The 70,590-nt window shown below is 44.2% G+C and overlaps 2 protein-coding genes and 1 long non-coding RNA gene across 4 annotated transcripts; 1 reads left to right on the top strand and 2 right to left on the bottom strand.

The window, feature by feature from the left end:
* Positions 1–12,601: 12,601 nt before the first annotated feature.
* Positions 12,602–14,770, bottom strand: LOC148219571 (uncharacterized). The gene is made up of 3 exons (XR_015799637.1): positions 14,351–14,770; positions 13,908–14,001; positions 12,602–13,529 (listed from the first exon to the last, which is right to left on the bottom strand). It is a non-coding gene; the product is annotated as an uncharacterized LOC148219571 (long non-coding RNA).
* Positions 14,771–15,241: 471 nt separating this feature from the next.
* Positions 15,242–18,241, bottom strand: LOC148219570 (uncharacterized). The gene is made up of 3 exons (XM_088156337.1): positions 17,473–18,241; positions 17,033–17,220; positions 15,242–15,520 (listed from the first exon to the last, which is right to left on the bottom strand). Exons 1-3 carry the CDS (start codon positions 18,239–18,241, stop codon positions 15,242–15,244), a joined length of 1,236 nt encoding a protein of 411 aa, XP_088012463.1.
* Positions 18,242–38,824: 20,583 nt separating this feature from the next.
* PRRC1 (proline rich coiled-coil 1) lies at positions 38,825–61,341 on the top strand. Of its 2 annotated transcripts, none has more exons than XM_088157086.1 (9): positions 38,825–38,964; positions 44,987–45,100; positions 47,549–47,938; positions 49,114–49,271; positions 51,430–51,532; positions 54,542–54,705; positions 56,091–56,194; positions 57,796–57,898; positions 59,825–61,341. In XM_088157086.1, exons 2-9 carry the CDS (start codon positions 45,007–45,009, stop codon positions 60,032–60,034), a joined length of 1,326 nt encoding a protein of 441 aa, XP_088013212.1. In that variant the 5' UTR covers positions 38,825–38,964; positions 44,987–45,006; the 3' UTR covers positions 60,035–61,341. The 2 variants fall into 2 exon arrangements, with proteins under 2 accessions (XP_088013212.1, XP_014747389.1); XM_014891903.2 differs by lacking the exon at positions 38,825–38,964 and adding an exon at positions 39,051–39,359.
* The last annotated feature ends 9,249 nt before the right edge of the window (positions 61,342–70,590 follow it).

Here is a 70,590-nt window from a genome sequence, read left to right as displayed (position 1 = left end):
ATTATTATTGTTTTGCTCATCATCAATGGATGGGAAGAGAGTGCATCTTGTCTGCATGAGTCTTCCCTGGCACGTGTAGTTTGCAAATTGTTCAAAACCCTGGATCAACCATATCTTAGTAAATCAATAGCTTGTATGTTCACCTCCTTCATGTTGTTTTGGGGCTTCCTTTATTTCAAATGTCTTCTTACATGCAGATAAACTACCAAGGATTTCCCTTAGATTGTGTCCACTCTTTTCCATTGATGTGCATGCCACGGGCACTAGATGCTTTTTTTCAAGAAACACACAGTGTGACAGGTTTTTTAATCTCTTACTAAAGCAGATTTTTTGCTTGATGGCCACCTAACACATCTATTTATTGCAGATGTGTCATTAGCGTTGAGTCCCCACAGATTGGAAACACTGCACAGCCTAGAGGGAATGTCTATTCCTTTCATTGTGTCCTCATCACAGAGAGACCCGGGAACAACAATGACGCTGGTCTTTTCCAAACAGCAACACAGCCATGCACGTTCATATCCACAGCCTTGTTTCCTTCTTTCAGCTACCTTGTGGATAAGCAATTCTGGCTGGTGATGGAGTACAAGGATGGAGAGATGCCATCAGCAAGATGTACCTGTCTGAGGATGAGATGGCAGCTGTCAGTCGGGAGGTCAGGGATTCCACCTGTGCTTCCAAGGGCTTGGGCAGGATTGTTTGGGAAACTGGGGCTCAGAACTGCAGAGATTTCATGTGCCAAGCTTTGTTTCTGTGTTGCTGGTATGCTATGGGGAAGTAACAGTATCTCAAGTGAACTGTGTGCCAGTGCCCCAGAACTCACTGTCCTCTATTCCTGTACTCTTCTCTCCTGCTGTTTTATTCTCACTCTGTCTCTTGTATTTGTATTGCTGTTCTCCACCCTGCCTCTCTAAATGTTTACCTCGAGCCTGACTGCACTGCTTTCCTTGTCTGTAAAAACAAAGGTGCTGGTGGCAGGACTTGAAATGAATAACAAAGAAAAACGAGAGACTCATATCTCACAGGTCTCAAAAAGGATAGTAGTGCACCCAAAATGCTGTTTGCTTCTGAAATGTGACTGATGTGATGCTTCCAAGTCTGTGCTGAGGCCAACAATAAACCTTTGTCATGCAGCTTGACACCCAAAGTAATCCACTTCACACCAAGGGGAGGGACCTTTACTTTCTTGGCAAAATCGTTTGTCCCCTGCACAGAGAGCACATCCACTGCAGCAGCAGTCATTCTGGCTGGTTTGCAGGGCACAGTCTACAAGAGCAGTTGCTGCTGCTCTTCCAAAAGCTGACATGCCTTTCCTTAGAAAGGTCCTGCTCTGCTGGTGTTGGAGCAGCAAGCTCTTCCTCTCACTGGCACTGTGTTCTGCCATTAGTCCCCATTCCCCTGGAAAGGGAACCATTTAGAGTTGTTTGCTTTCTTGTGTGATGACCTCACATCACTAATGTTTGCCCTCCTGTTTCTGTTTTCCTTCCCAGTGCCTTCAAGGACTGGATTTTCTTCATGTAAATGACGTGATCCATCAAAATGTGAAGAGCAGCAATATCCTTTTCAGAGCTGATGGCTCTGTCAAGCTGGGTCAGTATATTCTTGGTCAGGGGCAGAGTTCTAGGGATGTGGGGTGTGGGGCTGCTTTGAGTGACTGCCAGCTCCCCAAAAATGCTGCTGGTGGGAGTGCAGGGGCCCCTGCTTTGAGCTGAAGGCACAGCTGCAACATGCACAGAGGTATGATAGGGAAGCACAAGCAGTCAAGAGTGGCATTGGTCTGTGTGTGTCCCTTCCAGAGGGAGGGAGATAGAATGTAAACCTTCAGGGGAATAAAGTCCACTGCTCTGAGCAGCGTTTAAAATCCTGGGTTTTCTTGGAAGTGGCCAATTCCCTACTCCTTGTCTAAAGCCCCCAGGAAACTGAGCATGGGCAGTTCTCCAGGAGATTAATCAACAGCTCATTCTTAGAGTGAGAGTGGGGAATTCTTTGGCTTGGTTTCCTAATTAGAGCTGGCTTTCATGGTGTGTTGTTTTGTCCACAGCTGATTTTGGCCTCTTTGCTCAGCTCACCCCTGAGCAGAGTAGATGGAGCTCAGTGGCTGGCGCTTCTGGGTGGATGGCACCTGAAATCAAGACAGGTCAACCATATGGCCCCAAAGTGGATATTTGGTCTTTTGGAATCGTGGGCATTGAAATGGTGGAACGAGAAGTTCCTTGCCAGAGCCCAACTCCTGTCTGGGTAAGGTGCAAATACTTAGTGATCCCACTGTCTTTCTCACCTGTCCCATGTTCTGTGTGCCACTGGACAAAATCCCATTGCCATCTGCTGGCACCACTTCCACCCAGGTCCTTTTCTAAAAATATCCCTGCAGCTCATCAGTATCTCTGTACTTTTGGTTGTCTCAGAAGGGAAGTGGCAGGTAACCAGTTCAGCAACGTGCCATTTTGGCCTCCAGCCATGCCTGACATTTCTCATTTGCTTTTTGAACACTGTTGGAGCTCCGTTCCTGAAGGAAACCAAGTTTTTCGTGAAATGGTTAGATATGTGATAAATACCCATCAAAATGGAGGTTGAATCTTCTGAGGTTCAGTTTTATAGAAAAATTAAGAAAAAAATAGATAAAAACAAAGCACCAATGCAGTGCCCAAGCAGTTCTGCTTGCCTTTTCCTTTTTTAACCACAGCACATCAATTTCCCTGCATACTGTAGCATATTTTCCAAATCCTGTGTGTCTTTGAAACTTTCAGGCTTTCAAAAAAGCTGTACATTGTTCTGTCATGTCTCTGGATGGCCTGGCTAAGTTCAGGATGTGTTTTTCTCTGGCTGCAGTTAGAATTGCACACCAAACCCTTGGCTGTTTCTTGGTACTTTAACAAGTTGATGAGCTGCAGTCAGGTGCCTGTGGCTGGGATCCAAGGTGTTTGGTTGTTTGGTTGATGCCGATGCTGTGTTCCTTTACTGCAGGAGCAGGGCCATCCCTGGTTTGCACAGTTCTAATGACAGTGAGGACATCAGCTCCCCATCATGCCCAGTGGCTGGGCTCAGCTGCAGGGGGACAGGATAAAACCCCTTTTGTCACCTCTGGTGGTGTGGGAAAATGAAAGAAAGCTGCCATCATTATTTTTACTCAAGGAGAGTGCATTTGCTGTTTTAGGTTTGGAAGTTTTCCTCTGGGTTGAAGAGGATAATAACAAAGTCTCTATGGTCACCATCTATTTCAGTGCCACCAGCACCGAGCTGTTAGTATTGTGCTGGACATTTTTATGGAGACCAGGCCAGGGGCTGGTGTCATGGAGAGCCTGCCAGAACCTCCCATTCTTGCCTGGCACTTTCTGCAATGGCACACCATTAATGCATTGACTAGAGTATCCAAATGAGCAGAGGGTTACCATAGGGAAAGCACTTCTCCTTCTTCTGATTTGCCCATGAAAAGGTTTCCTTTTGCCACATAAAGAAGCTGAAACTTGCAGACTGCTGAGAAACAGAGCTGCAGGCGTTTCCTCTTTGTGTGCCCAAACAGGCATTTTCATCCCAATACATTTGTGCATGCATCTTTATGTGTCTGTGTTGAATATGAAATTCCAAATGTTTGTTTTCTTACCTGAGGAATACCTGGTGGATTTCCTTTCTTCCAATTACCATTGTTTTCTAGAACAGGAGAAAAAGATGGATGAATTTTGGTTTATGGCAGGTGTGCTTAAGGGACTAACAAGCACTGCAGAGGTGCCTTTCATGTAATAATTCTTGGAAACAGAATTAGTTAATGTAGCAAAGTCCCTCTACCAAATAGCCTGTCAAGCTGGTGGAATCCTCAAGGAAGCAAACGTTTTTGCTGATGTAGTTTTCACTACCTAGGTCAGTCAATGAGATCAGCTGCCAAGGTGAGATCCCCTGCATGTTGGAAAAGCTGTGGCTGCTTTGGGCTTTCAGTGTTTTGTTGGTACAGCAAAGTCATCTCAGCCTCTCTGCCAGGGCAGAAACTGCCAGTGCAGAGTGCAGGTTAAACAATGGCATCTGGGAGAGCAGTGACAGATGTGAAAGGAGCAGGCTGAGCCTCGTGTTTCCTTTTTCTCCAGCCTCAACTCCTGACAGCCACAGGAGGGAGACCAAAGCTGGGGCAGCCCAACCTCTTCTCGCCTTTGCTGCGGGACTTCCTGAGCTGCTGCCTGCAGACAGACGAGGCTCGGCGCTGGTCTGCCAAGGAGCTCCTGCAGGTAAAATGCAAAGGGGCTGCAGGTGAAAGAGTGTCCATGGGATGGGCTCCTCCTCCACTGGAGGCCAAGGCATCAGCCCCCCTTTCCTCCTCACCTCCAATCTTGTGCTTTTCAAATGAAAATGGTGAGGAATCCTAGACTGGGCTGGGCTGGCAGGGAGGTGCAAAGGTCATCTGGTCCAAGTGGCCTGCAATGAGCAGGGACATCTTGAAGGAGATCAGGTTGCTCAGAGCCCATTCCCATCAGAACTGGAATGGTTCCTTGGATGGAGCACCTATCAGGTTGTGGGGTAACCTGTACCAGTGTTGCATCATGGTCCTTAGAAATACTCAGACTCAATCCCCTTTTCACTTAAAAATATTACCCCTACCTTTAAAACACCAGGTTTGGGAAGTCATGGTTCATTGCTCTTTTGTTTTTTTCTCCTTTTGTGCAGCATCAATTTGTAACATCGGCCAAGCCTGCATCCAGCCTGGTGCCACTGAGCCTGTCACTGAAGCAGTGGAAGGAGGAGGAGAGTGGCAATCCATTCAGGACCATTTTCTGCAATACCAGCCTAGAGCAGGATTATAGAGTAGGATTGTAGAATAGGATTGTAGAGTAGGATTTTACAGGAGGATAGTAGAGTAGGAATATAGAGTAGGATTGAAAAGAAATAAAGTTTCTGAAACCTCAACTCATTTGGAAGATACCCCTTCTTCTGAGCCTGTGAGAAAGTTCAACATTTCTTTCTGAATTATCAGTTGTTTCCTCATGCTGCAAAGTGACATTTCTGGCTTCCTTGGTGTGCTTCAAAAGTGGGGAAGGCTCTTCTTTATTCATCCTCTCCGGACCACAGTGCCTTTGGAATATGGCCTAATGGCCAGGTTTTGCCCAGCCCTGGTGCTTCTTTTTGAGACAGAAAGGGAAATGGAACTTGCAGGCAAAACCAAAGGAGTGGTGCAGCCAAATCACCCTGTGCAGGTGCAGGCCTTCAGTCGTGAGTGGGCAGAGGCAGGCTGGAAGGAGGCCCTTGGAGCTGCAAGAGGCAGCAGCCCAGCCCTGGGTGCCTCCTCCTGGCACCGGGCGAATCCTCTGCTCTCAGAGCCAAGCTGGCAGCTGGCTGGGCCCCAGGGGAAGCGCAGCCGTGCTGGGCACAGCACAGACTGGTGGCATTGGCCCCCTGGAGCGTGGCCATCAGGAGAGAAAGGCAAAGAGCAGCCCAGGGCTGGTGCCCTGGCTGAGCATTGCCCCTCTTGGGCCGGCTGTCCTGTAACTCCTGGGCAAGGTCAGCAGTGTGTGCAGCACTCTGGGCACAGGGGCAGGGAGCCGGGCTGCTCCGCAGGCTCCAGCACAGGGCAGCGTCCTTCAGGCACGGCACTTGTGCCAGGGGAACCGAGGCCAGCGGGAGGCAGGGACAGCTTGTCAGGTCACAGCTGCAGGAGACAGTGCCTCACACAGCCCTGCGAGGAAGCGCCTGCAATCCTGGACTTGTGCACGGAGCCACAGCAAAGGTGTGAAATGCAGAGTGCTTTGCAGAAATATTCAGGGGCACCAGGCCAGCCTGCTTTGTGCTCTCTGCAGCACAGCAAGCACTGTGCAATGCAGCTCTGAGCTGCTGGGAGAGAGGGAATATGGGGATGTGCCTGAGGGTTGGGCTTGAGTGGTGAAATGATTTGGAAGGGAGCAGAATAATTTCAGTAGTCAATCTGTGTGGACACACACATTTAGAGAGCTAGGAAATTACAGCTTGAAAATTCTTTCCCAGGCTTGGATTTTCCTGCCTCTCAGGTCCATTCCCAGACTGATAAGCTGGTTGTAGCTTCAGTTAGGGAGGAATTCTCCCAGGATGATAATTTGTCAAAACAGAATGGAATCTGGTGAAAAACCAAATGGAATTCATTAAAGATTAACACCTGGTGTTTTCCCCGTGGGACACATCCTGAAGTATGGTCTCATGGATGTTTTTCCCAATTATCCAATGAGCTACTGTCCTGTCTTAGCTCCTCATAATATGCTTTAAATACAGGCTGTCCGTTCAATATAGTTGGCTTTTTTTCCCTAAAGAGGTCCATGTGTGTTGCTGTTCTTGCTGTCTCTCTCTCTCTCCAGGGCAGTAACTACAAATCTGTGCTTTCTTTATTCCTTTTTGGAAGACAGATATAATGTAGCTTCATTCAGCAAAAGTCTTTTTTTTGTTTTATTTTAGAACGACTACTCAGGCAAGACCTTCAAAACAGCAACTGAAGCAATTCCCACCCGGTGAACAAAAAAGCCCAAACCCCCTACATCTTTCTACTGTAGATCTTGACTTTTTGGGCTAGTCCTGCAAAGGGCTTAGCTCCCTTTAAGGTGGGAAACACCTTCTTGTCTTGTCAGCCAGGACAAAGGATGCTTGGCCTCTTCTAGAATCAGGCCATGAGCTTGTTTGCTTTTGCTTTTTGTTTTGTTGCAGCCCCTCTGTGGCAAATGTTCATAACCTTGCAAGCTGACCAAGCTTTGCTCACTCTGTCCATCCCAGTGCTTCTGGCAGAGGCAACAGATGGAAGCCTCTTCGGCTGGGAAGGGAACCTATTTGGAATGATGTAGTGATCCCAAAGTCCAACAACACTGCACCAAAAGATTAGGCCCCTCACTCTTCAGTACATTCTAACTGGTCCTGCCTAAGATGGTTCTAGTGAATCTCTGCCAGGGCTCACACCTTTATTGCAGGGCTGTTCTTCCTCTCAGTAATAATGGCTCAGCTGTGTCTTGATGACAGGCTGCTAACCCAAGGCCAGTCTCATCCATATCCCTTAAAGAAGGACTTTACCTTAGATCCTGAAATGTTGCGTGCATGCGTGTAAAAAAGCCAACAGAAACCTTTAGGAAAATCAAGGTGCAAAAGAAGATTCCATTAATCAAACCCAGAGCAACTGCATAAAAAATGCAGGTCTATAAGCCTTTCTTCAGAATTGTCTTAATCGTGGCTCCAGAGTAATTTTTGAGAGATAACTAGGCTGCCCCTAACAAGTCTAGATTACTTATTGTCTTGGTTTGAAAGACAGGTATGGTCTAAGGAAAGGCAAGAGCCCCTTTTCTGCGATGCAGAGTGCAACCCCCCTCCCTTTTAATTATTTTAGGTCCAATTCAGACACCTTCAGGCAGGAGATATGGGGATAAGAATAACAGTTCTTTACTGGTATCTAACAAAGCAGAAAAACAACAACAGCTATAAAAAATTGGCAACAGAAACAGTCTAGCTCCGCTCCAGTCCCTTTTGGCCGCAGGCCGTCTCCCTGCGCTCAGTTCCCGGTGCTGGGGGCAGGGCAGGTCCCGCGCAGTTGAAGAGGGGCTGCAGTGATGGCGGCGGCCCAGGGCTGAGAGGGGATGGGGAAAGTGACTCCCCCCTCACGGTGTCGGTCGTGGTGCTCAGCAGAGTGTCCGGAGATAGTAGGGTGAGATGGGAGAGCAGCAGAGCGATGTCCAAAGGCAGGGAGCGTGGATCTCAGTGCTGGGATGGCAGGGGAAGATGCCAGAGCAGAGCCCAGGTTGTCTTCCCACTCCACGAGCCAAGCGAGAGAGAGAGCCCCGCTCCAGACCCCCCATCCCACCTTTCCTTTTCCGGTTCCCCCCCCTCCCCTCCAGCCACCCCCCTACGAGAGAACATTATCTGTCGTTTTAAGGTGTAGCCACAATTACTTAGCATAACAATGGGAGAAAATTCCACTGAAAGAAAAGGGCATAATTAACCTCCAACACTTATCAAGCAGTAATTAGTCATCCAGAAAGCTTTCCAGCTGTTGTGTGGCATTTTATGCAGATAACTGGTCCCTGGACATTGCAACCAGCTTCTGACTTATGTCTCTGCATTTCTTTTCCATGTTCTCAGCCCAGAGCATCCTAACACATTCCACAGTGACTCCTCACTCCGATCCCATGTATTCTCCCGTGGAAGATTCCTTGCTCTGTTTTCCTTGCCACCGATGGGGATCTGCAGTCCCTGCCCGGCACTGCTCCTTGTGGGTTCTCCAGCCAGAGGCGATGCTGTGGCGCACCTGGCGCAGGTGAGCCTTGGGCCCGAGGAGGGACCGACGCTCTGAGCTGCCGCGGATACGGCGGCGAACCCGAGCGGTGCCATCGCCTCGTTGGGAACCCGAGCGGTGCCCAGGGCGCTGCCTCCCCGGGCAGGGCTGTGCTCTCACGGCCGCCGGGGCTGCCGAGCAGTCGCTTTCCACGTGTCTCCGGCTCCGGGGCCGCCCCCGCAGCCGCGCTCTCCCAAAGGCGCTGACCCGCGCCCATTCCCGGCCCGGCTGCACGACTCCCTGTGTCTGTTAATCAGGCTTTTTCTACTGGCCCAGTTTCTGCTTTGTAACCACGACTATTCCAGAGATTTGTTTTGCTCTCAGCAAATCTGCTGACAGACAGCAAATCACACCTGTGTTCACTTGCGATGTTCAAGAGCTCCTGGGAATACCTTACAATGGCAATCTATGTCATTCACAGCACTCTCTGATACTTCAGTGACAAATCAAGTGATACTGGTTCAATACTGCGAGCTGTAGCAATGTGTTTATCTTTTGAATCTGTGGGTTGAGGCGAAAATAATCAGCATTAATTAGTCAGCAACATAAAAAAAGTGATGAGTTTCAATCACTAGAAATCTAATCCGTAGAAAACACATTTTAAGTATAACTAAGATGAGCTAGATAAGCTATCGTTATCAAATGATTTTTTCATCTTCAGGATCAGTGTCTCTTAGCTCCATCATTTATGAGATCTTCACGTTAACTGCTATACACAATATCCTACAGATACTTTGTGCAGCCCTTCTGTTAATGATGTCTGATGCTTACTACAGATGATGCATCGATTTTGTTTTTCTTCAGTGATAATTAAAATCGTTTTTTGTACAATCCTAAATCAAACTTCATCGAGTTTGTCAATATTCTAACCACTTAATTTTTGAAAGAACAGTAGCGTTTCTCTTGCTGATTTTACTTAGAAAGAACAAAACATGAGACTAGCAAAAAATGTCGATGAGAACTTGTTTATGTAGATCATTTATTCAGCTGATACTTCATACCTGTACAAATATACATTATTTTTAGATAATAGTGTATTTAACCAAGGGTTTACAAAGTGATGTAAAATAACTATCAGGTCACTGCTTTAAATGATTTGCTCTCTTCCCTTCGTTTATCCTTTCTGTTCCTGAGAACCGTGGGGAGTTGTAAATGACAAAGAAGTTCCAAGGTATCCATTAGTCCAGTGGATTACTGACATTAAAATCAAAATCAAAAGCACACACATGCCATGTTTACTAGGAAAAAGAGAACAAAAAATAAATCTAGATTTTTACTCCATTTTAATCGGATTTAATGGAAATATTGCACAGAATGAAACAGAATTTAGATTAAATTTTAAACCAGCCCTGCAATTCTCACCCTTAATCGTTTTAGCAAAGTGTCTTTTTACTATAGGTACCTTAGAAAATAATTTAAAATAAAGTTCTATGGAAACATGCTGTTGCAAAACAACTACCCTTTCTTAAATATACCCTTTCTTCAGGGAGATCAATGGATGTTCTATAAATCTGCTAAAGGAGAGAATGCATGGTTCTAAATGCTGAGCACTACCTTTTGAAACACAGAGGGTACTTAATGCAGAGACAGTCTAAGAGATCTAAAAACCAGTTTTAAGCAATGGGGCAACAAGTTCTGAAGTCTTATAATTGCTAATATTGATAATCAGGTCTCCTCTCTGCAGTGGGTTTGAGCTCCAAAAGCCAAGCAGAGGCTGCGGGACAGGGAGCTGAGCTGTAACTGCAGTACAGGAGGGGTCCCGTTGTTGGCTCAGGAACAGCTCCCCTGTCCATCAGCAATGTGCCCGCTCCTCCTGCCTACTGCCAGTGCTTCCCTGCAGTGCCAGCAGGAGCTGCTCCCTGCCGCCGCCCAGCTCCTCTGCCTGCCGTCCCTCCCAGTGCTGGCACTACAGCTCCCTCCTGCCTTGAGCCAAATGCCTGCTGCACCTTGTGCTGCCTGTGCCAGGTCTCTTTCTCCAAGCCTTTGACTGCCGGGCTTCTGCCCCAGCCCAGGGACATTGGTTATTTCCATCACCAGGGAGTTTTACACAATGAACCATTTTGGTTTTACCTAAGAGGTGAATCATTAAGGTTGTGGTGCTTTCTTGTACCCAATGTCCTGTTAAGACCAACAACGAGCTCTTCCTACAGCTTAGTTTGAGGCTATTCCTACACCATTTTATTCCACACTGCATGCCTAAAGAAAATATATCCTTTTCCTTACTAAGTTTGGGCTGCAGCTTAGTGCAAATATGTGTGAGAAGAGATTAAATGTCATAATCCCCTGACACTTTTCTCCTCCCCTCTCCAGCCAGGGTGCTGCCTGAGGGGGTTCTAGAGATGGACCACAACTCACAGACAAATAACCTCAGACAGTTTCTATTACCCACAGATGGACAGACTTGGGAGGAATTGGGTGCCACAGGCTGTCATACACTCACCAAAGCTTAAGGATCAGTTAAGAAATAGGGGCAAACATTGATGTGGTCACTCATCATAGAAACAAGAAGTGCTCCAAAGCCAATGCCAGTTTCAAAGGGAAATTTATTACAGATTGCTACAACTGCGATGCTTATATACGATGACCAATTTCAGTTCTGTTGGGCTTTGAATTTTCCCCTTTTCTTTCTGTGAAATTGCGGGCGATGGTGAGGGAAGGCATGCAGACAAGCAATATGATTGATAAAGCAAGCTCCGTTTATTCTCTGTTGCAATGGCTTTTTATACACTTAGCAAGCAACAAATACAGCTGTCACATTTTGATTGGTTGCATACAGATTCCTACCTTGCTGCTTCTTCTTGCCAGGGTTCTTCCTTGTTCTCATGACAAACTTCTCTAAAGTTGCATAGAACAAGATGACAAGATTAGAGTGCCCTTGTCACATTATTACATATTGCAATACTTGTGAAATGATGTACAGCCTGTCTTATTCTGATCCACAAGGGGATTGTTCGAACAATGCTTCCAAAGACCCATGACCCTGAGCAGCAAGCCATTCCTCAACATGAAATTTTTCCCATTGTTATGCCAAGTATTTGGAGCTACACCCAGAAGCTCAGATAGCTCAGTTAACAGTTTCTCTCAAAGGGGGAGGAGAGGGGCAATACTGGAAAAATGAAGAGGTGGGGTAGGGGCCTGCTCTCTGGGGCTCTGGCTCTCTCGCTCGTTTGGCTCGGAGAAGGACGGTTGCTACAAACTCCGCTCTGCCATCCTGACGCCGGGAGCTGCCTCCCTTGGCTGTGGGATCCTGCAACTTCCCTGCTCGGACGCTCTCTCTCTCCTGCATCTCCTGCCTACTTCAGCACATCCTCTTGGAGCATTGGGATCCGTGAGCATCGTCTCCCTTCCGCCCTTCCCATCTGGGACACAGACGCCATTCACCGCAGGGCCCCTCCAGACACGTGGGATCATCGCATCTCCTCCCTGCTCAGCGAGAGCTGGCAGGCAGCGCCAGAACGGAGACTGCACCGCAGAGGAAAGGTGTCCACAACCGAGAGAACTGTTCACTGCGTTTGCTGCTCTGTTGCTGTTGATCTCGCAGTTATTGTTGTTTCTCTTGTTACCTATACATATATATCAGTAAAGAACTGTTATTCTTTCCCCCATATGTTCGCCTGAGAGCCCTTTAATTTATATAAATCATAGTAAAGTGAAGGGAGGGGAGAGGTTATACTCTCCTTTTAAAAAGAAAAGAAAAAAAGAGGCCCCTGTCTCTTTTGGCAGATACCTGTATTTCCAACCAAGACAAGTTCAAAGATGGCTACAGAACGGTACAACTCTGCTGGCTCCATAGATAAAGATAGAAATATCCATTTCAGTTCCCACAATCAAGTATATTCCAGGTCACTAAGTACTGCCTACATATATATAGATACACACACACATACATATTTTATGTATGTATGTATATGTATGCATGTGTATAAAGAACCAAAGATCAATTGAGTGATCTGAAAATCCACAGAGCAGGAGTTCTACGCTCAGTGGAGTCCCAGAGTTTTTTCAGCAGGCTTTGCAGAGAATTCTTAGCAAACGTGTGGCTCTGCTGCCATCCCAAATCTGAGCTTTCCTCGCCCAACCTGAGTGCATGTGGGGCCTGTGCTGGGCATGGCTGGAGATTTCCATGGCCAAAATCCTCCAGCATCATCACCTGTACATCTGCTCATTGCTTTGGATAGCACAAACCACACAACACCCATCTCAGCTGACAAATGTAATTTTCTGCAGATTGCTACAGCCACACTGCTGATCGACAAATACACGAGACTCGATTTCAGTTGAAAAATGTCATTTATTACAAATTGCTACACCCGCCCTGACAATACAGAACTGTACAAATCTCAGTTAAGGTTCAAAAAAGGAATTTATTACATTAATAAAACAGTGATATGTATATATATATACAAATACCACCTTCTGTTAACAAAAACTTGATTTATTGCCAACCTCTACAACAACTCGGTTTACATAAAGATCATTTAGGTGTTTAACAAATTAATTTATTACATATTACTACAAGCGTACAGCCCATATACAAATACAAAAATACGTATTCTCTCTCTAAATAGACAGAAGTATACAGCTACACAACTCCATACACGTTTAAATAGAAGTAAAAAAATACATATATACACATATATAAATACATAAAAAACTATAACGAGATACAGATGTAAATATAGATTAAATATTACATATTATATACAATATAAACAGATCTATAAAACAAACCTATCTATAAATATAAAACTATCACTGTGCCAAGCTAAATATCCATATAACTTCATCAATACAAATACACAGCTATACAATTGGATACATATGTCAATAGAATGACATCTAGAAATAGATTAATATATAAGAGAACATATATACCTATGTAAATATGAATATACGTATTTAAAGAGCCATTTATCTATAATTGCATCAATAGAAGAAATAGATAGCAACACAACTGTATACATAGGAACTAGAACTAAAAACAGAACAACATACATGTATACTTAGATACATATATACATATATGTAATTACAAACATATATGTTTGTAATCCATAAATATAACAACAGACATATAAAAATATTGATATACAAAACAAAGCCCACATATGTAGATATCCATAGAATTATCCCTCTCCATGTGCAAGTCCATTTATCTTGAAAGGGAACGCTGAGCAGAGGGATTCCAGCAGCCCCATCTTCAAAGCCTCTCCCTCGGTCTCTTCCTCCCACGCAGAGCAGCTCTCCTGGACAGCGACAGCAGACGGGACATCTGGGAAGCAAAGGGAACACGGAGTCAGGATCAGGGCCTTTCCCTCGGCAGCACCTGCACTTCCATCAGGGAAGAGAAAATCTCAGCGCCTCCCCAGGAGGGCTGCAAAGGAAAAGCGGCCGAGCGGGCCAGGGTGTGGTGAGCGCAGCCGCGGCGGGACCGTCCCGCAGCCCCCGGCAGCCCGGCACAGCCGGCACAGCTCCCGGGCCCTGCCGGCACAGCTGCCTTGCCCAAGGACAGCCCCTGTGCCGGCCGGGGCAGCTGCGCTGAGCAGCCCCAGCACGGGCAGGGCCCGCTCCTGCCCCGCCGGGCAGTGCCCACGGCCACAGCCCACGGCACCCTCACCCCCAGCCGGCCTCACCGGCCCTGTGGCCTCACCCAGGCTCCCTGCTCACTGCTCTTGCTCTGGCCTTCAGCTCCTCCCTGCTGGCTCCTGTCAGTCCTCCTGCTGTCTTCAAGGTCTTCTCTGCAGCTGTGCCAAAAATGGACGCTCAGGAATTGGTTCCAAGGCCTGGCAGAGCTGCAGTCCCGCACCCCTCTGTGCTCCCTGCTGGCTCCCTCCATCCCCTCAGCCCCGCCATGCTCTCGGCAAACCCCGAGTCCCCTTCAGTTTCTTCAGAGTCCCGCAGTCCTCTCACCCCCCTCAGTCCCTTCTGACCCATCCCATCCCCTTAGACCCCGCCACCCCCCTCAGCCTGTGCCACTTCCCTGTCCCCTCAGTGCCACCATCGCCCTGTGCTGCCCCACACCCCCAGCCCCACCAGCACCTCAAGGTCACCGTCCCTTCAGTGTCACCACCTCCTCAGCCCCCTCAGTCTCACCGTCCCTCAGCAGCTCCTCAGGGGACAGTGCCTGGGGCCACCGGCAGCTCCCAGCGCTCCAGGGACACCCGGGGCTGGAACTGCTGCTCTGCTCCGGCCGCCAGCTCGGACACAGCACAGGGAGAGGGGACAGAGGGGGCACAGGGGGAAAACAAGCAGTGAAAAAGGCATCCGAGGGAGAAAAGAGGTTAAAAAAGGCCTGGATGTATACAGGTATCAATCTATGTAACTAAACTCACAGATAGAAATACAACTATGCCTATTTATAAACTTAACTATATAGATATATAAATCTAACTGTACATATCTATAAATACGACTTTAGCAGAGGGATTTTACCTGCCTGATGGTCACAAGCCCTCCCTCTATCTCTCCCTGCCACACAGGGCAGCCCTCTTGGAGAGGTCCATCAGAATGGATCTGGGAAGCAAAGGGAACACTGAGTCAATATTGGCCCTTGTGCGTGTTTCCCTTGGGCACCAATTGCCCTTCTATCAGGGACTGTTCAAGATGGTCTGAAAGGCAGACTCTCACTTGGAATTTGAAGCCTGCACTTTTGAGAAAAGGGATCCTTCCACATTTTCAAAACTGTGTAAAGCACTGCAGTACCTCGATAAAGTCTCAGCACTCACAGTGCAAATAGCACCCATGAGAGCTTGAAACATAGACAGTCCCAGCTCCCACAAAGAAGCCCAGCCTTGTTCTTTCTCTGTGCTGACAGAGAGACCTCAGTCCCCACTGAAATGGCTGAAGCTGAAGGGTGCTGTGAGCTGAGTTATGAAACCAAATTGGGACACCCGACTTGGTAACACAACTCCCACGAGGTCAGTTTATTCCCTGCTCTCTTGCCACAGCAGAGGACTCCATGTGAGAGCCTCTGGAGGGCAGGGCTCAGGGAGGTTGTGTCTGTGCAGGATTTGAACTAAAGGCACTGGGAAGCACCAACCCTGCAGACAAGAGCTCAACTCTACTCATCTCCCTTCCTGTGAGAGGCAGGCTCAGAGCAGCCATCTCACACCTCTCTAAACCAATGTGGGCTCTCTCCTTACCAGGCTCCTCAGGCTCTGGGGAACTGTTCCTGCAGCTCTCGGTGCCAGATGAAGCTTCCTCTGCTGCAGCCCTGTTCAGAGCTTCCTTCCCTGAGGACTCAGGGGCAACATTAACATTCCCCTTGAAAGAGAAACAGAAAGAAAGAAACCCAAAGATCACTCACTGTTTTCTTGGAATCACATCAGGGATACAGGAACTCTCCTTCTCCACTCCCAGAGGACATGGAGCAAAAGGGGCAACACTGCCCACACGTTTCCCATGACAAGCATTTTAAACTCAGGATTTGGGTGGCCAAGGTGAAACTGAAGCTCTTACAAAATGATCTTTGAGGCAAAACATGAACACAGAAAATGAGAAGACAACAAGCGAGGAGACGCGCCCTCACATCCTGACCCTGGCTCATCCCACGAGCTGTAAGAAATCAGCCAGCAGGAAGCCAGGGGCCCTCCTTGTTGACAACACGGCTGGCAGCAAGGGCAGAGCTCGCTCCCAGCACTGCCCAGGGCTGTGTGCTGCAAACACACACCAAAAGCACACATCTCATTTCTGGCTGCGAGTGTCACCGCCCCAACCCAACCACTCAGACAATCCATCACCAGGTGGTGCTTTTTGGAGCCCTTTGCTGCTGCCCCATATGGATGACATTTATGGACCAGGGTATTTCCAGGATCAAATTTTCCAGTGGCTAAAATCTGTAAATGTGGAGGGTAAAAAAACAAACCAACCCATCTCTTTTGAAATAGCTCATCCATCAAAATCCTAAAGATTCTAAAGAGGATTGAGAGCCTGTAATGTTTCCTGTTAGTATGGAATAAAATGCTTTTGAAAACTGCTATGTGTGAGTTTACAGAAGACAAAAGACATCCCACTTGACAATAAAATATTAGTAAATCCAAGATATCCCACTCCCCCCTCTGAGTCTGCCCTTCCTCAATCATACATGTACTGCAGCCAGTGGGGTCAGAACATCAATAGAAAGAGAGGCATTCTTTGGCCAACACATATAATAACTGCAGAAAGGCCTTGGCAACACTCCAGGCAAGTCTGGGAAGAGTTAAGAGAAATGGGATTCCTAATCCAAAGACTGAATCTGTCAAACAAAAGGACAGAAAGCTGCAGCTCCAGCCCATCCCCAAACACAGCTCTAGGAGCACCTACATGCATGGCAGGGCTCACACAGCAGCAGCAGCTGCAGCCCAGCCCTTGCTTTGCCTTGGCCTTCCAACACAAAAGAGGCAGAGCCCACATCTGCTGCTGGAACTGAGGCACCTCTCACATGCCCCTCCCTGTCAGGACACTTTGCCTTCAGTGGCATTTTCCAAACACTCTTCTTTCTCAAACATAGCCTGATAGAACCTACAAAGCATCACCACAAATGTCCCTGCACGAGGCATTCTTCCCAGGAAAAGGAGCAACCAAGCGTGGCCAACACAGGCTCACACCTCTCATCGTCACTAAGGTGGGGAGACTTTTTCATCCTCCTTCTTTTAGAAATCCTACTTTCCCAAGAATAATTAGATAACTATAGAATAATGAAACAAATTAACTTCAAGAAGCCTTTGCTTCTCAGCCACGTAACAAGGTTCCAAAGCTCTCAGTTCAGCCTCTTTTATTCCCATCCAATGGGGTTACCTGAGCAGAGGGTGACCTTTGAGGCAGGGATCTCCTGATCTCCCGAATCATTTTTTCTATTTCAAGGCCTAGATCTGCTGCTGGGGATTCATCTTCCACAGGTGCATTCCGTGCTGAGCTGGAGGCCGTCGATGCTGCACAACCAGCACTACCAGGTGGAGCACTGGGGGCTGAAGTGCCTGGTGTGGCTGCAGGAATCCAAACACATTAGTCAGGCTCCACAATGTGGCTTTGCGAAACAGACCTCTATTGCTGCCTGGGATCAAACATCCCAGGAAGCACAAGGGAAAACCAGGCAAAGGATCTTTTGGCCTTCTAGGTCCCCCTTCCTAATGGCTTGACAATTTCTGTCTCACAATGACAGAGCAGTGCGGAAAAATACTTTAAGAGGTCACTTCTCATGACCTTTTGGAAAAGCAAGGCTGGAATTCTTTTTCTACCTGGCAGGTGGGAGGCTGGGGGCTGCTGCTCCCTGTGGAGCTGCTGGAAGCGGCTGGGGGGCCCCTCCCGCCCGAGCTGCAGCGGCCGCTCCCCGTGGAGCCCGAGGAAGTGGCAGGGCGGCACCCGGAGCAGCTCCCGCTCGGCGGGCAGCGGCCGCTCCCCGTGGAGCTCCTGGAAGCGGCTCGGCCCCTCCCGCCGGGCCGGCAGCGGCCGCTCCCTGTGCAGCAGGTGGAAGCCGCTGGGCGGCCGCGCCCTGGGCAGCGGCTTGAAGCGACTGCGCCCGTCCGGCCCGTCCGGCCCGTCCGGCAGTGGCCGTGCCCTGGGGAGCTGCTGGGAGCCGCGGGGTGGGAGCCTGCGCCCCTCCCGCCCCGCCGCCAGCCGCTGCCTGTTGGCCGCGCTCCGGCGGCGCTGGATGCGGAGCAGGAGGTCGGGGCGGTCGCGGCGAAAACTGGGATTCGTGTAGTGGAGCCAGGCCCCGGCATCGCCCGGCACAGCTGAACCAAGCCAGCCCGGCACCTTGCGGAAGCCGTAGCGGTAGAGCTGGCGCACGAAGCTGCGGAACTGCGTGGCCCTGAAGGTGTGCGGGGCCGGAGCGTGGGCACTGCCCGGGCTGAGCAGCTCCCGCTCGAAGAGGGAGCGGTCGATGAGCAGCCCCTGGCCCCGGCTGTCCCAGCGCACGGAGCGGACGCGGGGGCTGTCCACCAGGCGCCAGAGCTTGGCGGGGAAGGTGCTGGCGTTGAGGCCGGCGGGCAGCGGCCGCTCCGCCATGGCGCCGATCGCCGAGTGTCGCCACAACGGCCGCGGCTGCGCCGGCGGCGCGCGGCCTGAGGGGGGCGCTGCGCTCGGCCCCGCTCGCGGCCCCGCGCGGGCCGGACTTGGCGGGGCCGAGCGCGGCAGAGCCGGGGCTGCGGGCCCAGCGCGGGCCGGGCGGCTCCCGGGGCCGGCCGGGCACCGCAGGGCACCGCGGCGCCAGCTGCAAACCCTTTCTCTCTGTCTTTCCCTGCCTGCAGCCATCCTTCTGCCTTCGCAAACCATCAAGACAAGCGCAGGATCTTTCAGAAATGGGTCCGAATTGAGGAATCCCGTGGGAAACTCTTCCTCTTTGTCCAGTGAAAGCAAAATCACTCTGTGTTCAGCATAGCTGAAGGGAGGAAAAAGATGTTAGATTGAGTGGTTTCATTATTTTGGTTGGGGTTGCAAAGAATTCCCAACTTGAAAGCAGACAAGGTCAAATGGGAGAAGGGGGAATTGTTGGGGGTTGAATTGTTCCCTTTTCTTTCTGTGGAATTTTTCCCATTGTTACGGTAAGCATTTGCAGCTACACCTTAGTAGCAATAGTTTTCTCTTGCAGAGGGGTGGGGGATAGGGGGACACCAGAAAAGGAAAGGTGGGACAGGGGTCTGGGGCGGGCTCTGGCTCTCTCGCTTGGCTCGTGGAGTGAGAGGAGGACGCCCTGTGCTCCGATCTGGCATCTTCCCCTCCATCCCAGCGCCGAGAGCCACGTTCCCTGCCCTCGAACACCGCTCTACTCCTCTCCCACCTCACCCTACTACCTCCAGGCACTCTGCCGAGCACCACGACCGACACCGTGAGGGGGGAGTCTCTCCCCCATCCCTCTCAGCCCTGGGCCGCCGCCATCACTGCAGCCCCTCTTCAACTGCGCGGGACCTGCCCTGCCCCCAGCACCGGGAACTGAGCGCAGGGAGACGGCCTGCGGCCAAAAGGGACTGGAGCTGAGCTAGACTGCTCTGTTCTGTTGTCAATTTTTATAGCTGTTGTTGTTTTCTGCCTTGTTAGATACCAGTAAAGAACTGTTATTCCTATCCCCATATCTCCTGCCTGAAGGCCTCTGATTTGAAACTATAATACTTAGAAGGGAGGGGGTTGCACTCTGCATCTCAGGAAAGGGGTTGTCGCCTTTCCTTAGCTAAAATACCTGTCTTTCAAACCCAGACAAAGAATTGGTGTGTAAGTGAGGAAACAAGGTCAAATGTTCACTGAAATAGAAATATAGTTTAAGTCATTACAAATAAATTACATGTCACTACCATTCATTCAGGCATTTGTGGATTAATAGTCAATTGGATTAGAAGCATTTCAGCATGAAAATTAAAATAATTTGCTTAGTCAAAGTGTTAGGATAATCTTCTTAGACCTTCATGTTACTACAACAGCTTTTTTTAATGAACTCTTATTCTCTTTGGACACTCTACAGCCAGCTGAGGAGGGGGAATTAAATTTTGGGGATTCAGGTTTAAAGAGCAGTGACAGTGCAGGGTGACATGTGAGGCTGTGTTGGCCATGGGGAGCATGGGGAGGCACAAACCCTTCCTGAAAATGAGGGACGTGCAGGGCTCCTGGTGCTGTGTCACAGCTGAGCCTCTCTGCTCTTGAGGCCTTGAGCAAGTGCCAGTCTTTATTCTAAACCTCAGCTCTGGCTCTCAGAGTGGGCAGAGGCTGGCTGAGCACACCCAGCCTGGGTGGCTGCAGCTGGAGGGGACAGCAGGACCCCTGAGGTGCAGTTTGTCCAGCAGCTGACCTCATGTGAAACTGCTCCATTTGGGTTCTTCTTCCAAAATGGGCAGGGTGTTGCTGCTGCTGGGCAAGCAGTGTGTGTTCCCTGAAGTGCCTCTTTCTTTAGGCTGACTCCAGATGGGTCAACATTATTAGCTACTTTATATTCTGTATGGTATTATTAAAGTATTAATTTTCTTGTTCTCACAGTCATCTCTTTGGAAAGATGATTCTTCATTTCAACTCCTTTTCTGGCTTCCCTGTCATACTCCTGTACCACTGGATGGGGTCAGCTGTGTCCTTGAATCTGTGTAGCCACTGGGAAAGGTAATACTTCCCTTTTGGAAGAATAAGTGACATAAATTCCAGTGTAATAATTTTGCTTCGCTTTACTTGGTGTGCTTCAAATTATTGAAGGCTTTTAGCTGAGTTTAAAAACAAGGGGAAAAAATCACTTTACTGCATGGGCAGGTGAGTTAATGGATAAGTAAAGAGATCATTTAACAGTGGGCTGTGTGATGGGTTGACTTAGGAAGAAGAAACTCAGAGAGAAGTTCTATCTAAGGCAATTTCCTCTGTGGGGCTTGGGACACCTGCAACAGCCAATGAGAGAAAGTTAGTTCTCTCTGTGAACACACATTTTGAAGGAGGTAATCCAGAACTGAGTCTCTTTGTCTTTCCTGTAGCTGAGCAGGTGACACCAACCCGAGCTTCCCCCTGCCCCATGCGGGGGGGGAGGCTCTGGGGGCCACTTGGGCCTCGTTTGCCAATGAGGGGGACCCGATGGCCAGGAGGAGAAAAAGTTGTGTGATGAGACCTTCACAGCTTCCTCCTCCACGGGCCTGTGGCTCTGGCATGGGGGGGAGGCGACTCTTGCTGCTGCCGGCCGGGCCGGGCCTGCCCGGGTGGCCATGGGCAGGGTGGGGCTGCAGCCCAGCCCCAGAAAGGCTGAGTGACACCTCAGCCACCCTCACCCAGCACGGCCTGGGCCTGGCCCAACTCTTGGAGTTGTGTTCAACTTTAACTCTTTACTGCTCAGATAAGATTTGCAAAACCTCCGGCCTTCCTTTGAATATGAAAGGGAATAAGAAGATTTCTGAAGTCAGTAACATAAGAGCTAAGTTTTTTTAGATGGAAGAAGAATGAGAAGATGCAGAAATGGCTGAAAATCTTTTTGTAAATTGTAGGGATGAACTGATGTACTGAATATTCCTATAAACCATGGAGAAAGACATGGGGGGATGGAGATGTTCCATTTGATAGATGATTTGACCAAAAAGTACCTGTGTTAAGAATCTTTTGCCCTGAGGAAAGAAGGGGATCTCGGTTTTCTGAGGATGAAGCATGAACAGAAAGAAAAGAAATGAAGAGAACCTTTGCTGTGGAACATTTCATTCTTAAAAGTAATACCCCATGAAATAAACATGGCCCACATCTACAGCTTTGGGAAGGCTGTGGAGTTGGGAGGAGCGTCACGATTGCAGGTCAGGGTGGATGCAAATCGTGAAAATGAAACCACGAGAGGACTGTTTTCTTCCTTCTTGTGGAAAAATCCCTACAGCTTTCATCAAAAAGAGGCTTCTCTCTCCGGAAGTGAATTGAAAAAGACTAAATTAGGGACTGACCAAAATATTTGCTATATGTTTGTTTTATTGTTATGAAGGTTGGGAAAGGGAAGGAATGAGTAGTCTGAAGAAATTTGGGGTTTTTTTCCTTCTCTTTGTTTGTGTAGTTAATAAATTTCTTTTTTATGCTCTCTTAAGTTTTAGGCCTGCCTTGCTCTTTTGCTCCTGGTTCCATCTCACAACAGAAAAATGAGTTTATTTAGATTAGCAAATCAAAACGAAGACACTGCTTTTTCAGATGAGCAAGACTCTCATCCAGGCAAACAGATTGCACTTAGTAATAAGTAATCATTTGGCAGGAACTCTGTTGATTTCTAGTAACAGCTGGAGGCCTTCATCACCACAGGATGTTTTGGCTTTCCCATACTTTATTGGATTTTGGCAGCAAATACCATTGCCCTTGCCATCTTATCTAGAAGTACCATGGCTGGGCAAAAACTGTCTAGTGGCCCATATTCCAAAGGCAATTTGGACTGGAGTTTGTGAATGAAGGAGACCCTTACCCAATTCCAAACCACATTAAAAAAATCATGAAAGAGAACTTCTCATATTTAACAAACAACTGACAATATGGAAGTGAATGTAGAGCTTATTCACACAGTGAAAAGGAAGGGAATCTTCCAATGGAGTTGTGGTTAATAGAGTTTTTATTCTGGCTCCCACTCATAGCTGGCACTGGAGAAAGCCATGTCCCTGGAAGTGTCAGTATCTTCTGTCTGCCATAAATTATTTTGCTGCAACAATCAGAGGCATCAGGCTACACAGAGGCTCAACTGATGTTAGGAACAGGAGCTGCTCCAAGGAGAAAAGAAGAAATGCACTTTTACTTCCCAAACCCATCTCCCCACAGACTCAAGCAGGATTCCTCTGAAATATGCAGAAATAGGGCTGAGAAGACCATCTGAACCTATGTGTTCATGGCCAGGACCATGCTGATGCCATTTAGGTTTTTCCTTTTTTTCTTTTATATGCTCTCTGTATTCTTCACACATGTATTTGTAGCTCTGGGGCCTATTGTATTAGTGACTAGTTTTCCCAGTACTTTCCCAAGGCATTTCCCTAAGCAGGAAGATAAAAAATTACAGAGCTCTAAAATCCAGGGGGTACAAGGCCCCAGTGCTATCTTGGTCCTTCCTGGGGACCAAGGTTGAGAAAATTCTTTGAGGAACCTTTTCCTCGACAAAGCCAGTGCTGAAAGGGGGGACTCCAGAGAAGGAACTTGACCTGGGGGGGAATTGCATAACCACTTGTCCTCCTAACAGGTGCTTTTTATCAATTATGCTAATTTCCTATAACCTATAATATGTACTCATCCCTGGAGGGAGTGGGCTTTAGTGGGCATCTTTATGTAACTGCTCATGAAAACTTTCAAATAAAAATCCACTTTTATATTACCTCCTTACTAATAGTATCTCAACTTTGGTTTTCACATTGGGAAAAAGAAACATAGCCATCACAGGCAAACGTGGCCCATAATGCCACTAACCCATTCGTCAAGGTGTCTTCAGTTTGCTGGGACTTCCACTCTGCTAGTTTTGTGGGAATGCTGCTGGCTGTCCAAGAGCTTTGTTCTTTTCAGGAAACTCTAGATACTTGCTTAGGTTCCTCTTTCCTGCAGACACAGCCTATTGTAGCTGTTGAAAAAGATGAGGGGCACAAACCATTCCTCAGGAAACGCCAACAAGTCTAAGAAATGCTGATTCCAGTAGGGCTTTGGCCCTTGTTCTGCCAATTGACAGGGCCCTTGGCGGGAGTGCTTTGCTCAGGGCCCAGCAATCAGTGCACACGCATCTCTCCTTGCCCTTCACCTTCCAGTTACCACAGTGCTGTTGCCTGAGCCTGTGAGGCAGAAACTGGCTCCACCTGCACATCCTCACGGAAGAGAGTGAAGTGTTGGGAAGGATGAATTAGGGAAACCTTATAAATAATGAAGCTGTTGGAGATTGCTTTTTTACACTTCAAGGACAGAAGTCTAGCCTATTAGGGACTACATGTAGTTATTCTGTGAGCTGTGGCTTTAATGGTTTTGTAAGGATGTAGTTCATAGTATATGAAAGTAGAACAGATAGATTTAACTCACTCTTCCATAGGAGAATAGGTAGTCCCAATTTTCATTATAAGACTTGTTTATTGGCATTTCTTCCAGAGGCCCTTTAGTGTTGTCAGTGTGTCACTTCTGAAGGCACCCTTAGTTTAGGGAATTGAAACACCCGACTGTAGCTGCTTGCATGCTTTTCAGTAATATTTGATTATCTGTGTTTGAAAAATTAATAAAAGGTGAAAAATTTCTCAAATTGCCTGAAATGTGTCATTCTTTGTATTTAACCCTCTGCATCTTAGAGGATGTCCTTCCTATACCCCTGCCTGAAATAATGACTTCTTGTCAGCAGAGATGCTGCATATATTAAGAATACTGTGTCTCAAGCATGCCCATAGAAATGCTTGAAGCTTCATGTGAAAATGCCCTAAAGTGCCTGAAATTTTGCAGCAGAGTACTCCTGAATTTTTTAGGAATCTTTGGAAAAGTTTTCTTTACATAGTCACTTTTATAGGCTCCTGGGGAACAATTCAGTCCTAAAAGATGAACAGACACGTCCCTAACTGCAAATCATGTGCTTTAATACACAGTCCTTTTTTGGCTCCTCATAACTAAGGTTTTGACACAAAATTGTGATAAGAGAAAGTCATGCTTTCTCTATTCCTGGTTATCTGTCTCCTTCTGGAGAGGCCCTGCTGTTCTAGGAATATTACCTTTTCCACCAGGCCTAATAATATTGTATAGCATTGAGAGCCACTTTGCATGCACAGCTTTGACCATGGTGAGATGCAGCTAAACAAAATAGAATTTACTTCTTGAAGGACACAGTAGAGACTGGTAGTAGTTTGGAAGTATTTATTCTCTTTGCCTTTGGACTAATACATCTGAGGTCAACTGGTCAATTTTAAAATCCAATATCTTAGGAACTGCATAAATTGCTGCAGTCATGCTATCAATGCTATTCTTTATCTCAGAAGTTTGGTTGAGAATTTCTAAAATGCTCACACAAATCTTCATGTGTATTCTCCAACATGAAAAAGGACTTGCTCCTACCTAAAGAAAAGTGATGCGGCCTCTGATCTTTGCTGTATATCAAAATTCTACAGCCTTTAATTTCAGAGTCCTTCAAAAGTATCATTAGGTTTTGGAAGTGTTTTGGAAGTGGTTGAGATTTTCCCTTTCTGCTAATTTATGTGTGGCTTGAAATTAAAAAAACTCTGTGACTAGTTGCAAAGGGAATTCTGAGTCTCCACCAAGTTGCTTCAACATTGATGCATTCTTACACCATGCTGGAGTTGAGTAATGGTCAGCACACATGTGACTTGATGCTAAGAATTCTAACTATGTTTTATACATGCAAATACGTATTATCAGAACAGAAGGACAGTTTTGCTTTTGAAGGCTTTTTGCTGTGGGTCTGCTGCTGGAGGTTTTTAAGGAAGCAGTTACACTGTTGTAAAACAAGTCCACTGAGATACTCTGCTAAATGAACAAAACCTGATCACTTTTCCAGCTTCTACCACTCAGCAGCAAAATATTAACTCAGAAGGGGAGTTAGCTGCATGCTTATTTAATCACCAGGCTGGAAAAAAACTAATTTTAATGAAAACAGCAAGCAGAGAGATTATAAAACTGGGTGCTCACCATGTACTCAGCAAAGACCATCCCTGTAACTAACTTTGTTACTGTGCCTTGTGAGAATGCTGGTTCTGTGTTAGCCGAGCTACAGGGATGCAGTGATTCAAATTGACAGCTTGCTCTAAGCTTGAAAATCATTGGGAAATGTGCTTTTCACAGTAAATTTTTCCAGTGTCATATCCTTGGTGATAGTAAATATGTGTCACTGTGATGGGAAGTTTCAGCGCATAAGATTGGATTGTGTTGTTTTATGGAGTGAGAACAATGATTCAATTGGCTGCAATTTAATCAATCCTCTGTTAATGTTTACTTGTGAAGTTGAATTAGGTCATGTCCCACTTATAATCTTATCAATGGTCATGCTCAGAGTCTTATTTCCAATCTGTTTTCAGCAATAAATGACTGACCAAACCTGATTCTTCACCACTTTGCAGCTTGTGTTATCATTTGCCTCAGCAAGGAGTATGCAGTGTTGTCATTTCAATCTGGAATGCTGTGGTGCATTATTTTATTGTTGTTAGATGGTTTGTTCCATTGTTTGTTGTCGGCAAGAAAGTAAGCCAGTTCATGAGACTCTGGGGAATTAAACACATCACAGGAGTACCACATTCACCCACAGGACAAGCCATAGTAGAGAGAGCCTGGTGCAGGAATGGCTAGAAGAAAGAGGCCATAGTCAAATAAATTTAGTCAGGCTAACAAAGCAGGCCTCAGCCTCAAGGGCACAGTAAAAGGGAAGGCACGTAGAATTGTGATAAGATGAACAAAGACAGACTGTAAAAGAAGAACTAGAAGAACTCTGTTAGCCATGAAATTGCAAAAGTGTAGCCACAAAGTTAGCCGATCAGCATAGTGACGCATATGGCAAGGCAACCAATGATGAGCTTAGCTTTTGCAATATGCATGAGTTAATTAAGCACTGTATTTAATCGCCACTCTGCTTATCAATAAACGAGACTTTGCAGATGACCGAATTGGTGTCCGTGTCTCCCTTCTCCGACAAATGGTGACCCCGACGCTGTCCCTCCGTCGCTGAAAAAGAAAACGGGGGAGAACGCGCCACGGTCGGTGAAGTTGAGCTTGGGGCCTGCTGCAACCGGGTCGGTGTCAAACGACGTAGGAAAGACACCCTCAGGAGCTACAGAGGTGGTCCTGGGCCATACGTGCTGCCGAAGCCGGAGAGTTGCAACGGCGCCGACGGTAAAAAATGGACAGGCAAGCAGCATATGATTTATTTATAGCACATATAGATAAGATAGGGCTAAAAGAGCTTAATCCCAGGAAGGACATACCGGGGTTGTTAGCCTGGGGTTATGCTAAAGGCTTATTCACTAACCCTCATAGTGTGCATGAGTTAAATGAGTGGCGTAAGTTAGGGGATGTACTGTGGGAGGCAGTATTAGAAGATGATAAGGCGGCAAAGAAGTTGGGAAAAATTTGGCAGGTAGTTCATAACGCACTCCTGAAGCAACAGGCAGAGAAAAGGGCGGCACAGCAGGCAGTAGAGGCATATAAAAGAAATGCTCAGTATGGCGATAATGAGCCCCTTGCACCAAGCACAAGAAGGGTTGAGATACCTATTCTTAGAGACACGGCAGGAATGGCCGATGGGGCTAGTTGCACTTGGCCCTCTGCACCCCCCTCAGAAGAACTGGGGAATAACGCTGCCAAAGCAGCGGAGGCAATTGCAGAGGGCAAAATATCCCAACCTTGCGGCGTAGAATCCCCTTGCCGGCCTGAACCTAGCATCCCTAAACCTGCCAGTGAGCCAAATCCTGTCCCTAGGGCGGAAAGCGACCTGCGGGGGGAAGTGGCAAGGCAGAGGAGGGAGGCGTGGAATATGCTAGCTAGACATGGCCTGGAGACTGGGGATGACGCCGCTGTGAGCGCAGTCAAAGTCTGGACCTTTCCTGTAACATACACACAGGGAGTAAACCAACAAGGACAAGCTGTACAAGTGGGAGAGTATGAACCACTTGATTGGAAGTTGCTAGCACAGTTACGACAGACAGTGAGTCAGTTCGGGTTTCGGAGCGAGCCAGCCAAGCAAATGCTAGACTATCTATTTGACACATATTTATTACTGCCAAATGATCTAAAAAGCATAGCAAAATTGATTTTCACACCACATCAGCAAATGCTATTTAATGCTCACTGGCAAGCTCTTGTTGCCGAGGCAGTTGCGGTACAAAGGGGTCAGGGTGATCCCTTAGCCGGGATCACAGCAGATGAGTTAATGGGAGTGGGCGCATTCCGCAGGTCGGAAACTCAGTTACTCCCGGGGGCCGACAGGGTTAGAGAAGCCATGCGTATCGTAAGAACTGCTATTGATCAGGTGAAAGATAGCTCAGGTATACCCATGTATATGGGAATAAAACAAGGAAGGGAGGAATCCTTTGGGGACTTTGTAGATAAGGCTACCGCTGCTATCGACAAGGCAGGAGTTCCAGAGTATATGAGAGGGGCGATGTTAAAGCAATGTGCGTTACAAAATAGCAATGAGGCAACAAAGAGGGTATTGTCAACTCTAGGAGCTAATTGGACGATAGAAGAGGCATTAGAAAGAATGGCGTTGCAGCCATCAGGGTCGCAGGTTTTCTTAGTTAATGCACTAAAAGAAATAGGCTTAGGGCTGCAAAAACAAGCTGAATCCACACAGTCGCAGGTGCTAGCTGCTCTTGCCCCGCTCCGTGCTTCCACAGCAGCACCGGCCGCAGCAAACAACCATCGACCTCCTTCGACGCGATGCTTTAGATGCGGAAACGGAGGCCACTTTCGACGAGACTGCCGAGCCCCAGGAGTGTGGTGCCAGAACTGCCAGAACAACACCCACAACACGTCAGCTTGTCGCCGCAAATCGGGAAACTCCAGGCGGAGCGCGCCCGGCAGCCGCGCCCAGACACAAGTAGCCGCCGTAGCATCAGCGCCATCTCCTGTCTGCAACCAGCCACAACAGGGAGCCTGGGACTCGACTTGGCAGCCGCAGTAAAAACATCATTGATAACAACACGCCCCGCTAAAGTCCCAACTGGAGTACAAAGCCCGGTAACTATTAAAGGACAAGCTTTTGGAGGACTAATAGTAGGACGTTCATCGAGTTCCATTTTAGGACTGTTTGTGCTACCAGGTGTCATCGATGCAGACTACACTGGGGAAATACAAATAATAGTCTATACTCCTTTTCCTCCTCTAACGATTGAGGCAAATCAACGTATTGCTCAATTTATTCCACTTCCACAGTTAAGCCGGGGTGTTCAACCACAAACACAAACCCCGCGCAAGGACCAAGGTTTTGGGTCCTCTGGTGTTGCTCTGCTCACAATGGATCTCAATACTAGACCCAAAAAGGAGGTGAGGTTCACCTATGCATGACGTACAATAAAAATGATGGGACTTTTAGACACTGGAGCAGATACCAGCATTGTTTCTCCAGAAAAATGGCCCTGTGATTGGCCATCATTACAAACCACGGATACCGTGACAGGCGTCGGAGGGTTCACCCTCGCAAAGAAAACGCCCCCAATAAGGGTTACTATAGATGGGCGGGACTTGGTAACTGTGTTATCAGTAGTTGCATTACCGCCCATGGTACATTGTCTAATTGGAAGGGACATTTTAGCTCAGCTTGGGGTCGTTCTATCTAACGAGCACCCTTTGGGGTAATTGCCATTGCTTGGACTTTCCCAATCCCAATCACCTGGACTACCAACGAACCGGTAATGGTTAAGCAATGGCCTCTAAAAAGGGAAAGTCTAATACAAGCACATCAACTCGTGAAAGAACAATTTCAACAAGGACATTTAAAACTTTCCACAAGCCCATGGAACACGCCAATTTTTGTGATTAAAAAGAAATCAGGGAAATATCGTCTTCTGCATGATTTAAGAGCAGTAAATGATCAAATGGAAGCAATGGGAGCATTACAACCGGGACTTCCCAATCCAGCCATGCTCCCACAACATTGGCCTCTTTTAATTATTGATTTAAAGGACTGCTTTTTTACTATAGCCTTACACCCCCAGGATACAAAAAGATTTGCATTTACCCTACCGGCAATTAACAGGGGGGAACCTGACAAAAGATATGAATGGACTGTTCTCCCACAAGGTATGAAAAACTCGCCTACTTTGTGCCAATTATATGTTGATGTGGCCTTGCAACCCCTAAGACTAAAATGGCCCGACACAATTATTTACCACTACATGGATGACATCCTATTCGCCCAGAAAATAGCATTTACAGATATTCAAATACAGGAAATTCAAAACACCTTAGCAAAAGCATCTCTCATGATAGCTCCAGAAAAGATACAGCAATCTACACCATGGAAGTACCTGGGATGGACTATTACAAATCAAATCGTACGGCCGCAAAAACTTCAAATTGCAACAAAAATCACCAATCTCAACGAAGCACAACACTTACTAGGAGATCTACAGTGGCTCAAACCAATTGTTGGAATACCCAACTCCTTACTAGAATCCCTCAGGCCACTACTCAAGGGGACCGATCCAACCACACCTGTAACCATGACACCACAACAAAAAGACGCTCTCAATGGCATTATTCGCTGCGTCAATGAAGGATTTGTCTCCCGCCGGGATGTATCATTACCTATAGACCTCACCATTTGGAATACTCCTAATCATCTACTTGGAGCACTTACGCAGACACAAAAGAAAACGGGGGAGATACAGGTACTAGAGTGGATAACTCCACCTTTACAAGCAAAAAGGACAATCAGTACAAAAATCGAACAAGTAGCTACCTTGATTCGTAAGGGTCGGGTAAGGATTCTGGAAATCACCGGAACAGGCCCGACCGCAATCCACCTACCCATGAAAAAGGAGGACTTAGATTGGTACCTCCTCAACTCTGAGGACTTACAAACGGCTTTGCTGGAAGCTGGAGCAGCAGTTAACACAGGATCACTGACACCACGTCACCTTCAGTGGTTAGGAAATTGGGACTGGGTATCAAAGCCAACACGATCGGAACAACCGATAGCAGGTGCCATCACAGCATTCACGGACGCCGGAAAGAAATCGAGGAGGGCAGCCATCACCTGGAAAGAAGGCCCTCGATGGAAAAAGCAGATAATGGACGCTGCTCCAGAGGACAGTTTACAAACATTGGAATTGCTTGCTGTTGTGTGGGCATTAAGTGAACTGCAAGGGCCTTTGAATGTGGTCACTGACTCGTTTTATGTTGCAGGAGTAGCACAGAGAATTGAGGACGCCTCTGTGAAAGAGGTGCAGAACAAAAGACTCTATGAACTCTTACTGCAGCTAAAGCGAGCAGTAGGGGCAAGGTTTAAGCCTTATTGTATCATACACATCAGAAGCCACAAGTGGGATGTAGGCTTGGGTGAGGGCAATGCCAGGGCAGATAGATTGGTCATGAATGTAGCAGATGATAGGGGGATTGAGGCGAGAGAGTCACACACACGATTTCACCAGAATGCTAAGGGATTGGTGCGTGAGTTCAAAATAGGCATACAAGAAGCTAAAGCAATAGTGAGAGCCTGTCCCACCTGCAGTCATCATAATAGCGGGGTGGGTCTTGGGTGTGGGGTAAATCCTCGGGGTCTAGAAAGTAATGAAATTTAGCAGATGGACGTTACACACGTAGCAGAATTTGGTAGGCTCAAATACGTACACGTCACAATAAACACCTACAGCAAGTACATTTGGGCTACCGCACAAACAGGAGAAAAGGCAATCCATGTAATAAGGCACCTAACAAGTTGCTTTGCAGTCATGGGAATGCCTAGGGAAATAAAGACCGACAATGGACCAGCCTATGTCGGCAAGAAAGTAAGCCAGTTCATGAGACTCTGGGGAATTAAACACATCACAGGAGTACCACATTCACCCACAGGACAAGCCATAGTAGAGAGAGCCTGGTGCAGGAATGGCTAGAAGAAAGAGGCCATAGTCAAATAAATTTAGTCAGGCTAACAAAGCAGGCCTCAGCCTCAAGGGCACAGTAAAAGGGAAGGCACGTAGAATTGTGATAAGATGAACAAAGACAGACTGTAAAAGAAGAACTAGAAGAACTCTGTTAGCCATGAAATTGCAAAAGTGTAGCCACAAAGTTAGCCGATCAGCATAGTGACGCATATGGCAAGGCAACCAATGATGAGCTTAGCTTTTGCAATATGCATGAGTTAATTAAGCACTGTATTTAATCGCCACTCTGCTTATCAATAAACGAGACTTTGCAGATGACCGAATTGGTGTCCGTGTCTCCCTTCTCCGACAGTTTGTACCCCCCCTTGTTATAGTTCAGTTGCCCTAATTCCTGCCTTTCCCTGATCAGTCAACCCTAGTCCCAACCCACCTTCCAGACTGTTCCCTGTCCTTCTCCCTAATCCCCTCCCAGGCCTATGCCAATCCCTCCTAGCCCCTCCTATCCTTCCAGTATTTTCTAGATCAGTCACCCCCTTCTTGGTTTATGATTTGATGTTACATATGTCTCCCTGCCTATGTTTCCCCCTATTGGTTGTATGTAGAATTAGTCCCACCCTAAGTTACACCCACGGTTTATTCGGATTGGCTGCTGTATTGTGCCCTCCCCTGGGGGAGGGCCCCCATTTAAGTTGCTGCAAACCCATTCTCCTTGCCTTTGGGTTCCCTTCCCTTGTGTTTAGTCACCTCCCTGCTCCCTCCCAATAAACCCTGTTCAGGAATCCAGAAACGTGTCCTCCTCATCCTTTCCCTTCTCTCCAACGCAGTGAGCGGCCAAAGGGGGCTGAGTGCCCTAGCTGTACTCTGAGTTCTGGGTATCTCACAGACAGCCCACTCTTGACAATGGCAGCTCGTGACTAGCTTGGAGAGTTTGCTTGTGGAAGAACTGATTTACGTGTTTAGTTTCTTTTCCTCAAAGTAATGACTACCCAGCAAGACTTAACTCTCTCTGGGCTCTATTCTATAAGTTGTTTGTATCTTCATCCAGAATTGTCTCTACAGAGTATTCACTATGCAGAATGTTACAGAATTTTGATTTTACAGCCCTTCAGCTTTTTTGCAGCTGCCATGGATTTACATAGCTTGGTTTTATTTCAAGAGAAAATCCATCAGTTACAGAAGTGGTTCTCTGTGAGGACTGCTGGCAGCTTCCTCCAGATCCAATGAAGGTCAGTGAAGAAGTCAAGTCCCAGATGGGAGGAGAATGAGGAGATGCCTTAGCCTTGGGCTGAAATTCTTTTGTAGGCCATTGTGATGGACTATGATACACTGTAATATCCCTGTAAAGCATTGAAAAGCATGAGAGATAGAGTATTCACATTGTAGACATGAGTGAAGGCATCCACGCTGAAGCAAGCAGATGTTGAAGTAGTTGTGACTCCATGAGAATTTTGTCCAGATAGCGTGATGAAGACTCTGCCCCCAGCAGAGAAGAAGACCTCTGTTCTCAGACATTAAGATAATCTCCTTCCTCCAGGAGATATCTCCTGTTAATGGGCCATTGAGTCACACTGCATGACTGATAAACTTACATCATCCCATTGGGAGCTGCTCCAGCCAGGGGGAGGAGCCAAGACTTTCCTACTGAGATCTGGAACACCAAGGCAGCGTTTTTCCACTGGATTCCAGAGGAAAAACCAGACCTTTCCACATCTCACTGGACCTTCAGAGGAAAACTAGTTTTTTTTCTTTCTTTTTTTTTCCTTTTTTTCACACAGAGGGTAGTTTTTCATGGAGAAGAGTTTCTCATGGGGAGTATATTCATTATGCCAACATGACATAGAGTTTACAACTCAATCTGGCTTTGTTCTTTGGAAACTGCAGTTGGGACTGTCATATGGGAATTTACCCACACCAATGAGCCTAAGATTCTGAGTTATGGAGTACATGTTTCACAAAGTCTTAATAAGACATTTTGATTCTCTGAAAGCTGCAATTCTATTGCATACCTTCCCTCAAACACCAATATGATGAATATCTAGTACATAGAATGAAACAAGAGAAGAAAGCTGGCCTTCTCTTCCTGCATCAAACAGGTGTTTCAAATCTGTATTTTCATCTAAATGCTTTTATCACCTCTTATTCTTTTAAAATAGCAAGGGAGCAATTGCTTTCTTCACAGGCCCCAGATTGAGTGTGTGAGTGTTTTGAGACATGCTAATCAGCTGATGTCCTTCAGTGCTGGTAGGGACACACCCTAACACCCTACTGCTGCTCCATGCACCACTAACAGAGCACTTTGGGGTGTCCGGTACCAGACGCTCCATGATGGAGAAGTGCTGAAGCACATGCACAGCATCTCTATCAGTACAGCCTGTGATCTCTCCATGAACAGGTTCTCCCTTTCCCTGATCCCCACTGGCCCCAGTTTGCTGCATTGTTCTGCCCCTGTTACTCTCTTGGTTTCCCCAGTCCTTTATCCTGCCTATGCACCACTTTCCCATTTCCATTGGTCTCTCATCCCATGCACTGCCACTGTTCTCCCATATTTAAACCCCTTCCTTGCTCCTGGTCTTTTGTCCCTGGACCCCTTCCATGTGTGGCTGCTAATAAACCCCATCAGAACTGCACACAGAAGACCCTCATATCCTTTCCTTGGTCGGCCTTCTCGTCATCGTAGCGAGCTTGTATGTGTGTGCTTGTGTCCCTGTGTGCCGGTTTGCCTGCTGGATCACCTCTGCTGGGGACGCTTTCAGGAAGGGAGCGGCAACTCAGCATCACTGCACGCCGCTACAGCCCTCGAATTGTCTTGTATTTACAGTTTCCAAGAGTTTGGGACATAGGATACCAATGTTTGTGTCTCTATTCTCATCACAAGTGACTTGATAGTAGACTGACTATTAGTCATAGAATTGAATTTTATTTATTTTAAACAATAAAAATCTGTGTAGGAAAATCTCCTGTGGATGTCTAATTTTTCTGAGCAAAAACTTAAGATACATTTGAAATCATGTTAACCTACCCAGCTCTGCCCTGGGAGGTTTTAAAATTATCATGATCAGGCTACATTTGTCAGAGTTCAAAAGAAAGTAACAAAGAAATCCTAACAGAACACAAAAAATGTCCTATGAGGAATGTTTGACTTCAGCTTCCTTATCTCCCGTTCTGTTGTCGTTTGTCGTATTTCCTCGTTACGGCCTTGTTTCCCCTTTTGCTAAAATGGTTTGTCCCAATGTTGTACCTCCCTGTTTGGTTTGTTCCAGGTTGCCCTTCTTCCCACCAAGACCCCGTCAATCACCCCTAAGCTCCTCTCCTTCTTCCAGACCCTTCCCTGCCCCTCACTTCAAACCCAACCCTCCAAGTTGCCAACCCCCCTGGCCACACCTGTTATTCTAGAAAGTTCATTGCCAGTTAACTGTAAGTTATATGTTATGTGATTGGACCTTGTATGTTGAACCCCTCCTACCTTCCCCCTCATTGGTTTGCTGTGATTGTAGTCCCTCCCTATGTCACTCCCCTAAGTTTCCTCAATTGGTTTCTGTACTGTACGCTCCCATGGGGGAGGGCCCTTATTTAAGTTCATGTACAGCTGTTCTCCTTGCCTTTCTTGGTATCCCTTTCCCGACTCTGGTTTTCCCCCTACCCGCTCCTCTAATAAACCTTGAGAGGAACCTTGAAAAGACTTTCTCTGACTCTTTGCCTTTCCCCGGACACTGACAACTGCTAGAAAGGCTCTGAGCCTTACCCTCATTCCGGGCTCTGAGAGACTCTGGAAGAGGGCCACTCTTGGCATCTCCCACACCTCAAGAGCTATCTGCGTGGGTTGAGACTGAGTGGACAGAGGCAGAGAGCATCACTGTTCCTAACACCGCTGTCACCTCAGCAGCAGTGGAATCATGGCCATGAGTCTGAGAGGTGGCAGCTCACTGGCCCACACAGTGCTGCAGGCAGAGCTGGCTGCTGCCTACTCAAGGCTCGTGTAGGCACCTGAGCTGCCCTGCTGCACGGCCAAAGCCAGCTCAATGCTGCAGTGCAGCCCAGAGGTGCCGCTCAGCTGCAGGACTTGCCGGAGGGCAGCGCTGTCAGCTGGAAGTGCCGCGATTGTGGCAGAAGCTGCCAAGCCAATGCCACCAACATCTGGACCCACTGGGTGACTTCCTTTGGATCCAAGCAGGAGCCTGTGCAGAGGGTGTCCAGCAGGTACCAGTTCTGATCCTGGGGCAGTTGGCCATCAGAGGTGTGGAGGAAGCACGTCTGCCCCAGCAGCTGCTCCCTGGAGCTCAGGCACTCCAGTGCCACACAGATGTGCCTGCCTGGCGGCCGCTCTGTGCTATCCAGGTGGAAGGAGTAGCCAGGGGGTGGCCGCAGGATGACCCGAGGGTGGTAGGCACTGCTGTTCTCCTGGATGCTGCAGCATTCAGAGCTGGTGTCACAGCAGCACCCAGCGGCTGGGTGCAACTCTGGCATGAAGTTCCTATGGGAAAGCACTCGATAGGCACTGAGGAGCACATCCACCAACTCCTTCAGCACCTTTCTGCTGAGCAGACCCTGCTGTAGAATCACAGAGCAGTTGGGCTTGGCAGTGACCTTGAAAGGTCGTCCAGTGAGAGCAATGAGCAGGGACATTCTCAACTAGATCAGGTTGCTGACAGCCCGCTCCAGCCTTATCCTAGATGTGCCCATTGGTGATGGTGTGGGCACAGACAAAGTGCTGCCACCCCTGTCCGCATCCTTGAGCTCCTCCTTGAGCTCACCGACCTTCTCCTCACTGCCAGTTTTCTCATTGCTGCTACACTTCCCCTTGCTGCCAACCTTCACTTGGCTTCCCCTGATCTTCCCCTTCTCCTTGCTATGGACCTTCTCATGGCCAAATTTCTCACTGCTCACCTTCTTGCTCCTGACAGCCTTCCTTCTCTTGGCTCCCTCCTGCTCCCTGCACCTGGCAGAGCCATGCGTCCTTCTCCTGCCCAGCCAGCAGCCCATAACAACCAGACCCAGAAGCAGGGCTGCTCCACTGGCCCAAAGCTGTGGAGGCAGAGAGCCCCACGGCAAAAGAGCCCGCCTCTCTCCCCTGCAGGGAAAGCCCTTAAGGCCCTCCTTCATTATGTGAAGCATCACTTTGCTCCCAGCATGCCTTTCTGTTATTGTTAATTTACTGTTCCCTGTTGGCCCTTCCCCTCTTGTACGCCCCTGAGCCCTCAGACCATTTGCTGTTGCTCTACCCTGGCCCTCTGGCTATCCTGTATCTACCCTGCTCACTCATACCCTGTGAGCCAGTTTGTCCCTGGACCCTTCAAGGAAGAAGAACAAACCCTTCGCCTTGGAACCCCATACGCAGCTCCTGTCTCTTCCCTTCTCATGCCGGCTGAAGTGGGATTCACTAAAAGAGCTGAAATCACTCCCCGCCCAGGAACGAACCGGAGGATGAGCCTGTGCCTCCGGAACATCCTCTAAGGGCACTTCTCCGGAAGGTCGTGGCACTCCACCATCGCCCTAGAGCTTGCTGTGACACAAAGCAGCCACTGCTGTTGCAGTGCTAAAGAGAGCAGGGCTTCCATGGTGCCACTGCTGCCCTCCATCTCCTTCAGTCATCTCCTGATGCAGATAGTCCTCGTGCTCCTGCATCCTCTGCACTTCATCCTTCTCAACATTTAGATTCACCTTCAGCCAAGCGTGAGTGGCTAACAGGGCCAGGATGAAGGGCAGTGTTGGAGACAAGGCCTGGTGGGAGAAAGGGGACTCAACATGTCGGGTCTGTCTGGGAAAGAAAAGGGGGCTGGGGACAGCTGGAATGTCCCCCAGAGTCTCTTAGGGCACCTGCCACTCTGAGAGCCCCCAGGCCGTCTTCCCCCAGCCCTGGGAGCTGTGCTGTGTGCCTTTCACACAGGCAGGGCAGGCACGCAGGGGTGCAGCCACTCTCCTGGTGGTGGGAGGTGTCTGCCTTGCTTTGCTATGCCTTTCTCATTTCCTTTCTCCTTTCTTTTCATTCGCTTTTTTTTTTCTTTTTGCAAATTGAAGCACCCATGAAGGGCAGAGTTATCCAACCAGCTCACTGCAGGGAATGTCTGAGCCTGGGTGAAGTACCAGAGAACAGTGCGAGCAGGTGAACAATGTGCTCTGTCTGGTAAGCACAGCTTAAGGAAGGAGTGAAAAAATAAAGGAGTATTAGGGAAAATGAAGGGGAAACAGACTGCTAGAGTTCCACCCTTTCATCCCTGAGAGAAGCCCAGCACAGTCAGAGGAGCTCCATGCCTGCTCTCAACATGGAGAAAAAGACCTATTGAAAGGGGGGTTGGTGGAAATCTAAACAAGAGAATACAGAATTCCCCCGAGCCCCATCACCTTCCCAGGGGTCACTTCAGGATAGAAGGAAGGAAGTCCTGGATCCAGGGCATCAGGCACCTGACACCAAAGGAAATAATCTGCTGACTGCCTTCTGAGGGGAACAGAGAGCCCTGGCTGTTGACCAAACCCATTCCATAACAGTAGGAACTAGCTGTAATAATTTATTTTTTCCCAGTTATTTAACTGTTCTTATTTCAGCCCATGGAGTTTCCTTTCCTCTTTTCCTCTTTACCTGCATGGAACTCAGTTGCCAGCTGGGGTTAAGCCATGAGGGCAAAAATAACATTTCGTGCATTTCCCATGCTATTTCAAGATCTCCCGTAGGCAAATGAAAAACTACTTCTGTGTTCTTCAGTCTGGATTTTAGAGTCTCAGTGCAAGAATTACTATTTGAACACATACTGAATAAAATTTTTGTTGTTAATATACTTGAAAAGCCAATGTATTTAGAGTATTTTCCTCCGTTTTGATTTTATCCTAACTTCACTTCAGTATGAACTTGCAGATTGTCTCAGCAGAAAGTATGAATACAACGAAATCTTCCCTCCTGAGATCTGCATGTCCATGTCCAATTATCTAAGTTCTGGGTAGATCAGGATGAGGACAAATTTGATGTGGAACACATTTGATTGTTGTGTTTAAAATCTTGGATACAGCAGAAACCCGTGAGATTTGTTACGCTTTTAAGTGGCCTGAATTAATAATGCCTACCGTATTTAAAGCCTGAAGTTCATACTGATTCCTCTGAAGTCAGCTATTAACTCGGCACAGCCTTCTATTAAAAATGTGACACGTTGCTAGGGGAGAGCTACCCGGCAGCGCTGAGGCCACACTTCGAGTGCTGCGACCACTTCTGGGCCCCTCAGGACAGGGAATTGAGGCCCAGAAAAGGGAAACGGAGCTCGGCAAGGCTCTCAAGCACCACGGGTAGCTGAGGGAGCTGGTCACAGGCTGCACTTCCATAGGCTGAGAGGCCTTTCCCAACCTAATTCACTCCCTGAATAGAAATCACTTCAACCGAGACGTACTTCAGATCTCCACAAATAGAGATCTACACAGGGTGCCCGAACGGCTTCTTAAGGCAGTCGTCTAAAAGCTGAGTTTTAAAGGCACGACGTAATTCAACCCCTCAGTCCCCAGAACCGCTACCCCACGCAGGCAACGTGGCACTTCTGGGAGCCCGCCTGCGCCGCCGCCTTTTATATATATACGGAGCGAACCAAGCTGAGGACGGGGGTGCAACTCCCCCCCCCGAAGGACCGTTGGACCCGGCTGTGAGAGACGTGGCATGGCGCGGCGGCGGCTCCGCGGAGGATGCTGGGAGTTGTAGTCCGAGGCGGCACCGGCCACGGCCTCCTTTCGTGTATCTCTGGGACGGGAAAGACCGGGAAGACACAGCACAGGACGAGGGCATCGGGCTCGGTGAGGGCGCTTTTGGCGGAGGAAGGAGGCGCCGCGTTGTGACCCGTCGTGCCCGGCGGCGGGGAGGAGCGGCCGGAGGGCTGGGCCGGGCGGTGCCGGGGCCCGGGCGGCTGCGGGACGTGCGCGGCTCGCTCCTCGTGTTCTGACCCGGCTCGTCCTTGCGGGGCTGCGGCGGCTCCTGCGCTCCGAGTGCTGCCAGCGCCCGGCTCTGAGGCTCGCTGTGAGCTGAGGCTCAGGGAGCAGAATTCCCGCTGCGATTTATCCCGGTGCTTCGCTTGGTTCCGTCCTGCTCCTGCCTCCGGCCGGGTTTCCTGCTGCGGGGAGAGCCCGGCTTGTTCGCAGCCTCGGGGCGCCGAATTCCAGCCCTGCCGCGACGAATTCGAGTGCTGGTCCTGGTAAAATGCCTGAGGTTTCAGCCTCACCTTCGGGAATCTGTTAATGCCAGATAAAAATGGTGCTTCAGGAGGTTTATTGCTTTGTTGTAGTGTCTCTGGAGGCATAATTTGCTCTTTGTTTGATTGATTTGGTTTTTCACCAAAAAAAAAACAAACAAACATTACTTCTTTGGGCGAACACCTCTGAAACCGCTGGAGCTGTTGCATCACATCCTGTGCTATCCATACCCTGGAAAAACGATGGGAGCAGGTCTTTGGGATGGGCCGGGTCTGGCTGTTTCTTTGGTGGGGTTATTCCATGGCATTGCTGGATGGTATTCCGCAGTTCTGGATCAGCAGTTCTCCTCCTGCGGCCATCACCTGCGTGTGGGGTTTCGGGAGGGTTTTGTGACACTGAAATACTTGATAGCAAAGCGGGGGGGAGTGGGGTGTGGTCTGCTGCAAATGCTGAGCGTTGGCAATGGCATGAAAGTGTGTGGAATGAAATAATTGGAATTCTGATGGTTCTGATAAGGTCAGGCAGTCTATGGGAAAACGGAGCTTGCTTGGTTTGTGGTGTCTGTGGGCTGTGTCTGCACTGGTGATAAGGGAAGGCCACCAGCCCTTGCTGTCATGCCTGATGTTTCATGTCCTGATCTGTGTTAGGTCTTTTGCACAGTAGTGAGAAGTTTTCTTTGGTGTTGCTTTTGGGTTTGTTTTTTTTTAAGGTGAAATGGTTATGCATGTGGTTAACGTAATTTATGCAATGAATCACAGAATGGTTTGGGTTGGAAGGGGCCTTAAAGATAATTTTATTCTCCCTCATGCCATGGGCAGGTACACCTTCCACTGTCCCAGGTTGCTCCAAGCTCCAATGTCCAGTCTGGCCTGGGACACTTCCAGGGATCCAGGGGCAGCCACAGCTGCTCTGGCCACCTTGTATCAGGGCATTCCCACCTTCACAGTCAAGAATTTTGTCCTAATATCTGCCCTGAACCGACTCCCTTTTAGTTTGAGTATTTTTCGCTATCTGCTGTTAATTCAGTACATCAGATTCTGCGTTAAGCTATACCACAAAACACATAAACTAGCGCATTGCACAGTTATTTCATCTGTGGATTTTCTAGCTCATGCCACATCTTTGAAGTGCCCATGTTACCTTGGAAGAAGCACAACTTAAAGAGAGCCCCAAAATAAAAAGTGCACAGTACTATTTACCCGTGCAGTCTGCTTCATTATGAATGGGAGGAAAGTTGACTTAGTTTCAGTTTCCTACTCTAAAGCCTTTATCACGAAAAGTTTACCTGCCAGCTCCAGTCAAGGGATAGCCTCACACACAGGTGTGTTGTTGGAGGTATGACATCAGTGAAGAGCCCAAAGTCTCAGAAAACAGGTATAGGAGAGTTCTGGGGCTTGGTTTGTTGCTGGCTTTTGTGTTGTTTTTTTTCCCCTCTTCTGTTGTTTTTTACCTCTCTTTAAGACTTTGGACTTTGGAACAAGTCATTCAACACCAGGTGATTAAACTGATGATCTCTCTGTGCACTTTCTTTGGCTTCATTGAGATTTCGTGTGTCCTTTGGGACCTGCCTGCGTTTTCCAGACCAGAGACTGAAGGAAGTTCTATCCCTTAGTGCTCTCACTTTCTAAAGTGGGGGAAAAAAACCATGAGAGGCTTTTCAGATGAAAGTTTTAAATCAATTCAGTTCTGGTTTGGTTTCATTTTTTGGAGTGTTGATATTTGCTTGGTGTTAGCTGCACCTTGTTTTGAACATTTGTCAGCGTGTGCTTAGCCACGAGCAGTGTCTGCAGCATGTCAAAACTTAATTAAAAGTTATGCCTCCTGTGATTAAAGTAGAAAAGTTTAGTGGCATTTCAGCTTAGTGTTCCAGAATAGTAGTTATGTTTCATTTTAGGCTCTATTTAGAGATCAGTTTCCCCGCTTAGTGTGCTTAAATATATTGTGGTTTCTTTTTGTGGGTTTCTGAGTTTTTTTTGGTTTTTGTTTGTTTGGGGTTTTTGCTTTTTTTTTTATTAGCAGGAGTACCTACTGAAATAGAAGAAGGGATCAATTAAAGATGATTGAATATACACCTTATTATAAACTCTGCAGTATAGCTGATGCTAGATAATGTTTTTTTTAACCACATGACATTTGGTAATCTGCATTTGTGGGTAATCTTATCATTAGCTGTGAATTTCTGTATTTTAGAGTAATAACCTGAGGAATGCTTTTGAAGTGTGGTTAAATCGTTAAGATTATTGCAAAATATTAGCACAAATGTAATTACTTTATATTAAACTGAAGTGAGAAGATAAATAATGTGCAAGGTAAACCTTCTAGTCTCTAAATCAAATTATTCACTTCCTGCTTTAGCTTGTGCTTTTAGCACAAGGCCTGTTAAAAATTTCAGTCAGAGTTTTAGCTGGTTTTCTGTTCAGTGTACACAGCCTAATTCCCTGGTTTGGGAATTAGGTTAATGGCTGAGATTTGGTGTCAGGTTAACGGATGAGGTTCAGCTGCTGATAATCAGTAGAAATAGTTCTACAGACAGACTTTGTGGGTGTACTGCCTTTTCTTCGTGTAATATGAGGATTTAGCATCATCCCTTTAGTGTCTTCATTGTACTGAAACTGAGTTTTTGTTAACAAAATAATTGATCAAAGAAAATTCACGTTTCTTCTTCCTAAAGGATTTATTTTAAAGGATGACTGATCACTGGAAATACATTTGTTCTGTATTTCTCTTTTCCATAGCCTTTCTTTTTTATTTCCGTGTAGAAAACAAACCATGATTTTCTCCTAGCAAGACGTGGCACTATCAAATTTACCCGTTTCTTGTCACAAATCACTAGATGGCAGTACTGATTTTCACCTAATTCTGTGTGCTTCGCTTTCCCCGTCAGTTTAGTGAACCCAAATGTTCGAGTTTGCAAGAAGGCACAGAAGTCACTTACTTAAGAAGTTAGACTGAGCTTCCAGGTGCTCCCTTTTGCAAATTGGGATTTTGCGGCTTGGATTGTGAAGAGTCTTTGCTACAACTTTCGGGTTTTTTCTCAAATCACTGAAAAGACAGCTCAGTCATTGTAGGCTGATGCTACTGGGAAGCTTTTTCCCTGCATCTCCCCTAAGGGAAGCTGGGAACCCTCACTGGAATCTTTGCTGAGGACTGAACACTGCTAATGGGTCTTTTGGGTCCTTTTTTTCATGGATTTCTGCTTCCACCCCATTCCTCACATACAGCTGGTTTTGGGTAGGTTAGTTATGTTCATTAATATTCTGTAGGATCATTTGGATAATCTGTGGTGCTGGATTATTTCGACAATGTGAGCTATTAGCTTCAAGTTACACATTGTACTTTGTGCTTTCCTTTTCCTATTCCCATGTCTGGTCTTTACCCTTAGTTTTTTTTATTAAATCACTTTTTTCATAATGCAGTACCTGCAAAGCACAACTCGATCATGTTGAAAAATCAGTGTACAGAAAGCTGTTGTTTGTGCAGGCTCCATATTAGTTAAGACATCGTTTAAGTCAGTTCCATATGGGATTTTTTATCGTATTTCAGCAACTGACATGATTTTTTGCACATTTGGGATTACTATTTCTGTTTTTAATCTTTCTTATTGCTAAGTTAATAGCAAAAAGCAGCTACAGAGTTATTTCTGTTTCGACTAATTCCTGACTTTCCAGGTGTCAGGTGGCTTTTTGGGGGGTTGTCCCTTCTCCCTCCCCCCAGCACCACCACTGTAACACATTCCTTAAACTTCCAAAGGTTTTGGAGGGCTGCTGTGTGGAACTTTACCTGTCATTCTGCACGGCCACAGAATTTATTTTAAGCAGCAAGCACCTCTCAGCAGCTTTTAATCATGGCATTAGGTGAAATCAAGCAGCAGATTGGAAGAGCCTCGAAAAAATGTTTCTAGGTTTTGGTCAGTGATCACTTTAATTGCACGATGGAAAATTCTTTTATGCTTTGCCGTGTATAAGTGGAAGAAGAATAACTTGGGAAATATCTCTGTGCAGAGGAATGTAAACTCCTGTAGAGTGATTAAAAGACAAAAATCTTAAATTGCAAATTCCTGGCCTTAGTAAAGTTTAATGGAAGTGTCTGCATTTCTTTTTTGTGGGATGATGAGATGTCCTTTGCAAGGACAGTCTGTTCCCTACTAGGCAATTAGTGGCCCTTTCATCCCATCTGAAGAGAAGCCTTTAAGTGAATTAGAGATGCTCAGAACCCAAAATTCATCTGTCATAAGAATTTTTTGAAGAGTGCTGAACTTAAGCCATATTTACTTGCTTTCCATGGCTGGGCTGAAGCATTTAATCCTGAATCACTTAATGCAAATCATGCTAATTTATCAGAGGGTCTATGGCTTCTCCTGTGTGATTTTGATGCTTTCATTTGTTTTTGAAACTCTTTAGTGCACTTGTCAAGACTGATACTGATGTCCTGCTGTCTGGATTTTTCAGTTTGATATTCATAGTAATTTTTCCTTTACATTAAACTGTGAGTTTAATATATATATACCTTTGAAACAACAATGAGAGAATGAGGAATTTTTACTTTTGTTTTTTAAGCAGGGAAAAGTCCCTGTATTTTTGTAAGTGGAGCTCTTTTTTAAATACATGTGAGTATTTTTATTCAACATATTGACTAAGCCTTTTCCTCTCTGAATTCTGAAAGGGAATAAGCTGGCAGTCCTCAGTACCCAATGATGTAATGGATGTAGTGGAAAATGTTTTGAGCCCATCTATTTTATATATATATATATATATATAATTATTTTCTACAAGAGTTTTATTTCAGTAAAAGTTCCTTAAGGACTGCTATCTCAGGGAGTGGTACAGGCAGTTTACCAGACTTGTGAGGAAGCAGGACTTTGTAAGCTGCTGCTGCACTGAAGCATGAAGATCCCTCGTGTTCAGGAAAATCTTGATTTTTCCACTTTTCTCCTTCTCAGACCTTTTACATTAATTCAATATTGTTAAATAAGCTTACAAGGGGAATTTTTTTAGAAGTAGTACATTTTAAAGGTTTATTCAAATATGTCAAAGTATTCTTCTGGCCTTCAAAATAAAAACCAAAGCCTTCAATTACTTGGACTTCTGTTAGCATCACCAAAGAAGTGTGGTGTATGGGTTTTACAGGGATTGGCTATACTGGAAAACCTGGTGTAAATTTATTTCATTATAGTTTTGATCACGCTGGAAGTACCAGATCCTGGTTTGCATTACTGCAGCTCAACAATGCAGCAGAACTGTACCCTGTAGTTAAGTTTTTCTTGCAGTGGGATATGGGCTTTATGATGTGTAATTCCTCTTCTATTATTACTCTTCTAAGTACCACCAGTATATTTTAGAAGCAGTAGCTGGGCAGGCACAGTAAGGTTTTTAGAGTCTTGGAGTTTGAGGCATTATCACAGTGCTAAAAATAAAGGGAAGGTACAGTAGAAGGGGGACACACTGGATAATTTTGTACTTATTTTGAGATGTCAGTGGTTTTCTCTTCCCCCCCCCCCCAGTCGACATTTGAATTATCTGCTTTGTTCAGGAATGTAAATGACTGTTGTGGCCTTTGCATTCTAATTTAAAATCTTTTCCCTTGTTTCTCAAGATGCACCTTATAGATATATATTTTTTTTTCCTCACAGTTTTTTATAGCTGAAGGAAGATGATGGAAGAGAGTGGCATAGAGACAACTCCCCCTGGCACACCCCCTCCAAGCACAGCAGGGGAGGCTGCTGCTGCTACACCCATCACATTAGGTACAGAAACCTTTATTCATGTCTTTTGAAGCCCTACAAAACCAGTTGCAATCAGCATAATTGCATTTCTCTTCTCAGGGCTAATTGGAAGGATTTAAATTGTTTCTTAATCGTGGAAGTGGGCTCCTTATCTGTGATCCATCTGATACCACACAGATTTTTAAAGCTTCTTTTATCCTTGAAACTGTTTTAGGAAGTGATGTAGACGCACTTGTATTTTTTAAAGATGCAGGGCTGGGGAAATAATAACCTTCCACTGCGGTCCACAGTTAGATGAGCAGCACAGAAGGGAGTTAAAACAGATTTACAGTCCTCTAGGGGATAGTGGTAAGCCTGAATAATCACTTGTGGTTTTGATACTGATAGAATTCCAGAATTCTACCATTATTATACTGTATTATTGGAAATGTGACCTGTAATGGAGCAGTTGCTTTAATCTGGAGTAGGCTTGCAGAGATGTTATGAAATGTGCATGAAATGGACTCACTGCCTCATTCATATGCAAGCAAAGAAACCAGAGCCAGAAGTGCACCAAGTACTACAGGATGTCTTCAATAAACATTCTTAATTTTATAAGAATGGTCTTTTAAAAGTACACTTTTTGGCAGTATTTTCTACTTAGATAGGGAGTGATCATGAAAGATTTTATTTTTTTTTTTATGGCACAGAGGTTTGCTGGCCACTAGTGGCAAGGTCTGTTAAAAGAGTTGTTGAAATTAACGTGGACATGAACTTTTGTAGCAAAAAGTCCCAGATTTCATGATGCTTTCTGTGCTGACAAGAGGCTGTCAGCAGTGCACTACTTAGCTGATATTTAAAAAACAAAAAATGTAGTCATAATTTGTCCCATCCAGGTAAAGGTGACATTTCAACAAGGAGTGATACAGGAAGTACTTTTGTAAGAAAGTCATGTTTTTGAGAAACCATTTCCAAAACTGATATTTGGAAACAACTTCCATCATTATTCATTCCTGCAGCCAAAACCAATGCAAGTGTTGCACAAAAACTGTCAGATCTGTAGACATCCACTTGAAAAGAGAATTTTGGCCTATATAAACATCTTCCAAACAGTTTCTGTGGGATTTGAATACACTCACTAAAAATACAAAAAATGCAGCACGTTCCTCTTGCAAGGGCAATTGATGGACATCAGGGAAGATGAAAATTTGCCAGCTAAATTTCAAGGGAAACTTTTGCATAGTTTTATGAGTGGGAATGGAAAATTAATAGGATGGTACAGCAGGCACAGCCAACGAGACAATTCCTCCATGTGGATCTCTGTGAGATGTTTTTTTCAGACCTTAAACCCAAGCATCAGGATAGTCTGAATGTAGAATCAGACCTTTAAATTCCTGCATCTTGGAATACATAATTTTAAAAAATTACGTGTTAAAACCAAGATGTAAAAATTACTGAGGTTTCTTCAGTTGCACAGTTCACCCTAAAAAGTTATTATCAGTGATTGTATTATACAGTATGTTAACCATTATGAATGAACTGTATTATTATATTGATAGGGTTTTATCAAGAAAATTTCTAGTATAAACAGAAGATATTTTGTACTCTTAAGAAGTATTTTTTTCATGTGTCTTTATCTCGTAATTTTAAAATTTTTGTTGTGTATGTTTTGCAGTATACATAACATACTGGTACAGTGGTGCATGTAAACAAAACATAAATAAATTTGATATGGGGGAATGGATGCTCAATTTTTTTTTACTGATGGGTGTGTGTGACCAAGTTTAGGGACCATGGCATTTGTGTGATTTGCGTATAATTTGACTGTGGTGTTTAGGCTGAGGCCAGTGAGATGCTTAAGCTGGTTTAGCATGTTACTGCCATCAGAAATAGCAATTTCTGTTTTTCTGACCTAATTTGGTTATAGACAGGAAAATTGGCTTATCCAAGAACCAGCTGAAACAGGGAAAGCAGAGAAGTTAGGGAGATGAGTGCCAGAGAAGCGAGGGCTGCCTTAGGTTCAGTCCATTTTACAGTGCCACACCTCTGAAACAACTGAAAAAACTCCCAGGTACTGGGAGTGTGTGTTTTATTCCTAAAGTGTGCTTTTTTCCTGAGACAAGCACTTCCTGCAGCATCAGCTGATGCAGCAGTCACTCAGGAATAGCAGAGCTGGGTAGACATTTCAGAGTTTACAGGTTTCAGCTGCTGTAAACTCAGGAGTCAAATATTGACTTGTCTTTTTAAGCAAATGACTGTTAGGGTCATGCAAGAAGAGATGTGTCTTACAGGATGCTGTCACCAAGGACTAAGTGCCATTGGTGCTGTGTGAAAAGCAGAAATTTCAAATTCACTTTGAATGGGAAAAAACCCTGACTGGTTCAAAAATTACTTGTGAAATGTCTGAACGATTATATAACTGAATCTCTGAGATTAAAACTTCCAAAAATTTTTTTTTCTCTCTTTTTCCCCCCCCTCTTATTTTTGTAGCTTTGTCCAGCCCCCTTGCCACACCAAGCATGCCATCTTCTCCTGCCTACTCGCCACCCTTGCCAGCTGGAGTGTCCCCAGTTCCTCCTCCCATGGTGACCTCGGCCTCTCTTCCACTTGTGCCTTCTGCAACCGTTTCTGCGATTGCACCACCCCAAAGCCCTGTCCCACCTCCTGCTGCCACTGCAGCTTTCAGCAGCCCCGTGTCCCAGTTCTCTGCTCCCCCTCCTCCACTGAGCTCTGCTGCTGGCCCTGGTCTTCCTGCACCTCCCACCGGCCCCCCCATTTCAGGGTTTTCCATGTCTTCCACCTATGATATCACCAGAGGTCACGCTGGCCGAGCACCTCAGAGCCCACTGATGCCTTCATTTTCTGCACCTCCAGTCACAGGTAATTCTTTGTTTATTTGCTTTCCTGTTCGTGGGACAGGATGGAGGCTCTCCTGGGTGGCTTATTATTCTTCTGGTTATACTTAATTTATGAGTTGTACTCAGAATAAGGGATAATACACTTCATGTAGTTCTACTTAGAAGAAAGGATAATAGCCTTTGGAATACACTCATGGTTCAGGACAGAGTCCACTTAAAGTTCTGGTGGCATTCAGGTTCACAGGAAAATCTTTGTTTCAGAATTTTTATTTTTGTTACCTTACACATCAAAGCCCAGCTGGACAGCTTTCCTTTAGCTCAGAGAGCCACCTTCAACCATTATATTTCTCCAGAATGCCAATCACAGGCTGTAAACTAAAAATTTTAGTGTTTCATTCTGAAAATCTCTTAACAAGCTGTCTGTCACATGATACCAGCTTCTGTTTTCTTGTTTCCAGCCACAAAATTGTATTGGGATATCTAAAAGTACATACCTTCCATGCAGGCAGTTGCTGTGGTTGCTGAGCTGATGTCATTTTCAGCTTTTGGGTTGGAAACTTGGCTCTTCAGCTGCCGCTGGACCAAGCTTTTATTATTCCTGGTGATACCTCTTTTAAGTAGTCTGTATTAGGAAATTGTCTTGAAAGAGTTATCAGTTATCCAGCCTAAAATAAAAATAAACCTCAGTTAAAGCTAGTGTTGGAAAATCTGTAAAAGTAAGCTTGAGTAATGGGGCAAAGGGTCTGACTTTATTTTTCTACTGTTTTAGGGTTTTTTTGTTTTCGTTTAAAATATGTCAAATACTGATTTCCAGCACCTAGTGTTAGAAAATTTACTTTTCCTATTATATGAGAGCATTCCTGTATTCGTGTTCAGAGACTTACCCTTCTCTTTAGTTTTTTATTATGAAAGTTTAAATACCATAAAAAGAGCAGCTTTTAAATTAGTGTGATAAGAAAAAGAATAATTGTTTAACTTTGTACATAATGTGCAGGCAGTCTCAGTTCTGTTAGCAGATATGGTTACATTCCTTAGATCTGCTAGCCCTTAACAAACAGAATTGTTCTTGGGCCTTCAAGAAGTGAGGTGAATTAGCCTGGAATTGTTCTATTCTTCCTGCTATTTTCTTGTAAAATAATTGCATGTTGTTTTAATATAGCAAATTAAACACCTGTGTTTTATCTTTCCCTCTTACAGGTGTTTTGGCAGATCCCATTACTCAACAAGCAACTTTCTCATCATCTTTGTCTCCTGGGACTGGTTCTGCAATCACTTTTCCTGAGGAGCATGAAGATCCCAGAGTATCTACAGCCCAGAGTGGAGCACCTGCTGGAGGACTCTGGGGATTTATAAAGGTATGGGGTTTGTGTGCTACCTTCATGAGGAATTACCACTTGGTAGTGACTGTAGGAAGACATAATTTATTTTTTACAGTCTCATGTGCAAAGCTGGCTGTTTTTAATAGTGGCGTTTGCCGAAACTGTGCTTCTGCTTTTGATCTGCATAGAAGAGAATAGACTGTACAAATGTAGCAGTTCTAGGCTAATTTTTATTCCTGTGACAGGAGCTTGTGGTAGAACCTGTTACATTTGGGTATCTTCTTAAGCCAGGTTAAATTCTAGAACCCTCTAAGACCTGAAAGAAATTTTTTACTTCACAAAGACAGTATGCAGAAAAAGATAAGTCTGTTTTACCTTTTGTTTTGCGTATCTCATTTATAACTTCCTAAATAACTGAGTTTGCTTCCTGTGGGATGCAAGTCATGCTTTTTCTATACCGATCAAGTTATATTTTGTCTTTTTTCAAGGACAGACAAACATCATGTTTTTTCAATCACAAAGAAAGGGTATTTTGTTAAGATTAGTCTGCTACAAGGTATTGAATATATAGTACAGAACAAATCCTCCTTGTCATGCCATCTTATCAGACAGAGGAAATCAGCAGCAACATCAACGAGTAGAATTTCATTAACCTGCCACCTTTCTGTAAGAGATGCTGCATTTAAGTAGCATCATGAAGATTGTGGCAAAAGGATCTGAGGGCTGTACATCAGCAGTGAGCTGTCTTCAAGGGCAGCACCACATTCTGTCCCATCTCACACTGAATGTGAAGGAAGAATTAAGAAGATTATTGTGCTAGTGCACTTGAAGAATTTTGGTTTCCAATCCCTTTTAAGCATGAAAACCTGGCAGAAAAAAGTTGTGTGTGACATGGAAGACTGAGCTCTCCATTGCTCCAGTGATACAGTCTTAAAGTGGAAGATTAATTCTCCATCAATACAGTGAGAGCAGAGTGGTTGTGCTGCCATTTGTGGGGAGAAATGTCTTCTCTTGATCATAAAACCACATTTTCCTTCTTCATTTAAGTAACAATGTTTTCCTTTCAGTCCTTGTATTCCTCCTAATATTTGCAGTAGGTGGCAGTGTTCTAGAAGGAACATTTTACTTGTAACTTGATTCTGTAGCCTTCTTAGAGTACCAGAGCTTTCAATTGCAAATTAATTGAAAAGCCAGTCTCATCCACATTTTAGTGCTGCCACTAGGATCCAGAAGGTGTCCTGTTTCTGTTTATGGACCAGGTCTGTATTACTGACTCCAGGAATAAAGATTTTGGTTGAGGCATCAAGCATTCCATGTGCTCTGTGTATTCACTAACCACTCCTTGAGAATTTCTTCAGTGAAAGAAAGAGGAATCATTAATTATACTGAAGCCATCAAGTTTGTGATATATGTAAGCCCAAATCAGAGTCTCTGCTTTTTAAAGATAAGCCAGTATCTGGGACATGTGATGGGAATTTTTACAGAAATGCATCCTGAATTTCCTGTTGAAGAGCTCATGCAGTAGCTGCCACAGTTACCTTTGTCTCTCTCGTTGAAGTAATTTTATACCCTTTCTCCTCTGGTGTTGTTAAGAAATCACACATCTTGCTTCCAGATTTCCTTCAAGCTCAGTGAGATGGGAAACTACGACAATCCAAAATTGACAAATTAGTGGTCTGGAATCGAATGGGACTGTTTCTGTTTCCTCAATCATTCAAAGATGCCTGAGCAGTCCCATTGCGGTTCCAAGACTGATTTCCACATAATTGTTGCAGTCATTTCATGTTTTGGATTGGTATAAAAATGTGGATTATTTCACCCTATTTGTGCTAGGCAGATGAGCACATAAAGGCATCTTCCACAGGTAGAAGCAGTCTCAGTGTTCAGGAGCCATCTGTATAGTGATTTTTATGTTAGTTAGGCAGCCAGGATGCTAAATGGAGAAGCACTGCCTGGCTTTGCAAGACGATGGGGCTGTTTCTGTGTTAATGAGGAGGGTAATATTTAAACTTGAGGCTGTAATAGAAAAGCCATGCACTGATAGTCATATCCTGAAGTGTTTGTGCTGAGTAATACACAGCAGATGTTACAGAGCAGCTTAATTTTTATGTTATTTTTTTTAACATTTTTTAACTTCTTGAGGAGGAAAAATTAAAACAGAAGATAATATGGAAATGTATTTGCTTAAATCTAGGGTGTAGCTGAGAATCCCACAGTGAAGTCTGTTCTTGATAAAACCAGACATTCAGTGGAGACCATGATCACAACGCTGGATCCTGGCATGGTTCCATATATCAGTAAGTGTTTGTGATAAACCATCAGGTATTGCCTGTAAATGCTAGAGAAGCTATTGCAATAGCACACTGCTTCTACACTTGAAGTGTAAAAGCGTTTCAGTCACAGCTTGAAAATTAATAGGAAAGAAAAGCTTTGTGCTACTCACCATTTTTATTTTATTGGAGGACACTACATGTTATATGTTAATGTTGACCTGAGAGTAAAATAAGGAAGCAAAAGGCACCATTTGTCCAGAGTGGTGGTTTAGTTTTGGCTTTTTTGGCATGTTTTTCTTTTTTTTTCTAGTAGTCTGATAAGCAGCTCTCCATCTTAGGTGTGCCAGTACTGACCTTGTTCTGTCTGTGAAAAAAGCTGGTCAGGAAACAGCTAAGACTGAGGAGAACCCATTAAAATGATTTTTTTACTATTTTGTTTTCCTGAGATGGTTATTTTTCAGCTGAACGTAATAGGTGACCCCGCTAACTACTGCTGCACTTTTGTACTAGTGCAGAGAACAGGGGAAGATGACATAATTATTGAGTAGTATTAATTGTCTTACATTTAAGGGAACATTTCCCAGCAGCTGTCTAGTTAGGAGATATTGGGAATAAAACCAGTGAGGCCAGCCAGCAATGCATTCTAAAGGTATTTGAGAAGAGTAACAGGATGCAGTGCAAAGCTACAGCAAATGTTGATTTATGCACAATTTGGCAAAGTGTGTTTAAGGTTTCTATTGCCATCATGACTGAATAGTAATTCTGTTTTTAGAAACAGGATCTGTTGTATCCTGGATAGTTTGACCCAGTGTTTATTGACAGAACAACTTTATCTGGAGGAGGAAGTAATTCTAATAAAATGCTTTGTTTGCAGGATTTAGTTAAGTAAACTAAGTCAATGGTTACCTCAAAGCTCTCTAAATTCCTGTTGGAAGGGGAAGCATCTGTATACATCTTGGCCGTTTATGTACTGCATTGGTTTTGTAGTTGCAGGTTGTGAAAATGGGTCAGAGGTTTGTAAACTTAGCCTGTACTTCCTTGTAGAAATGCATTCTACAAAAACCGTGTCCTCAGCAATAGCCCCACTTCTCCCTGCTCTCCCTCCATTTACTGCAATGCCAAAGAAATTTCTTGTTCCTCGTGCCAGAACCTGAAATCACCAAAAGTTCTGGATGAGGTGGTTGAAATATTTTTGTTTTTCCTCATCTGAGCAATATTTCTGTAATCTCTTTCTTCATTGGCACATTGTGAAAATGTCATCTGAGCTGCCCTCCTGGAACAGACAATTTCTATCTAGACAGGAAACAGTCACCTCATAAGCATAAACAAAAGTGCTTTTACAACAAAACAGGGAATCTTAAATTAAATATGGAACTGTCATTTCAGTTTATAATGCACAAGATACGTTGAAATTTCACATTCGGGTGTCAGAGCTTAACTTGATAAAACAGTTCTGCCCCTGAATTTACCAGGGTGCATCTAGCTCTGACATTTTCGGTTTCTATTTGACTTGATTTTGTCACAAATGGTTTCTTTTAACCCATGTAATATCTTGGTTTCAGTTCTGTCGTATCTCTGATGAAAAAAGATAGGCTTTTGATATTTGATCTGTAATACAAAACAAAATGCAAACAAACATGAGGCACAGTTGCCGTTCTTAGAATTGTTAGGCAGTAATTTACCAGATATGTTATGGATTAGCTTTTATCTTCATTAAAAGCTCTTCAACAGTATTTCTATTCCTGAGCAGTCAGGCAAGGCTAACTTCAGTAAAAGCCTGCAGTCAATTTTAAGCACTTGTTTAAATCTGTTAAATTGATTTCTATTAAGAAGGAATCAATGAAAAAAGATACTGTCAATTATTTTTAGTCCAGTAGTTGCATTGCACAGCATTTAAAACAATTGCTCCAAGTTCAGTAATCTGTACATATAATTTCATTCAGCAAAGCAATTGATAAATAAAACGATAAAAAATTACCCTAAACCCCCCAAATAATAGGTTTTACTACTGTTCTAGCCTATCTGGTGATTAGTCATAAAAATGAGATGATTTCTGTAACGAGGTCTGCTGAGTAATATGAGCCAGAAAGTTACTTGGTCTTTTCATTAAATTTAAGCTTTGGGTTTGCCCTTAGCAGTGGGGGAACTTTTCCTGAATCAGGATAAATACTGCAAACTCTGTAAGCTCCTGTGGTAGATGCAGTTTATTTAGCAGCTTTCTCTGTCATATTCCACTTTTGAAAAAAGATTCAGCAGCTCTTGAGAAAGCTTCTCACAGCAGGGATGGGTTTTATGATGTGTTTCTGCACAATAAAAGTGATCCAGCTGTGACAGACAGATGTGAGGTGTGATTGAGTCTTCTTTAGTAGTTTTAGATTTAATTAATGAATTGTTTTGTTTCATTCTGAAAAAGTTTAGTGAAAGCTCCTGCTTCTTCTTGGAGATATAACCCTATGAAAAATGCTTAGAACTGTGTACAAGCTTTTTGGTTCCATAGATACTTAATATCTAAAAAGAGCAGTAAAATTACACTGAACTTCACATTCTAAGGAGAACTAAAAAGTAATGAGAGACTGTCTTTTAAATCTTGTAATTTGGCAGCTGTTCACTGGATTTTATGTCCTGCATCAGTGTTTTTGATCCCATTTGTAAGAGTTTGCAATATTCCTTGCTGCTACACAGAACACCAAAACATCCTTGGAAATAGAAGTTTTGAGTTATTTTCCTAAATCTCTGTGAATTGTCATGTTGAATGAGTGGTATGGGGGTTTTTTTTGGGTGCTAAACCTAAAAATAGGTCAGTTCCTGCTGCTTGTCTTTTATCCTTGTATGCCTTAGTTATTAGTCTGAATTTAAATTCCTAACTTAGATGACTTCTGCTTCATGGAAGAACTATTGTCCGGTGCATGAGAAAGAAAAAAGCAGCTGAAGAAGGTGTAGAACTGTGTTTGAACTATCCATGAGTGGGAAGGGGGAATATTCCATGCGTGGATGTTATTTTTTTACAGATCACTTGACGAAATTATTTTGCAGGAACCGGGGGAGAGCTGGACATAGTGGTTACTTCTAATAAAGAGGTGAAAGTTGCAGCAATTCGGGATGCCTTTCAAGAAGTGTTTGGGATGGCTGTTGTGACTGGAGAGGCTGCACAGTCCAACATTGCACCACAGCCTGTGGGCTATGCTGCAGGCTTAAAAGTAAGTTGATACATAGAGCAAAGAGGTGGTCACCCAGAAGGATCTCATTTTCTGTAAAGTGAAGTTTCTAGGATAGGTAAATGTTTTCTGTGGTGGTGGTTTGTTTTTTTTTTTGAGTTTTTTGTTTTATTTTGTTTTTTCTTTTTTGTTTGTTTGTTGGGTTGTGGTTTTTTGGTTTTTTTTGGGGGGGGGTTTTGTTGCTTTTTGTTGTTGTTGGTTTTGTTATTTTGGGGGTTAAGGGGTCTGGGGTTTTTTGTCTTTTTTTCCTCAGTTTGGATCACTGCATCAGTTTAAAGCTCTCTGTTTGAAATATTTTTGAAGTTTTCTGCAAACACATTCTCAGTGAGTGAAAAGTATTTATGTCAGTGTATGATGCCATTTATGTCAATTTCCTCATGCTGTCACTGATTGCCATCACATCTTGCAGACATTGTGCTCTCATTGTGGTTTCAAAGTCTATTAGGCATTTTCTTGAATAGTCTGTTACCAGCACATCATGTTGGAAATGTTAGAAATTAAAAGAGATTCTCCAAGACAAGTTCTCCCCACTGATTCTGTAGATCAAAGACAGTTTGATCAACACTTGGTCTTCCTGAATAGATTTGTGTTCTCTTTGAAAAACAAGAATTCACTGTGCAGCTTTGCACAGTGCTGTGCCACCCCAGAGGAAGGGTTTGCAAATGTTGTTTCAGCAGTTCTGGCCAATAACTGAAAATCCTGAAAACAGCTGTTTCATATTCTGTTTACTACATGTAAGCAAAATTCATGGGAAGCCTTTACCCCTAACTGTTGTGGCAGTGTTTGCAGAGGAGCAAAGCCTGTCCTCACAGCAGTGTATTATCTGATGCAATTTTATACTGACATAAAGCAATAATGTGCATGTTCCTTTACTTGTTTAACTCCTGCAGTGTATTGTGTATTTCTGTTACAACTTCAGAGTGATAGCAGTTTTCAGGAGAATAATTCATATGTGTTAGTTGGATATGTACCACAAAAACAGGATTCTTTCCCTTGCTTTTACAAAGTTGGTCCTAAAGCTCTTAAAGACTCTAAACACAAGAAGTCTTAAGTTGTGAAAATGTCAAAGTAACACAAATACACACTGATGCTCAGGTTAGGAATTCTTGTCACAGGTTAGGAATTCTTTGCATGCTACCCTCGGTTTTTTTCTTGGAATGTCAGAAACCCAAAAATATTTAATTAGCTTTATCATGGATGTTGTTACTATTTGGGATTTCCGGCCATTTGTTTGTTTGGGTTGTTGGTTTTTTTTCCTATTGAGTCATTTCGAAAAGCGTGTTCTTGAGTTCTTTTGGGACTGATGTGCAAGCCTTGCACTAAGCTGTGGTTCAGAGTTTTACCTGACAGCTTGTGTTGCCACTCAGGGAGCCCAGGAGAGGATAGATAGCCTGCGCCGGACAGGGGTCATCCACGAGAAGCAGCCTGCTGTGTCCGTGGAAAACTTCATTGAGGAGCTGCTTCCTGACAAGTGAGAGCCTTGAATTTATTCCAGGGGGCTGGGGACACGTTGGGAATATTCCTTGTTGACTCAGAGTCCGTAAGGAGCAGGAGAGGAGAGGATTAAGCAGAGGAGAGGATTTGTCTGAAGTATTTTGGCAGGCTTGGTGATATTGTTCAGCTTTTTGTCCAGGCATCTTGAGTATCAAAACATCCTTGGCAGGTTTTTGTAGATTCACAATGTAAAAACACAGTGAAGTGACTTGAACTGAAAAAGTTAAGGAGCCGTAAAATTTGGGATTTGGCTAATAGTATGTGCACTGCTGTGTGCATCCTCCTTTCACTCTCCGAAATTGTATCAGAAGAGATATTGGGAGATATTCTGGCAGTTAGAATAATATGATTTTATCAAACAATGTGAGGGTTTTTTGCGTTTCACTGAGAATGTACTTACTGCATCTAGCTTGCACTGCACAGGCATAAAAATGGTGTTTCAGAATGCATTGCAACTTGATTTTGTAACGTGTTGTTTGACAGGCAATTCTTGAAGCAGCTGTATAATTAAATTCCAAGACATTAGGGACAATGCTGGGTTTTTCTTAATGCAAATTTCAGTTGTTTTCTTCTACTGTTTACCATGCTTGTGCCTGTCCAAAGGAGAGGAATTTCTAGTAATCACCCACCACTAGCAATAATGTATGTCATAGTTACTCCTCTGTGAAAAGACAATAAAACATCTAAATCAGACTAGATGGAAATAAATACTAAGCAAAAATTAAAATTCTCCCTACTTCTATTTACTTCAGAAAATTCCTCATTCATAGTGCACTAAAAATACTAAACATAAAAACAGAGCAAAAGGAGAGTGTGTGTCAAAAATAAAAGCACATCACATGCATAAAAATGCAAACATTAGAAGACAAGAAAATATCAGTAACTTCATTATTAACTGGAAGCAAGTTATATTTAACCATGAGGCTTTCTCAGCAGTGTTTAATAGTTGCCAGTCAAAGCATTCCAGTGCTCTGTTCCCTGCCTCAAAGATGATGGAAGTGCTTCTTCCTTCCTGTCTGGCTCCACTAAACTCTTAACACAAAGCTTATGTGGCCCAGACAGGCAGAAATGTTTCTGTGAATAAATCATTTAAATGATTGCTACAGCATTAGACTTCCCAAATAAATCTTCTGAATGTAGAACATGGATGATAAATAGACAGTTTTCTTTAAAATTGTTAGGGAAGGTTATTTTAATAAGAAATGTTCTTTGAAAGATGGAATGAAAACTATGGCAGAATAACTGTGGCCAAGGGATTGTCTGCCCACACACCCACCCCTCCAGTTTTCTTTTTTCCTTTGATTTGTAAGCTTCATGTACTTTGTATTTCCATGTATTTTATGTATTTTACATACATACCCATGCAGTGTTATTAGATAGATAGACAGCTAGAAGAAAAGTGACACATGCAAATTTCACTTGTAAAGTACCACAATGCTTTGATGAGTTTCAATAATACGTTATTACTACAGCTGTAATAGAGCTTGTAAAATGTTCATAATTCAGCTTTTAGCATGTTGGTCTTCAACAGAGTGATGCTCAATACTCAGAAGTAAAACAATTTGTACATCACTGCAGGTGGTTTGACATTGGATGTCTGATTATTGAGGATCCAATTCATGGAATTCACCTGGAAGCATTCACCCAAGCAACGCCAGTGCCTTTACAATATGTTCAGCAGGTGAGTTTTCAGTTTTCTCACCAATTAACAGCTGAGACATAAGAGTGAAGTTTTCATTTTAGTAGTGATGTCAGTTCTTACTGGAAGTTACTAGTCTTAAATGTTTTCTTTTATGAAATGAGGATACAAATATCTTTGCATCATGTTTATGAATTAATCTTTAGACATTTATAGTAAAGCTTTTCTTAGTCAAGAGTCTTACTCTGCAATACCTGTCACTTTGGAGCACAAGTTTTACTCTCCTATTTAAGAAGAAGAAATTCTAACCAAGCAGGCAGCATGCTGTACTCTCTGAAAACTCGTTCCTAAAAACAAGATTCCCATTTTCCATATTAATGCTGGGACTTAAGTCCCCTATGAACACACAGAGAACACACCAAAAAGACAATGCTGATTTCAAGTGTGCTATTCTGACACGGATGTAACATTCTGAAATCTAAAGATTTCAATCTTGGAAATACCATGGTTTGTTCAGCTGGAAATAAGAGGATGAACTGCACTAGTGTACAGTTCTGAAATACCACCAAAAGTAGTTTTTCATGAGGTGGTTTATTTTTGTTTGGGCACAGACTGGGAATTACTCCAGTCACTGCATGTTGCTTGACAGCCAATATGAGTCATGCTTTAGTTAACTCTGGCCTGAAAATTCTTTTAAAATACATGTTTCCCTGAAGAATTTATAACAAAACAGTTTGGGATTTGATCCTCAGATGTTGGTTTGGGGGAGCAAATAGTAACTTCGGGGCTTTTTTCAGTAGCACCAGTTTCTGTAAAGTGAACATTTGTGGGATTGGTTTTAGTTCTTATTTTCCTGAGTTCTTGCAGCTTTGAAAAGTTGATGATGAGTGGCAAAAGGAGAAATATGGCTCTGGAGAAAGACAGGAAAAAATGCTTAAAGGCCTCTTGCCAACCCAAACTATTCTGCAGAATCTAAAAAACTTATATATGTTGTTATTGTTGCAAGACAGTAGTTTTAGGAAGGCTGGAACACACTGATGAACTTGATCTGCTGTTCATGCACGGGACATAGACTAACCCAAGTTAAAATCTGTATGAGGAAGGATGCCCAGGATGAGCATCATGCCAGAGCAATGCTGTGATACTTCCCCCAGTATTCCCCTTCTGGTTTCAGTTGCAGACCAGGGGAAGGGCTACAGATGTCATTTATCTTGACTTCTATAAAGTCTTGGACATGGTCCCCCAGTCTGAATGGGAGATGGAGTCGATGAGTGGACTGTTCACTGGATAAGGAATTGCTGGGGTGATCGTGGTCAACAGCTCAGTGTCCTGATGGACATCAGTGAGCAGTGGTGTCCCTCAGGGGGACCATGTTTGGACCAGTGTGGTTTAATATCTTCATTAATGACACAGATTATTAATGAGGGATCGAGGTACCCTCAGCAGGTTTTCAGGTGACACGGAGCTGAGAGTGCAGTGACATCCCCAACGGGTGGGGCCATCCAGAAGGACATGGACAAGATTGAGAAATGGATACATGGGAATATCATGGGGTTTAACAAGGCCAGGTGCTGGTGCTGCCCCTGGATCAGAGCAGCCGCAGGATCAATCCAGGCTGGGGATGAATGGATATTGTATAAATACGTATTTTTATTGATTGCATCTGTTGGCTGTTTTTTAGAAAACAGCACTGTTTCCTGGTAATGGCTGTATGTCTTCACTGTGTTAAGTATCCTGTTTTAATTTATACTCTTCAGATGTTGCTTGGATCCTGACACATAGAAATCCAAAAAAATGGCTAGGCACATTACAGGGCAGGCTGAAATTTGATTCTCACACCCATAGGTGCCACATAGGTCTGTCGATACAAGAATGATTCCTTGCAAAAGTTGGTCAAAGCAGAAGACAGAGGCAAATCTACTAATTACAAACCCTTTCAGTAATCACCTCTCAAACTTTTACACGCAGGCTAAGAGCCTCACCCCTCAGGACTACAGCCTGAGGTGGTCAGGCCTGCTGGTGACGGTGGGCGAGGTGCTGGAGAAGAGCATGCTGAACGTGAGCAGGACGGACTGGCACGCCGTGTTCACGGGCATGTCCCGCCGGCAGATGATCTACAGCGCGGCCAAGGCCCTGGCAGGGATGTACAAACAGCAGCTGCCACCCAGGACCGTGTGACAGCAGCGACACCCTCCCTCCAGGAATGCTGGCTTTCATTCTAGGATCGAAGTGAAAGCCGTGTGTTCCCATTCTCAGCAGCACAGATTTGTAATTTCAACTCTAAACCGCTTCTACTTCTTGAGAAGTGAAGGTGATTTCCAGGAGTGGAAGTGAGCAATTGCAGTTTTTAGTTAATGTGTGATTTCCAGTAGGATTCATAAAACAAACATGTGTTTATGACTGGTACAGGCAGCACTGCAGTTTTTTAAGTGGAATGTGCTGTGGTGTAACACCTTACCAGGCATTTGCTGAGATAATTAGTATTCTTTCTAAAGGGGATATTTGTGTAGCTATTTCTATTATATTAGTAATATAAACATATTGACAGCATAACATGTATGTTCTATATGCATTTCAATCCAGAGAGACTACGGTTCTGAATTACATGTGTTTTTTGGGGCATGTGTTTAGGGGATACTTAACACCTCCTTGGGCTGGTGTCTGTATGAGTTCTCAGGAGCGATGCCAAGTAGTCTCTACAGCACATAACAGTGAGCTGCTGAAGAAGAGCACAAATCCATGCCCTGTTAGGTGAAGTCGTTGCTAAATAATTCTGAATTCTCATTTTCTATGCTGCATATTTCTGCTTTTTATGGAACAGTAATTGAATTCGTGGCCAGCTGAAGAACCACAGAAAAAATTTTAAGTCGCTTCAGTGGGTCTTAGATCAGGTACTGCACTCCCCACATGAAATCATCTCAGCAGTTTCAATAACATAATTTACTCCAGTGCTTCCAGACTTCATCTGTTATATGTAATGATGTAATTTTTTCTGTGTAGTTACAGTTGTCAGTAATCTGATTATGGAAAACGGTGATGTGTGTATCACTTGCTTTGCTATTCTGAGTTTTCTAAACACTTTTAAGTCTAAAAGATTTCGTGATGTCATGAGCTTACTGTTTCTCATATAAGTTTTCAGTGATGTCTGATTTTTTTTATCCTCCATCCATGTTCACACAATCTTCAAACTTTACTTAGAAATATGGTAGTAATTGTGAAGAAAATATTTTGGTAATAATACTTTTTTAAGAAACAAAGAATAAACCAATACTTTTTGTTTGCCTTAAAGAAGCAGTTTTTCAGCTTATATTGCTCAGCCTTTACCTTTCTCAGATGCTTTCAAAGAACATTTTGTATACAATATAGTGTTAAGCCAGCTCATATTTGTACCCAGTGAAAGCCTGTCTATTTCCAAGTAATATATTTGGCCTTAATTGGCTTACTCTGTAAAACAGTTGAATAAATGTTTTCCCTAGAGATCTGCATTTATTTTAAAGGCTTGGTTTTTATTACAGATGGTGAACATCTTTATTGAAGTTGTATTTGCACGGTTAGTTTGCAGATTTGTCACATCCTAAACAAGCCAACAGTCCAGCTCCCAGTCTTGAGGTCCCTCATTGTGACTGTTTCTTTCTGCATTAAACCAACAGGGGTGGTACAGGGAGTTCTCTTTGACACTGCAGTAAAGGCATCTCTGCATTTATTGTAATTCCAGTTTGCAATGTATACTAAGTTGAATGCTGCTGTTTTATCCCCTGCTTTACAGCATCCTTGATGCAAAAGAGGAGGACGTGAAGTCATCAGTAGGTTTTGGTGCCCTGGCATGACTTAAAATTTAAACTGAAGAGGAGCGACCCTTTTCTTTCTCCCTTTCCTGGCCCTGGCCTTCATTTTTTAAGAGGTGGGAGAAGTATAGGAAGACAATGTGGTCTAGTGAAAAGGTTTTTCTCTGGCTCAGTGAAGGTCTTGTGATATATTTTTGACAGCTCCTAGAAGAATTAAAATGGGGTAGCTTTGCAGCTGCCAATTACTTCCTTCCCTCTGAGGAGCATTATTTGCTTGTATTGAAAAATAACATCCTCAGATGAACATCACGAGCTCAGCTTCTTCCCTGAGAGGCCAAGGAAAAGAAAAATGTCTGGACTGTGATCTGGGAGACTAGAAATTCAGAAATTACTTCCTGAATGGAGGCCTTGCTCAGGGTCTGAGTTACGTGGATGGATTCTGAACCCTGCTATGGTGGCAGTTCAGCTTTCTACCACCCCTAGGGTTGTGTTGGGGCAATAAGAGAGCAAGCTCAGCGAGGGCGTTAAATTTACATACAGATCAATACAGAAAAGCAGAGAGACTTTGGACATGTAACTTTTACAACTCTCAACTGCCACATCACGGCAGGGGGTGACTTGTAGGTGCAGCTGCAGAAGCCATTTCTGCTAAATTTGCTCCAATTTGAGTGTCAGAAGAAGTCAAGGAAGTCACTACCTGTATTACTACTATACTACCATTTTTCAACTGTATTTCCGATAAAAAACAGCCAAACTCTTTGAGTTTGCATTCCATTAAGAAGATCTGTGAGGTCTTTAAAGTGGGATTCTTTAAAATGCTGGAAAAAGCTGTGCACTTTTTCCTGCTTTTGTTCAGAAGTTACTGCTCTTCCTGGCCTCAGTTTTTCATCACAGCACTGCTCAGAACAGCATGGCTCTGTTAGAAAAAACGTGGATATAAAATTCCCCGCTCATTTCTGTTGAAATTAGTCTGGTAGCTTTCACCCAGCTGCCCTTCTCAAGATTGGCCCTAAATGTCTGTGAAGGGGTGGGGTGTGTGGGGTCTGATGGAACAGCAATTACAGCTTCGTGGAACATCTTGGTCCAAAATCAGGAACAAAACAGCCTCAATAACTGCTCATACACTTTCCAGAGTGTTGTCCTGTAACAAAAGGCTTTTGGAAATAATACTAGTCACCATTTTTAGACCCCCTGCTCAATTTGGGCAAGATAGTGAGGAGTGGCAGAAGAAAGCAAAGGAAAGAAAGAGTGTGGAAGAAGAAGAGTGCCAAAAAATTAGGAATGTCTGGTGAGTCTTGAATGCAGGATGTGGTAGAGGGTAGTTCAGAAATCAGGAATATGGAATAACTCGTATATGATATTCATGTCAATTTTGGCCAGCTTTAGAAGAGTACAAGCACATGTGAAATCTTTCAGCAGAGACATTTAGCACAGGTGTGATTCTGTATCTCTGTCTAATGAAGTGCATAAGTTGCTTTTGATGTTTACCCCTCTGTGCAGCATAGGGGAGGTTCTTCAGTGGATGTTTTTCAAGTGGGAGATTTTTGAAGGACTTGTGTAAGTATAAACCTGTGAAAATGAGAATTTTGGAACAATTCTTAGGGATATTTGTAAAAGTATCCCCTTTATTTTTCACAATAGTAAACTTTGCAAATGAAAGTAAGGCATTAGCACTGAACAGTGTTCACTCTGTAACATAGAACTCTGTGTGTTCAGTCTGCAATTATATTTAATAATTCTGACCGACCAAATTCTAAAAAATTTTAAAAAAACCTTTTCTTTATTTCCTACTGTTAGCAGACACAGGAACAAGTAGTAAATTAGAACATTCTGTATCCCGTGAAAAATTGTTAACAGACTTAAAAACAAGAGTAAAATAGCTTCAAACTTGATTCATTTTCCAAAGTGGATTTTAACTTCAACACTTCTATCTGTAACCCGTCAAGAACTATTTTGACACCCTGAATCTTGGAGCCATTTGACTTTGACTTTGTGGCTTTCTTCCATCCATAGTTAAATAATTCAGGACAAACTACTCCTATAAAACGAATAGTGAATAGACCTAGAGTGTATAAAAGAAAAAGGGGCCAATTGGTTTGATTTATCATTTCATTGCACAGAATTTTGTCAAAGCTTTTGATATTCCAGCCAGCTGATTCTGCAAAGTGGCCAGACTATGGCCTGTCAGTTAAATTGGGAATACACAGTGCTGCAGACGAGTAACAGGTCCAAAAATACTCAACTGCTTCTGAGCTAACACAGTGATTTCTCATGTACTGGAATATAAGGAGATGTAGCTTTAAGATTACAGGAAAAAACCGAAATATTTCATATTGAGGAAGCAATTTCCAACTGTCTTTGCATTCTACGTGTGAGCAAATGTAGCTGTGGCCTGTGTAAAACAGGGAAGTACCTCATAGAAGTAAAGGAGAAAGCAGGTAAGTTGGTTTTCCAAGATTATGTTGACTATTTAAATACAAAGTTACATGGATTTCTGTATTATACCCGGGAATTTTTGGTGTTGACAAAAACATGCTTCCTGTTACAAGATGCTCCATGACATAAATGAATGTGATTTTTATTTTTCTTTAAATAAAAAACCTGGTCTTGGAAATTAGGCATCGAAACTTCCATAATTATTTTAATCTTTGTTGTCAGGTCGGAGCAAACAGACTGTATTTGATACACATAAAAATTAGTTACTGCTGTAGTTTTGTTGTGAATAATGCATTGAACCACTTAGTCGAGTACTTCTCTCAGCCTAGTTTTGTATTCCATCAAGAGTTCTCTGAGTTATTAAAGTTTTCACTTGCCTTAGCTTGAATATTTGTGTATTCATGCCTTGCAGTTGAGTTCACCGCTGTGAGAAGAACTCTTAATTTATTTTTTTCCTCAAGTATCATCTGTTTTCTCTGCTTTTACAATAGCACATTGAATGCACAATACCCAGGGGTCATTTTCATTACGTAATCCTTGTATTTGCAGGAGCAACCTTTGCAAAGTAAGTGCTGAATGTTCTGCAGGTTCTTGGAAAAGTGCAGTTTTGTGTAAGTGTTTTGACCAGTCAAGGGATTCTGAATAGCTCTGCCATCCAACAAGAGGTGACAAACAGTATCCAGCACAGCAGCAGGCTTAGAAAGAGTTCCCAGGCAGACCAGTTATGTCATAGCAATAATAATATCATATATAATTGTTACCAATATTATTAATTACCCTATTAATAGTGGTGGACTTGAGATGTTGCTCTTGGATAGCAGTTACACACATGTGAGCTACATACATGAAATTAGTTATTTTGAGAAAATGCTTTAAAACTAAAAATCAACAAACCTGTGTCTGAAAAGGAAAGGGCGGGAGAATATTTTTAACATCATTTGAGTTACTGTGATCAATACTTTGTCTGTTAACTGGTTCTTTTTGTCCGTTGTTCTCAGAGTGTTTGCATAAGTGAACATCCCAATATTTAGAAGGTTGTAATTGTGGTAAAATAAGCATTTTAAGATTTGTCCCATTTATCAGATGTACATGATGCAAAGTCCACACATCAGTTGCATAAAGTCATGGGTTTGAATGCACACTTTTAGCCAAAGGAAGCAGAAGTGCTGCCTTTTCTTAGATCCATTTCTAGTAGTGAAGTTTCTCCTGCTATGAAAGAGAAAGTTATACTTTTGTCCACAAGAGACCTCTGTTAAATTTTTTAATTACCTGTTTTATTTATTCTGCTAATCTTAGTTTCCTCTCACTGCAGGCTGTTTATATTTCCTATACACAATTTGCTGTTTTCTTCATAAGGAAGCCCACCTCTCACTTTTTTGTTGAATGAAACATGACTGGTTTTAGTCAAAGTCTCAGTCCTTTGCTAGTTTAAATCAGCATTGTTTTATTAACATAAGTGGATAAAGAAATTCATATGGGGTGATAAGGTAGCTCCATGTTTTCATTATTTTTTTTTCATTTAAAGACAGCAGGTCATGAGAGATTTTTTCCCAGATCTGCAGAACTGTCTAACACCAAAGCATTGCTCCCATACACTTAATTGAATAGAAAAAAAAAGTGTTTTCTTCAGTTCGTTTTGACTTTTGAGTCATGGCAAAACAAACAAACTGGGTTTGAATCCACATCTAAAAATGTTTAATAAAATCCGCAGAAACCTAAGATTGCAGATTTCTCTTAGTTTTTGAGAACTAAGAGTTCAGATGCTGCCCAGAATTTCCCCAGAAATTAATCTGTCTGCTCTTTGGCTGTGATCAAACCCCCCCTTCTTCTTGGTGCTGGATGAGCTCATCTGGAAGTGAAAGAAGAGCTGAATAAATCAGTATTCTGTGAGAGCAGATCTTCCAGTCAGTGTTGACACACGTTTTCAGGATGGACTTGAGCAGAACGTCCTGCCTCTGCCACATCCTTCCCACTGTGGAGTTGCCTAATAACCTTTAAATGTAGTTTTTAAATGAAAAGGCGTATTGTTGCTAAGAGTATTTTGAAATCATTCAAAGTACCTACTCAGAAAATTCCTGCTTGTACGGGGAAATTCTAATGAATTTTAATCCGGTGTGAATAAAACAGATAAAATAATAATGTTTCAGTGCATATCTTTTTCTGAAATTTGTACAGTAGGAGGGAAATGTTTCTTGGTAAAGGATGTAACTGTGACTTCTACATATCTTCCTTCTGTGCTTGCACTTAGCACTCTTCAGTTTTTGTGCTGTAATTCTGTATTAATTTTATGGGTTGCATATGCCATGTATTGGGCCAAAAGCATTTCGGCATTTTTTACATTCTGGATGCTTAATTCCTTGGGGGTGTATTTTCCTCTGTGTACTTCTCTGAAAGGCAGATGAGCTACCCTGAAAGCCGTCCTGTAATTTCCCACTTGAGAGGCCAAAAAACAAGAAAGGGAAATCACAAGAGGAGCCAGACTTGTGTGTGAGGGGTTGCAGGTCGAACAGCTGGGTGTATCTGGTGTGTCCCTCTCCTGAGAACAAACACTGCATAAATTTGCTGTGTCCTGCTTCAGCCGAAGCCAAGGGCAGTTCTTTTGCCATTGCACGAGCAGAACTGTTGGTAACTTAAAAATAAAAAAGCACGAGGTGTGTGATACGTGTAGATACGAGGTGAATGTAGTCTTGGTGGCTTAAAACTTCTTTGCACTGGGGGTGGTGGATCCAAGACTTCTCAGGGCATCCTGTTCCAATGCCTGACAACTTTTTGGGTGAATAAATTTTCATTAATATCCAATCTAACCCTCCCCTGGCCCAGCCTGAGGCCATTCCCTCTCCTCCTGTCCCTGTCTCCTGGAGCAGATCCCAAATCCCCCCGGCTGTCCCCTCCTGTCAGGGAGTTGTGCAGAGCCACAAGGGCCCCCCTGAGCCTCCTTTTCTCCAGGCTGAGCCCCTTCCCAGCTCCCTCAGCCCCTCCTGGGGCTCCAGACCCTTCCCAGCTCCATTCCCTTCTCTGGACACGCTCCAGCCCCTCAATTCCTGTCCTGAGGGGCCCAGAAGTGGGCACAGCACTCGAGCTGTGGCCTCAGCGGGGCCAGCACAGGGACGGTCCCTGCCCTGTGGCTGGGATAGCCCAGGGGCCATTGGCCTTCTTGGCCACCTGGGCACCCCTGGGCTCGTGTCCAGCTGCTGTCACAGCACCCCCAGGGCCTGTCCCAGCTTTCCAGACACTTTTCCTGGAGCTGCAGGGGGTTGTTGTGACCTGAGGACCCAGCACCTCACGCTGTTTTGTTGTCCCTCACGCCACTGGCCTGTGCTTCCCCAGATCCTTCTTTTGGGCCTCTTGCGGGTGAGTGTCACATTTGGCAACTTCCAGTCACCCGGAGCCTTCCTGGCTTGCCGGGACTGCTGCTAAAGGGATGGAAGTGGCTCAGGGAGGCCTTCCACCAGCTCCTTCAGTATCCTGCCCCACAGATCTGTGCTTGTCACAAGTTAAACACAGCACATTACTGTCCCCTTCTCCTTGGATCACAGGGGTTTCATCCTTTTTTCCATTTCATGAGGGTGGGTACCCCACCGCAGCCTTTTTCTACTCCTGTGTCACTGCATTTTTTCCCCCTGCATCTAATCGAGATTCTCCTTGGCCATCCTTTGGATGCTGAGGTATTGGTAAAAATATTTTTGTTGTCTGTTAGAGCAGTAGCCAGATTAATTTCTGGTTTCGGCCTTGGCCCCTCTGAATCATGAGGCAAAGCACAGGATGGCATAAACCACTGACACCTCTGAGCATGCTATGCTTGAGCCTTTTGCTCAGTTCTGCTTTTTTACTGATATAAGTTCTGCCTAGAGACTAGTTTACTGATGCTTCTTTGACAAAGAAACCTACTGGTTTATTCACCATGGACACAATCCTGAGGACCTGGTAATTACGGGCCTGGTTTGCCCTGGCCCTGTTTAAACTGGACCACCAAATGGAGAGGCTGCAGTTGCCCTACCTATAGAAGCTTAGGCAAAACAGGCCAGAAATTTCATTCTCATCAAAAAGCCTGGCTGTTTCTGTTTCTTTGATCACACACATACACATATCTGACCTTATGCATACACACTTATTAAATTTTTTAATGTATTTTCTATAATATATTAAAAAGTATATGGATAAAGAATGCAAATCAGCCTCCACATTTGAATGCTTTGCCTTTTTTTCCCCCTCCTAACTATAAGAGCCGTGTATAATAGACTGTATTGCAAGAACATTTCTAAGCTGTAAGACACAGCCATTCATGATGCCTTTGGCTTCAAGAAGAGAAGTTTCTGCAAAAGGGGAGGAAAGCTGTCTTTGCTGTGCTTTTCTTCTGCTAATCCATATTAGTAAAAAGTTTTTTGGCAAAGCAAAAAAGTGTCACAGTGGTTTGATCAGGATTTTGCTATAGGGGGTGATAACCTCTTTGCTTCAGACATGAGAGATGCTGCCAATGCTTCCGTGTCTGAGGCAGAGTAGGACAAATGTAGAATTCCTGCTTCTCTGCATGTTTCTGTGCACGTTCTGTGCATCATGGTTGTATGCGTTTGGGGGAGCATTTCAGAATTTAATTTCAGATTTAATTTCTCCCAACATACAGACCTGATTCGAGTTAATTGCCTGTTTAATTAAAAGATCTCCTGCAAAAGTCATATAGCAAATTGTGGTTACTTCCTGGGTTCTTAATGCTTGGTGAAACATGACTACTTGTTTTCTTCAGTTTACATCTCCACGTTGGATGTTTGGGCTGTGGCAGTGAGACAGTCCACAAAGTATCATTTTCAATAAAGGTAATGTGCTGTTGCTATCCTCAGTAATGGATCCTGATAAGCAGTGTGGACCCGCTTTAAGGAAACACTGATACCCTGTTTGTTTGGAGGTCATTTTGACCTCCCTAGAAAACTTGCTGTGCCAAAGCTAAATGTGTTTGTTCTCTGGCAGGGTAAAAGGAGTCAATGCATTGCAGCACTTGACATTTGCTAATAGAACATTCACCTGTCACATGTATTTTCTGTCCAGATGTAGAGCGTCTGACAATTGGGAAGTGAGCACAAACTGTTTTTTATTTCTGCTTCTTCACATGGATTTGCCTTCAGGCCACCATTCAGTCTGAGACCTACCAGGGTGGAACTCCCCTCTCAGGGCAATAAAAATGTCTGGTGACCACAAGAAAACCTTAATTTCCCCCATATTCTATCTCAAGGTTAAATATTTTGGGGGTTTTGTGTATGTGTGCATACGAATATATGTGTGTGTGCATGTGTATGTGTGTATTTGTATATGAATGAAAGATAAAACTGATTTCTTTTTTTCCTGTCAAGGAAGGAATCTGCTGCTTTGCCTTTGAGGAAAGACAGTGAAAATTTTAGTACCAAATAAACTCCAGTGGATGATGCTTCCACACCATTTTAGAAGATTAGAGCAAAAGAGATTCTGTCTGTGTTTGGGAAAGGTTCTTTTATTTTAACATGGGGAGAAGTCATGGCAGCTACTAGTAAAGATCTGAGGCATTAAGGAGCTTCTCAATAGCCAAGGAAACTTTAACTGCCAAGCACCTTATTAATGTGATTTTTTTTCCCAAAAAAATTGGTTTCATTATTGCAAATATAAGATTTTAAGTGAATGCAGTTGTTTGTCCCTAGAAAAATCTCCTCTCGGGCATCCAGAGAGTAACAATTTGTGTCTCCACATGGTGGCACTGGATGTCAGGAGACTACAGAGTCCAGCCCTGTGAGGAAAAAATGACTTTAATTAGCCAGCAGTAGGGAGATAATTTGCCTGCCATGTGATACATAAATGCTAGGCATGGTTTGAAAACCTGAGCTCTCCTGGCAGTCATGAATCTGAATGGAAGAGCGCAGTAATTGTAATTTTAAAAAGTACATTTAGCTGCTTTCAGTATTAGCAGTGCAGTAACTTCTGCCTAAAAGATTTTGGTGTGTTCCAAAAATTGTTTCCCACTGGAAGTGTTGCCCTTAAGACAATACCTCAGAGATAACTCAGCTGTCTGCTTTCTGTACTTTGGTCAACTTCTTGTAAAAAGTACTCTTGCAGTTTGATGGGACTGTAGTAAAATACTACTGAATGTTTCTCTTAAATTGATAGGAAATATTCAAAAAGTAAGTTTTGATCAAAAGAGATGTGAAAATACTGAAAGTATTTGGACAGATAATTTAAATCTGACTATGAAGGTATCATAAGTAAAACTGGCTTTTTTGCTTTTATAAAGCAAAAAAAGTAAGTTTAGCTTCATAACTAAACAAATCAAAAAACTCTGATTAAAAAAAATCAAAAGAATCATTACCCTGAGATGATGCACCTTCCATATGCAGGAAATCTCTCAATCTCTTATCCCTCCTCTTGTTTCTGAAATATTTCTTTAATTGAAATACTAATTTCAAGGCCTCAGAAATATCTTGCTCTGTTTTTTGGTTTTTTTCTTGGATTCTTTTTCTTCTTGGGTGGATTTTTTAGCATGTCGCTTCAAAGAAA

Source organism: Sturnus vulgaris, chromosome Z (assembly GCF_052056855.1).
Source record: "Sturnus vulgaris isolate bStuVul1 chromosome Z, bStuVul1.hap1, whole genome shotgun sequence".
In the NCBI taxonomy this organism is placed as follows: domain Eukaryota; kingdom Metazoa; phylum Chordata; class Aves; order Passeriformes; family Sturnidae; genus Sturnus; species Sturnus vulgaris.
This window is presented reverse-complemented; position numbering and strand designations above follow the sequence as displayed.

What these genes read in the sequence shown, in the direction of transcription:
- PRRC1 (XM_088157086.1), top strand. Translation starts at nt 45,007, where the DNA reads ATGATGGAAGAGAGTGGCATAGAGACAACTCCCCCTGGCACACCCCCT. An exon ending in TTCTGCACCTCCAGTCACAG is followed by an intron (nt 47,939 to 49,113) that starts GTAATTCTTTGT and finishes TCCCTCTTACAG; the next exon opens with GTGTTTTGGCAGATCCCATT. An exon ending in GCTATGCTGCAGGCTTAAAA is followed by an intron (nt 54,706 to 56,090) that starts GTAAGTTGATAC and finishes GTTGCCACTCAG; the next exon opens with GGAGCCCAGGAGAGGATAGA.
- LOC148219570 (XM_088156337.1), bottom strand. Translation starts at nt 18,241, where the DNA reads ATGGCGGAGCGGCCGCTGCCCGCCGGCCTCAACGCCAGCACCTTCCCC. An exon ending in CCCAGCCTCCCACCTGCCAG is followed by an intron (nt 17,221 to 17,472) that starts GTAGAAAAAGAA and finishes GGATTCCTGCAG; the next exon opens with CCACACCAGGCACTTCAGCC. An exon ending in AAAGGTCACCCTCTGCTCAG is followed by an intron (nt 15,521 to 17,032) that starts GTAACCCCATTG and finishes TTCTCTTTCAAG; the next exon opens with GGGAATGTTAATGTTGCCCC.